A 72,089-nucleotide genomic window follows, 5' to 3' on the forward strand; every position below is an offset into this window, starting at 1 on the left:
TTGGGGGCCAGTGCTGTGGCCTGAAGCACCAGCATCCCATATGGGCACCGGTTCAAGATCCACCTGCTCCACTTCCTATCCAGCTTTCTGCTATGGCACAGCAGGTAAGACTTCAGCTAACAATGTTTCCATTTCATATTGTAGTGCTGGGTCATGCCCCAGCTACTATACTTCCAGTCCAGCTTCCTCCTAAGGTGCATGGATAGACAGTAGAGGATGTATGAAGATCTCAGGCCTCTGCAACCCATGTAGGAGAAGAAGATACAGTTCTTGCTCCTGGCTTCACCTTGGCTAATCTGTAGCTGTTGCAGCCATTTGGAGAATGAGATAGTAGGTTGGATGATACCTCTGTGTCTCTCCCTCACTAATGTTTTTTTCCAATAAAAATCATTAAAATATAACAATGGCCAAGGAACTGTGACAGAGTTGTTAATATGTCATATGGGTCATCCACGCCCCATATCAGAGTGCCTGGATTTCAGTACAGTTTTCTTGCAGTGCAGTTTCCTGCTAATGTACACTCTGATGGATAGCAGGCATTGGGTCAGTTATTTAGGTCTCTTCCATCGATGTGAGAGAACTGGATGGAGTTCTTGGCTTCTGACTTTGGCCTAGCCCTGCCATAATGATTGCAGGCTCTGGGGCTGAGGCCAACAGATGGAAACATCTTTCTCTATCTCACACTGCCATTCTAATAATTAGAATATAAAGGCATCAACACATTGTATTTGGCATGGCAATTAAAGACATCATTTTTGGTGCCAGCATCCCATTACAGAGTATCAAGGATCAATACCTGTCATGAATTCAAATCCAGCTTCCTGCTAAGGCATACCCTGGAAAACAACAGAGGAATGGATCAGATATTTGGGCTTTGCCACTCAAGTGGAGTGATCCAGCCAATGGAAAATCTGTTTTCTTGTCTTTCAATGAAACATAACAAATAATGCTTAAGTAAGTGAATAAATAATTCCACTGGGGCCAACGTAGCTTGTTTGGGACTGTCCCAGGGGCAGCTTTGCCATTCGGGGGTGGTGGCTGCACATACTTGCTGAATAATGCCTAACAGCCTCAGTAGCTCTCTTTTATTCTTAATTGTACACTGTCCCCTGAAATAGAGAGGCTCCTGCTGTAGTGTGGTGTTTGGCATGCTCTGGACAACCATTGCAGTAGAAAAAGGGACAGCTTATGTTCCCCTCTATGCAAACATGGCATCATCTGTGCATTCCAGGCAAGTTGGACAGGATCTTGAAGCAGTTCAGTGGGAGCTGCCAGCTGCCACCTCTGTTGCCCAGTGATTGATAGACTACTTCCTGTCAGGAACACAGCAAGGCTGCCCTTCTCCATGTTTCCCTGTGCAGGCTTTGAGCAGGCTCTGCATCTCCATCCATAGCAAGTTGTGTACCTCTGTGTGGACTTCCCGGTGTCTGAGATACAGCACTTCAGCATCTGAGACAGTTGCAGACGAGGCAGCTACTTTCTTAACCACATCCTGGTAGTGTCTGGCAGCATGTGAGGGGCAGCCAGCAGTCATCTGGTGCATCCAGACTCACCATCCCACAGCACACAAGACTCTGCATCACCCAGGTGGAGGTACACGTGTCTGAAATGATCCCATGACACCATGTTACTTATATACTGCTGCCAGCAACACTCAGCACACAACCTTGAGTACAGGCCTTCCCTTAAGAAGCCTCACTGTCTCACTGGGAGTCTGTGGGGGGACACAGAAAGCAGTGATAAACCAATGGGTGAACCCATGCACTCCATTAGCAATGGCAGTCCACAAGTCTACCAGGGACTACTCTAATTCTCATACGGCAAACAACAGAGAAATTTTCCACAGGTAAACTTTAAGCCTTTTTGACATGCTCTTATATTTATGACATTAAATATTCCTTAACACAACAGTTAACAATAACTGAATTCAACAACATTATAGAATACATGATGTTGTGCACAGAAAAATCTAAACACTCCACCAAAAAATGGTTCAAGATGAAAAACCAATTCAGTAAAGTTACAGGTTACAAAATCAACATACAAAAACAGTAGCTTTTTTATATTCTAATAACCAATTTGCCAAAAATGAAATCTAAAAATTAATCCCATATGCAATAGGGACAAAAATAAAACATTTAGGAATAAATGTAACCAATTAAGTGAAAGATATCTACAATGAAAATTCTAAAACGTTGAAGAAATAAATCATCAAGGACTCTCAAAATGGAAAAAATATAACTTGCTCATGGATTGGAAGAATTTTAATATTTTAATTGTACCAATTCTTCCAATCCATGAGCAAGTTATATTTTTCCATTTTGAGAGTCCTTGATGATTTATTTCTTCAACGTTTTAAAAAAATATGTATATTACTTAAAGCAACCTACAAAATCAATGAAATTCCAATCAAACACCAATGACATTTTTTTTTACAGAAAGAGAAAATGATCCTAAATTCCCTAAGAAATCACAAAATATCAAGAGTAGCCAAAATAACCCTGAGAAAATTAAAAATTAACTTGGAGGCATCAGAATACCTGACTTCAAAGCTTACTACAAAGCTATAGTAATCAAAGCATCATGATAGTGGAAATTAATTAATTAGATAATTAATCCAAACATGTTGAGCCAATTGATTTTTCATGAAAGTGAGCAGACTATACACTGGAAAAAAGTATAATCTATTCAGTAAGTGCTGCTGGAAAAATTGGATGCATATCTGTAGAATTGATTATTACAGTACTACAAAAAATGAAATCCTGTTATTAGTATCAGGATCATTGCAACTGGAGGACTTCATGCTCGTGAAATTATCCTGACACAGAAAGACAAATATTAGATGTTCTACTTTATACATGGGAGTTAAATTTTTAAAAAAACATCAGACAACAACAACAGAAGAAAAACAGAAAAGAAACTAATGCCTGTGTGTATCAGTATTGTGGCAAATATAGTTTTATTAAACTTTCTTTTTATATCTTTATCAAACAAATTCTTTATTTTAAACTTTTATTTAGTAAATATAAATTTCCAAAGTACAGTTTATGGATTACAATGGCTTTCCTCCCCATAACTTCCCTCCCACCCACAACCCTCCCCTCCCCCACTCCCTCTCCCATTCCATTCACATCAAGATTCATTTTCAATTATCTTTATATACAGAAGATCGATTCAGTATATACTAAGTAAAGATTTCATCAGTTTGCACCCACACAGAAACACAAAGTGTAAAATACTGTTTCAGTACTAGTTATAGCATTACTTCACATTGAACAACATATTAAGGACAGAGATCCCACATGAGACAAAAGTACACAGTGACTCCTATTGTTGGCTTAATAATTTGACATTCTCATTTACGGTGTCAGTAATCTCCCTAGGCTCTAGTCATGAGTTGCCAAGGCTATGGAAGCCATTTGAGTTCGCTGACTTCGATCTTATTTAGACAAGGTCATAGTCAAAGTGAAAGTTCTCTCCTCCTTTCAGAGAAAGTTACCTCCTTCTTTGATGACCTGTTCTTTCCACTGGAATCTCACACACAGAGATCTTTCATTTAGGTCCTCTTTTTTTTTTTTTTGCCAGAGTGTCTTGGCTTTCCATGCCTAAAATGCTCTCATAGGCTCTTGAGCCAGATCTGAATGCCTTAAGGGCAGATTCTGAGGCCAGAGTGCTGTTTAGGACATCTGCCATTTTATGAGTCTGCTGTGTATCCCACCTCTCATGTTGGATCATTCTCTCCTTTTTTTATTCTATCAGTTACTACTAGTGACACTAGTCATGTTTATGTGATCTCTTTGGCTCTTAGACTTATCAGTATGATCAATTGTGAACTGAAATTGATCAGTTGGACTAGTGAGATGTCATTGGTACATGCAACCTTGATGGGATTGTATTGGAATCCCCTGGCACGTTTCTAATTCTACCATTTGGGGCAAGTCCGATTGAGCATGTCCCAAATTGTACATCTCCTCCCTTTCTTATATTTAACAGGGATCACTTTTCAGTTAAATTTAAACACCTAAGAATAATTGTGTGTTAATTACAGAATTCAACCAATAGTATTAACTAGAACAAAAAAAAATACTAAAAGGGATAAAGTATTAAATTGTACATCAACAGTCAGGGCAAGGGATGATCAAGTCACCATTTCTCATAGTGTCCTTTTCACTTCAACAGGTTTCCTTTTTTGTGGTTGGTTAGTTGTCACCAATCAGGGAGAACATATGATATTTGTCCCTTTGGGACTGGCTTAATTCACTCAGCATGATGTTTTCCAGATTCCTCCATTTTGTTGCAAATGACTGGATTTCATTGTTTTTGACTGCTGTATAGTATTCTATGGAGTACATGTCCCATAATTTCTTTATCCAGTCTATTGTTGATGGGCATTTGGGTTGATTCCAGGTCTTAGCTATTGTGAATTGAGCTGCAATAAACATTAAGGTGCAGATGGATTTTTTGTTTGCCAAATTAATTTCCTTTGGATAAATTCCAAGGAGTGGAATGGCTGGGTTGTATGGTAGGGTTATATTCAGGTTTCTGAGGAATCTCCAGACTGACTTCCATAGTGGCTTTACCAGTTTGCATTCCCACCAACAGTGGGTTAGTGTCCCTTTTACCCCACATCCTCTCCACCATCTGTTGTTGGTAGATTTCTGTATGTGAGCCATTCTAACCAGGGTGAGGTGAAACCTCATTGTGGTTTTGATTTGTATTTCCCTGATTGCTACCATTTTTCTTAATTAAAAGAAACAATCTAAAATAAATATTTTTCACCAACTTAAAACACAGCATAGTAGCTTTTCTACTGAGCATGACAAGAATGAACAGTTCAGTTATTTACAGGTTATGTTTTTGCTTGTATTAATGAACCATTTACAAAAACCATAATATTAGTTGTGATATTAATCATTTAAAACCCCTTAACTTTATACACTTAGTAACACATTGGTATTTTTACTTAAATGTTATCAACATGAGTTTTACATATTATGGGCTAATGTGACATTTCAATACTCATATAAAATTTGTACTGATCAAATCTACATTTATCTTTTGACTTTTTTTATGGTTGGACCTCGAGCTCCTTTATTTCATTTTATAGTAACAGATATAATGGATTACTGTGAACTACAAACATCCAACTGTAGGATTCTAGGGAATTACTCAATAATCTAATGCTACTGGGATAATCATCCATAAAACATTTTTTTCCACCTAGTTTTAATATTGCAACTGGTTTCAAAAGCAAAACACAGAGAATCAATAAGGGAGAGGGAGAGGGAGAGGGAGAGGGAGAGAGAGAGAGAGAGAGAGACAGAGAAAGATACCACCCATTTAGTAGTTTGTTACCCAAATGCCCAAAATACTCAGGGCTGATCTGACCCAGGCTGAAGCTGGGAGATAGTCCTCAATGTGGTAGCAAGAATACAACTACTTAAGCCATCACTGGCTGCCACTGGTATCCTGAGCATTGTCTTTCCCACTATGCCAAATGTCTACCCTTCAAAAAACTGTCTGACATACCCTCATTTAGCCCTGGCTTCCAGAGGAGGAGGCCACAGTCCCCTATCCTGACACCATCACTGCATGGTCTCCTACTCCCAAATCGCCACACATGCCAAGCTCCCACTCAACTCCAGCCACAGCATCTGGTTTAATGGATCCAACTGAAGACACTGGGAACCCTGGTCCACCATGGCCGCCAAACATGCAGTCACTGGACATAAAGGCCCTCATCTGAGGCAGAAGCAACCTGGATATCCACATGTCCAAAACAAACTGGATCATTGCTACACCACATATTAAAATCCACTCAAAATGAACTGAAAGTTCACACAGAAGATCTGAACACTTACAACTTATAAAATAGAAAATTCCTTTACATTAGCCTCAAGAGTGGTTGCTTATGTGTTAACAACTAAAGCACAGAGAGCAAAAGCAAATAAAGGAAAATGAAACTGCAACAAATGAGTAAAGCAGTAAAGCAAAGATCAATGAAATGAAAAAGCAAACCAATGCATACAAGAAAATATTAGCAAACATATGTGTGATCAAGGGAGTAATACAAGGAATGCATACACTAAGAAGCAAACAATACAATTTAAAAAGACAAAAGGCTGAATCAATGCTTTCCAACAAAGACATACAATGTACCCAGTGGGTATGTGAAAAAGTTCTGAACATTGCTAACATCAGCAAAATGCAAATCAAGATAACTATGGTTATTATCTCATATCTGTTAAATGGCTACTATTAAAAAGTTAAAAGATAACAAGTATTGGGCACAATGTAGAGAACACAGAACACACAGTATTGGAGGGAATGTAAATTACACCATCCAATATGAAAAGCCATATGGTAGATCCTCAAATGAAATTAAAAAAGGAACAACCTTTATTAGCCATGAATCCAAAAGAAAATCACCATCTCAAAGAACTGTCTGCACCCCCACATTCACTTCAGCATCATTCACAATTCCATGATATGGAAATAACCCAAATATTTGTTGATGGACCCATAAGGAAAAATGGGATACACACACAGTGGAATCCTCACCAAACCTTAAAAAGAAAGGAAATACTACTACTTGTCACAAGATGGATCCTAAAGTATGAAACTATAGGACGTTACCATGAGGGAAATAAGACACAGAAATAAGCAATACTACATGATCACACTTACATGTGGACTATACCAAAGTCAAACTAACACAGTCAGAGGGCAGGATTGTGTATGTGATGAACTGGGAGCATGAAAATGAAGAGATGTTAGTCAAAACATATAAATATATGGTTATGGTGCTGGAGCTGGGGTGTAAAAGCTTGAGCCTCCACCTGGACTGCCAGCATCCTGTATGGGCACCAGACCGAGTCCCAGCTGCTCTGCTTCCCATTCACCTCCCTGCTTATGTGCCTGGGAAAGCATTAGAAGATGACCCCATGACTTGGGCCCCTGTGCCAAAGTGGGAGACCTGGGGCCCAGCCCTGCCACTGAGGGCCCAGCCCTGCCACTTGAGGAGTGAAATAATGCATGAGATGAGATATCCCTCATCCTCTCTCTCACTCTCTCTGTTTCTTACTCTCTTTCTCTGTTTCCTGCCTTTCTTTGTTTATTTGACAAGTAGAGTTATAGACAGTGAGAGAAAGCAGAGAAAAAGGTCTTCCTGCTGTTGGTTCACCCCCCAAATGGCCCCTACAACTGGCGCTGCACTGATCTGAAGCCAGGAGCCAGGTGCTTCCTCCTGGTCTCCCATGTGGGTGCAGGGGCCCAAGCACTTGGGCCACCCTCTACTGCTCTCCCGGGCTACAGCAGAGAGCTGGACTGGAAGAGGAGCAACCAGGACTAGAACCCTGCACCCACATGGGATGCCAGCATCACAGGCAGAGGATTAAACAAGTGAGCCATGGCGGCGGACCCTGCCTTTCAAATAACTTTTTAAAAATCAAATTTACAATTATGAGATAAGGTTTTGAAAATATAATATATACACTGTGTAACCTGTTCACACTACATTCGGTACTTGTAATTTCCTACATCAGTATTCTTAAAAACACTATAAAAAGGGTAGGAGTGTAAATAAGAGGGCAGGTATGATAGGAAGAATTACTATGCTGCTAAAGTATTTATGGAATGCATAAAGTATATATACCTTAAATAAAAGCTTTCTGGGAAAATACATAAATAAATAAAATAAGATAAATTTAAAAAGCACTATAAGAGTGATAAATTTGTTAAGTAGCTTCATTGTACTAATCCATTCATAGTGTATTTTAAGTACCAGGAGAGTTGAAAGATTCATGTGAAAATGCAATATAAAGATCAGACTCATATCGAAACACACATTGCATGCCTTGAATATATACAATTTTTGTTTCTCAATTATGCTGTAATAAGGCTGGAAAAATAAAACATGCAAAAATAGTTCCTATACTTAAAATGCAAATAAAAATTAAGGAACTTAGGTTAATATTGTGGGGTTTTGGTAGGCTTCATGGAAAGAAATGATTTTTAAAACATTCATGAGTGGGGCTGGCAGAGTGGCGTAGCAGGTGAGGCTACCAAATGCAGTGCTGGAATCCCATATGGGCACTGGTTCAAGCCTCAGTTGCTCCACTTATGATCCAGCTCTCTGCTATTGCTTGGGAAAGCAGTAAAGGATGGCCCAAATCCTTGGGCCCTTGCATCCATGTGGGAGACCTGGAAGAAGCTCCTGGCTCCTGGCTTTGGATCACCACAGTTCTGGCCATTGCGGCCAACTGGGGAGTGACCCAGCAGATCAGCAGATGAAAGATCTCTTTCTTTCTCTGCCTCTCCTTCTCCCTCTGTGTAACTCTGACTTTCAAATAAATAAATCTTAAGAACAACCTTCATGAACTTGACTAAACTAAATTTCAGGCAGTTTATATTTTGAAAATAAAGATTCAGGAATTCTATCAAGAGAATATTTAAGACAATATCCAAGTAACATATTACACTGTCATCTCACCTCCCTCAAACTGAAAACTCAGAAATAGAAAATGAAAGGAAATGTATCTGAAGGAAACCAGGAAGGTGAAAAATAAAATGAGAATTATAAATTAGTATATGCTATTCTGCCAACAATGGGTGTACATTCCTATGTGCATATAACATAGTTATATATTATAGGCAGGTTGTGAATTAGCTCCGTTAAACTATAGAACTGAAAATGCAGGGCCTGCTTCATCAGGATGTGGCCAGTGACACGGCAACTGTAGTACCTAACTTAAAAGAGTATACTCTCTGCTATCCAAATTGTCTGAGCTTTGCTGATCTGAAGCCAGGAGTCAGGAACTTCTTCCAGATCTCCTACATGGGTGCAGGAGCCCAAGTACTTGGGCCATATACTGCTTTCCCAAGCCACAGCAGAGAGCTATATAGGAAGTGGTGCAGCTGGATCTCGAACTGGCACCCATATGGGATGCTGGCACTGAAGGTGGCAGCTTTATCTGCTATGCCACAGCTCCAGCCCCTACGCTCTGTTGACAATAAAGAAAACATACCACATTCAACATGGGTGTCACCCTGGATATTCACCCCATCTTGGAACACAGACTAGAGGCCCCAGGCCACAGCCAGCTCAAGCATCTGGATATTCACTAAAAGAGCAGATGCTCCACTAAGCCACAGAGGATTTGTTGAAAAACAAAAGCCATCTGAGTAGAGATCCAACAAGTGTCTCCACAAATGCCTAAAAATATAGTAAGAAATTCAAGAAACAAGAATAAGGGAGACAACGTGACTCCCCAAAGGAATACAAAATCACTCCAATATTAGACTTTGAAGATGAAGAGATTGTTGAAATGCCTGAAATGGAATTAAAATAATTAATGAAAGGATTATCCAGTGACAATGAGAAAAAAGTTCAAAAATTTAAGAAATCCATAAATGACATGAATGAAAACTTCTCCCATCAAATGGAGATTTTGAGAGAAATCAAAATGAAATATTAGAAGTAAAGATCTCAATAGTAAAATAAAAATTCAGTGGAAAACCTTAACAACAGACTGGTGAAGATAGAAGAAAGAATACTCGAACTAGAAAAAATCATTGGAAACTTTTCAGTGAGAACAACAAAAAAAAAAAAAGAGAAGAAATTATGAAAATTGAAAACAGTGTTGGAGACTCCTGGGATAACATCAAAGGACCCAGCATATGGGTCTTAGGAGTTCCTGAAGGTGTGGATAGAGAAAACCTATTTAGTGAAATCATTACAAGAAACTTCCCTGATTTCCAAAAAGAAAGGGAAGTCTAAGTAGATGAGGCACACAGAAATCATGATAGGAAATGACCTTCACTGTGGCACATTGCAGTTAAACTTTCAACAATAAAACATAAAATAAATTCTAAAATGAGCATGAGAGAAACACCAGATTGCTTTCACAGGGTCTCCAATTAGACTCACATCTGAATTCTCATCAGAAACTCTGCAAGCTAGGAGACAATGGAGAGACATAGTCCAAGTCTTAGGGGAAAAGTCAACCCAGTGTACTGTATCCTGCAAAGCTATCATTTATGAATGGAGATAAAATAAAGACCTTCCATAACAAACAGAAATGGAAAGGGTCTGTCACCACCACTTGTCCACCCTTACAAAAGATTTTTAAGGATATGCTACAAACAGAAACACAGAAAGATAGTCATCATTATGAAAGAATGTGAAGGCAGTGAATACATACATGAAATATACACAAACAATAGGTATATTCATGAGAAAAATGCTGGGGCCAAGTTATTACTTGAGTGTAAATGGCCTGAACCCTCCAGTTAAAAGGTACAGAATGGTTGAATGGATTGTAAGCCAAGACCCATTTATTTGCTGCCTACAAGAATCGCAGCTCAACAACAAGGAGAAATGCAAATTGAAATTGAAAGGATGTGAAAAGTTATTCCATGCTAACCGAAAGCGGAAAAGAGCAGTTGTGGTCATCCTGATATCAGACAAAATAGACTTTAACCAAAATACTGTTAAAGATTCAAAGAAGGACGCTATGTGGTGATTAAGGGATCAATTAAACAGAAGATGAGACAATAATAAATGTGTATGAACCCAATGCCAAGGTGCCTGGCTATTTAAAAGAAAGCTTAATGGAACTAAACAGAGACATAGACTCCCATACAATAGAATAAACACTCACTTTTCTCAATGGAGAGATCAACTAGACAGAAAACCAACAACAAAAACAACAAAAAAAAAAACCCAGAGTTAATTGACATTGTGGATATGACATTAGAGCCTAAATGATATCTAAAGAGCTTTTCATTCCACAGTTGGAGAACACATTCTTTTCATCATTGTATGGAACTTTCTATAGGATAGAGCATATGCAACATTATAAAGCAAATTTTAACAATTCAAAAAAAAATCTGAATCATACCATGCATCTTCTCTGACCACAATGCAATGAAGTAGGAGATTAACAACTCAAGAATCTCTAGAACATATGCAAACACATGCACACTGCAAAACAGGTACCTAAATGAACAGTGGGTAATATAATCAATAAAAAGAGATAAAAAGAGAGAATGAAAATGATACAACATATTAAGACTTATAGGACACAGCAAAAAGCAGTGCTAAGAGGGAAGTTTATAACAATTGCTGCCTATATCAAATAATTGGAAAGATACCAAAAATAAGCTTTCAATATATCTAAGGGACCTAGAAAAACAACAAACCAAACCCAAAATTGGTAGGAGGAAAGAAATAACTAAGATTAGAGAAGAAATAAAAAACACTGATAAACCATTGGTAAACTAACCAAAAAAGAGGGAGAAGACTCTAATCAACAAAGTAAGAGATGAAAAATGAAAGGTAACATGATACAGCAGGAATAAAATAACCAGGAATTACACAAGTAACTGTATGTCAACCAAGAAGAAATGGAGATTCATGCACATATGTAATCTACAAAAATTGAGTCATGAAGACACAGAAAATGTAAGCAGACAAAGAAGACAGAGATTGAATCAGTAATAAATACCCTCACAAGAAAAGTCCAGGACCAGATGGTTACACTGGTGAATTCAATCACACAATGAAAAAAGAACTAATTCTAATTCTTCCTAAGTTATTGAAACAATTGACAATTAGGGAGTCAATTCAAACTCCTACTATGAACCCAACGTCACCTTAATTTCTAAACCAGAAAAAGATACAACAGAGAACAAGAACTATAGACCAATATCCCTGGTGAACAATGATGTAAAAATCCTCAATAAAATACTAGATAATCAACTCTGAACACACACCAGAAAGATCATCCATTCATACCAGTGAGATTTATCCCTGGTATGCAGGGATGTGTCAACATTCACAAATCAGTAATTGAGATACATTTCATCAAAGATCTTCAGAAGAAAAACCAAATGATTATTTCAATAGATTCAGAGAAAGCATTTGATAAAATGCATCATCCTTTTATGAAAAACATTTTAAGCAACTTGGGTATAGAAAAAAAACATTTCTCAATATATTAATGGCAATTTCTGATGAACCTGCAGCCAGCATCTTATTGAATTAAGTAATTTTGGAAGCATTCCCACTAAGATCCAGAACCAGACAAGGGTACCTACACTCACCATTGCTATTCAATATGTCTCACTCATCAAAGGAGATCTTTTATTTTTTTCTCTACATGCTCTTGTGACTGGTGATCTTTGATAAAGGAGTCACCTTGGTTTGTTCCCTTGTGTTCTGTATTTGAAGAGACATTAAATACCATGTTACTTGATCTAGAGCCAGTGTTGTGGATTGGACCACAGCAAGTGCATGGTCCCATAGTTCTGGAGGCTGCAGGTCTGTGATCAGGCTCAGCAGGGCTGGCTCCTACTTGAGGGCTGAGGGGGGCTATCTGTTCCAGGCCTCTCTTCTAGTTTCTGGTGAGTTCCTGGAAGTCGGTGATATCCTAGCTTGTACACTCATCACCTTGATCTCTGCCTTCATGTTCACATGGTGTTCTGCCTGTGCCCATGTGTGTCTCCAAATATCCCCTTTCCATAAAGACATCACCTACATTGTATTTTGGCCTACCACTCTAGATGACCTCATCCTAACTAACAACATAATAATACTCTTTCAAAATAAGGTCACAGTTTGAAATATTGTGGGTCATGATTCCAAGGCAGGAATTTGAGGGTGAGGGTACACAATTAAGCCTTGGAAATTACGGTCCCCTCTCTGTTGTTTCATGCTGCACACAAGTTGGAAAAGTGGAGATGGAGGAAGAGCAGCATCTCCATATGGTACTACGAATAAAACAGAATAGACCATGTCTAAAGGACTGCCTGAGTAAGCTGAATTGAAAACATGTAGGTTCCACAAATAGGTACAAACTCTAATTTTCCAGAACATTGCTTTAAAAAAACATGGGCAGGCATTTAGTTTAGTGTTTAAGATGCCTGTTAAGAAACCTGTGTCCTGTATCAGAGTGCCTTGATTTGATTCCCAGCTCAAACTCCTGACTCCAGCTTTCTGCTAATGCATGGCCTGGGAAGGAGTGGCTGATGGGTCAAGTACTAAGGCCCCTGTCACTCACATTGGAGAACCAGAAGGAATTCCTGGCTCCTAGCTTTGTCCTGGTCCATTCTTGGCTGTTGCAGGCATTTTGAAAGTGAACCAATGTGTGGGAGCACTCTTTCTTTTCTCTCTTTTGTCTCCCAATTCTCTTGCTGGCTTCCTTTCTTCCTTTATCTCTCCTGCTCTCACAAATTAATAAAAGTATTTTTAAAAATTAATAAAGGCAAACCATGTTAGGGCTAAATAGGCCAAGATATAATCAGGGTTGAGGATGTTGCCCCACTACCAGGTGAAGATTAAACATCCTTGTCAACAAGGCCTTGCTCTGCCTTGCAGAGCTCTATAGATGTGTATAGTATTCTCATACTTCCATAAAAGATAGACACATTTAACTTAGAAGCATGTATAGCAGGTTATACTTGTACCTTTAAAGGTAAAAAAAAAATCACAAATTCTATTTAATTCTCTCCACAACCTAATGGGTTGTTGGGCATCACTTTGGGATACCTGTGTGTACTTTTTGTCGATTTTATTTATTTGAGAGGCAGAGTCATGGACAAAGGGAGAGACAGGGGGAGACAGAGAGACAGGTCTTCCATCAGCTGGTTCACTCTCCAAATGGCAGCAATGACCTCAGCTGGGCTGATCTAAAGCCAGGGGCTAGGATCTTCTTTTGGATCTCCCACATGATCCAGGGGCCCAAGCACTTGGGCCATAACTACTGCTTTCTCAGGCCAAAGTAGAGACCTGAATAGGAAGAGGAGCAAGACACAAACTAGTGCCCATATGGGATAGCATCACCACAGGCGGAGGCTTAGTCTACCCCCTACTGCTCCAGTTCCCCCATGCATGTACTTTTGAGGCTAGTTCCTAAATAATCTTCCTCTAATTATACAGACATGATTTCCTGCCTCTATTCCTTTATCTTAGCATTCGTCCTCAGTGTGAATAGCCTTCCCATCTCTCCTGCCCTTGCCCATGATGCAGCCACATCCCCTGTCACAGATGAATTTGCCCAGCCCAGTTTATCAGCTCCAATCAACAGAGGAACTCATGTAAGCAACTCGTGTGCCAGTTTATTCAGAAAACTTAGAATGCTTGTTGTTCCCTAGTGTTTGTTAAGATTGGTTCTTGTTTACATTGTGTTTCTTTAGACTTATTGCTGGTTCCATAAAAGTTCCAAAATATCTTTAATTTAATCCGTTGAAGAAACTGCTCCTTTTAAATTATGTTTCAGAATTCAAAATATTGCAAATATTTAGAAAACAAAAAATAAGAAACATTTTAAAACATGGTGCTCCCACCATCAGCATTTTTATGGTGATATGTTTTCTCTCATTTAACTCCAGCCACTTTATACTGCTGCAATCAGCTACACTTCCATCACACCCACTATACTCAGCAGAAACATTCCACTATATTGTAACATAATCATCTTATTTAATATGATCATGGGCACTGATCTTATGGTTTAATTTGGGTACAATGCAAAATGGGGAAGTAGGGGCTGAAATACTGCCCATACCCTGCTCATCAAAGCATCCACCCTGCCTGATGTGGGCCTTCTTCTTCTTCACAGAATGGGCACATTTTATTGCATGAGTGTGCTGTCCACCTGCTGAGCCAGCTGCTTGTGTGTTGCCTAGTTACAGTGATGCTTTATTCAAATTCCCCTACTAGGGGAGTGTTTTTCTGAGATGAATAATGTGCTTTCATCTAGTAATGGACTCATGCAAGGCCCTCCTCCAACTGGACAATCCATGGCTGTTTCACTATTCTTTCTTAGGCAGAGAAATCAGTTTTTCCAATGTAATTGGTTTAGAGGTAAGATCTTTCTCCATAAACCTTTCTTGCAGTTATTAAAAATAAAATACTGAGGAAATATCAGATGGGAAAACACATTACGGAATATGCATATGAAAGCTCTGGATTCTGAATTATAACAAAAGGCATTGATATTGTTCTCTAGGAAGATGATTGAGCAGCTATGGTTGACATGCTCACTTTTCGGGGCTACATGAGAGAAAGGGGTACAATGTGCCTGCTTGCAATAGTCCCATCTAACTTTGTTCCTGGCATCCCCAAATTAGTAAGATCCAAGAAAGGTTTCAAGAAAATGGGATTAATTATGAACTTAAAATAATTTATTTGGAATAAAATGGGAAATATAACCCACTGGTGAATTATGCCACTTCTTCATTCTTTATTAATAAAACCTGAGAAGGAATGTTTATTCATAGTACCTGGTATTGAACAAAATCTTTACTTCCGAAGGAAGTCACTAACCAGAATGTGAGTAGTTATACCCACTTTTGCTCCATGGATTGCAGGAAGCAACATATTATTGTTGATAAAATACAGAATTCCCAGTTAAATTTGAATTTCAAATAAACAACAATCTTTTGGTACACGTATTGCATGAGACAAACTTACATTAAAAAGTATTCATTGCTTTGATGAAACTAAATTTACCAGTATATCCTGTATTTTTTAATTTAATGAATCAGGCTAGAATGAAAGAAAGAATTTCATTGTGATTAAACAAGAGTGCATCAAGCAAGCAGACAAAAAGCCTGTATTGTGGGCTGGTATTGTGACATATCACATAAAGTTGCTGCCTGCAATGCTGGCATCCCGTATGGGTGCTGATTTGTGTCATAGCTGCTCCACTTCGGTAGATCCCTGTGATGGATTGAGGAAAGCACCATCCTCTGCAACAGAACAGATGAAATCAGAGGAAAACTGAGCCCACTACCTGAGGAGCCTGTAAAGTGTTCCCTCTGCAGATTGTTTGCTCCAGCAGGTCCTGTGGGAAGCAAGTGTGGCCTGCATGATCTGAGGGTCACATATTTTCTGCAGGCTAAAGGGGGCTAATTTGTATTTAGTATCTTCTGTGTGCCAAAGAGTTCTGAAATCTCTTCCCTGCCACTCTGCCTAATTAGCCTAAGCTGGAGTTCTGGGCTCTCCTTTTTTTGGGTGCCAGGGTACCCGACACACCCTATGCCTACCTCCATCTTTGGGAACATATGTGCACATGGCAAGATGAAATCTGTGTGTAGCATGCACATGGCCATGGGTGCACATGTACATGTGTGAGCACTTTGTGTACCAGGCACATATCCATGCATTCACATGTGCTTGAGGGAACACTTTTGTGTATGAGGTATGCTTTTGTATGTTTACATGTGGAGGTAAGCACATGTGTGTACTAGACACACATCTTTGCACGTGCATGCCTTGTACTGAAACATTTGTATATCAAGCAGGCACATGTGTGTGTGAGAGCACCTTTGTGTACTAGGCTCATATCCACAACTGTGCATGCACTTGTCCGAACACTTCTGTGCACACAGGCATGCCTATGTGAACCCCTATGTGTAGCAAGTGTCTTCACATGCAGCAGCCTCCCTCTGAGGGTTTTGATAGTGTTTGCCCATTTTCTAGATGAGGAAAATGGAGGGTAAGCAGTCTTGCAGTGAGGAACCCAAGCCTTAGCTGTCTAAGCAGTTAAGCCCAAACACTTGATCCCCAGTGTAGACTACTCTACCCATACTCACATAATAAGTGATGTACCAATGGTCCTTGCTCTATTCTTCTGCATCTTCCAACACTGATCCACAGAATCTTGAGGAAAGAACTCCCTCTGTTGCCTATGTCACCACACATCACTGACAAATATTTTCAAAATGGGAAAAAAATTGACACATTTACTCATCAGTTACTTTGTTCACTGTAGTTTGGTTACTGTCTCTCCTCACTCTGGAAACCTCTAGCCCAACAAGCTCCCATGACCCACTGCCTGTCCAACTGAGAGCCTCACCCAAGTGCCAGTTCTCCATGCTGACTGCAGCATCAGAACTCACCCTCATGCCTATTCAGGCTCTTTCCACCCTGACTTTCCCTGTTGCTGTTCCTTCTTCTCACCATATCAGGCCAAGGAGCTGTCTTCTAACACCAAGTTCAAAGACCTCGGATTACAAACTTTTCACCCATTATCTATAGGCCACATTTCCTGAAAACCTAAAAACATGTTTCTTGATGTCCCTCTCCACATGATAAATAAGATGAAGTCCAAATTTGTGGCCTTGACTCCTAGCCACCTTCACTCTGCCCCACCCACTTTCATTCTAAAACAGCCTTGCTCCGGCTTAACTATCACAGCCCTAGCTCCACACCTGGCTGTGTTCTTTGGTCCCCTGGACCATGCTACTGCTTCCCTGACCTCTACTAACATCCAACACAGGCTTCCACTCCCTAAGCCATTCCCTGCAAAGAGTTTCTCAGTCATAGTAGATTGCAGAGCCAGGAATTGAGCATCAAAAGCAGTGTTAAGAGGGAAGTCTAGAGCAACCAGTGCCTACATCAAGAAACTTGAAACATATCACGTAAATGATATAAGAATACATCTCAAGGACCTAGAAAAACAGGAACCAAACAAACCCAAACTTGGAAGAAAGAAAAAAATTAAAATTAGAGAAGAAATAAACAAAATAAAGGCCAAAAAAGATACAAAAATTCCATGAAATTAAAGAATGCTTTTTGAAAAAAAAATTTAAAAAAGGGACACCATTGGCCCAACTAACCAAAAAAGGGAAAAGACACATTAAAATCAGAGAGGAAAAAGGAAATGTTATAATGAATTCCACAGATATAAAAAGAATCATTAACAATTGCTACAAAGAGAGATATGACAACAAGTTGGAAAATATAAAAGAAATGGATAGATTTCTGGACACATTCAATTTACCAAAATTGACTCATGAAGACATAGAAAACCTAAATGGGCCAATAGCCAATACAGAGATTTAATTAGAAATGCAGACCTCCCCAAGAAAGAACAGTCCAAAGCCAAAACACTTCACTCCTGAATTCTACCCGACTTTTAAATAAGAATTTATTCCAATCCTTCTCAAACCATTCAAAACAACTGAAATGGACAGAATCCTCCTGAACTCCTACTGTGAGGCCAGCATCATGTTAATTCCAAAACCAGAAAAAAACACAACAAAGAAATAGAATGATAAAACAGTATCATTGATAAACATAGATGCAAAAACCCTCAACAAAATACCTGCTAATTGAATCCAACAGCACATCAAAAAGATCACTCATCCAGACCAAGTGGAATTTATCCCTGGTATGCATGGATGGCTCAACATACACACATCAATAAATGTGGTAAATCACATTAACAAATTGAAAAATAAAAATCATTTGATTATCTCAAGTAGATGCAGAGAAAGCATTTGCTATCATACAACACAGTTTCATGATAAAACCCTTAACCAAAATAGATATAGAAGGAACATTCCTTAACACAATAAGGCAACATATGACTAACATACAGGCAGCACTATGTTAAATCAAGAAAAGCTAGAAGCATTTCCATTAAGTTCCAGAACCAGAAAAGGATGCCCAATCTCACAATGCTATTCAATAGAGTTCTACATGTTTTAGAGCAATTAGAAAAAAAAAAAGGAAATCAATGGTATGTAAAGATTAAACTGGAAGGGAGAAAGTAAAATTATCCCTGTTTGCAGATGAAACACAGGAAAACGAAAATATACCACTAAGAGACTATTGAGAGTCCTAAGAGATTTTGGTAAAGCAGGATATAAAACAATCATGCAAAAATCAATACCTTTGTATTCACAAAAAATGACATGGCTGAGAAAGGACTTGTAAGATCAGTACCATTTACAATAGCTTCAAAATATTTAAATACCTTGGAATAAATTTATTCAAGGATATCAAAAATCTCTGCAAGGTAAATTCCAATATATTAAAGAAGAACTCAAAGAAGACACAAAAAAGTGAAATGATCTTCCATGTTCAGGGATCAGAAGAATTAATTTAATCAAAATGCTCATACTATCCAGAACAATTTACATATTCAAAAGGATCCAAATCAAAACACCAAGACATTATTCTTAGAAATATAAAATTAGGGGCCAGCGCCGGGGCTCAATTGAGCCGAACCTCAATAGCCCGAGACACAAGCGGGCAAGCATAAAGAGGAGACTAGAGGGAATGAGGCTTGAAACTCCGTGGGGAAAAGTTCACCAGGCTAACTAGAAGAGAGAGAGAGGAAAAAAAAAGTGACTGATACGGACACAAGTTTCTCTCTCTCTGCTCACCTCTCAAAGGCGAGCAAGACAAAGAGCAGGAGCCATTTTGGACATACATCATAAGCAGGGCGACCTCAGGTCTGCACCGGCCCTGAGCCTAGCAGAAAAACCTGACTCTGGGGGGAGGGGTAAAATAACAGGAGATTAGCATCTAACTTGGCAACCTAGTGGGAGACTGCAGGAGAATTGGAGCCCACACCGAGGGCGGCAGAGATTCCCTGTGTGGTCCTTGGGAAAGAGCTTCCAAACTCTGGCTCCTGTGGGTATATCATTTGCCTGCTAACTACCTCCAATTACATTCAGCTGTGCAGAATTACTTCCCTTTTGAATCCAAAAAAAGAAAGAAAGAAAGAGAGATTTACCACACCTAACCTGGGAGTGTCATCTTTGACACACCCTCAACTCTGAGGAACCAAACACAGCTCTCAGTCCACATTCATCTCAAGCCTCTAAGGCTCCACTGAAAGCAGACAGTGCACTTAAAATAGAGCCATAGTGTAACAAGAAAAAACACCACAGTGAAGAAACCAAATATCTCCAACATGCCAAACAACAAACGCAAAAATGGAGGTAACAAAAACAAGGAAGATATTATGACGCCCCCAAATGAAAAAGACACCCCAATTCAAGATTATGAAGAGGATGAGATCGAAGAAATGCAAGAAGCAGATCTCAAAAAATTGATAAGAACATTAAGAAGTTCTCAAAAACAAATTCTTGAACTACAGAAATCCTTAATGGACAAGATAGAAAATCTCTCTCGTGAAAATGAAATATTAAGGAGGAATCAAAATGAAATGAAACAACTAGTGGAACAAGAAACTGTGATAGTGATGAGAAATCATAATGATATGAAGAATTCAATAGATCAAATGACAAACACATTAGAGAGCCTGAAAAACAGAATGGGTGAAGCAGAAGAGAGAATATCGGACTTAGAAGACAGAGAACAGGAAAGGAAACAGGCAAACCAAAGAACAGAAGAGGAAATTAGAAATCTAAAAAATATTGTCAGGAATCTACAGGATACTATTAAAAAACCCAACATTCGGGTTCTAGGAGTACCTGAAGGCATGGAGAGGGAGAAAGGATTAGAAGGCATTTCAGTGAGATACTAGCAGAAAATTTCCCAGGTTTGGAGAAGGACAGAGGCATCTTAGTACAGGAAGCTTATAGAACCCCTAATAAACATGACCAAAAGAGATCCTCACCATGACATGTTGTAATCAAACTCACCACAGTGAAACATAAAGAAAAGATCCTAAAATGTGCAAGAGAGAAATGTCAGATTACTCTTAGAGGATCTCCAATTAGACTCACAGCAGAGTTCTCATCAGAAACCCTACAAGCTAGAAGGGAATGGCGAGACATAGCCCAGGTACTAAGAGAGAAAAACTGCCAGCCCAGAATATTATATCCTGCAAAGCTCTCATTTGTGAATGAAGGGGAAATTAAGACTTTTCATAGCAAACAGAAATTGAAAGAATTTGTTGCCACTCATCCTGCCCTGCAAAAGATGCTTAAAGATGTGTTACACACAGAAACACAGAAACATGGTCACCAATATGAAAGAAGGTAAAGGAAGGAAACCTCACAGCAAAAGATCACAGGAAGCTCAATTTCTCTTTGACATAGAATTAAACTCTGATGCTCTGTTAAAGCAATGTGTTAAAGTAATCTATTATGTTCTCTTGATGTCTGTTAAATTCTAATTGTTCAAAAACAGCTGAATTTTTAAGAGCTATGGGTTATTTAAATATGTGCTTATTTTCAAAGATTTGAATAATCACCTTGTAACAATGATCAAATTTGGTCTATGTTATGTCATGATTTTAAGGAATCTTATTTCAACCAGATATTTTGGATTTTGAGCCCTCTTGGCATTCTTGACAGGCATTCAAAAAATCAAAGTTTCAAACAGTCTGGTCTCTAAAACTTCCAGTAAATCCTAATCTGCCAGTAGGCAAGGAGACAAGACCAGAGAGTCCTGGATTATATAAAGCAAGTGGTCATAAATGAGATTAAAATAAAATCAGAGAGATTTTTTCAGATGCAGGATAGGATTGCAAATTGGGAGACAGATTCAGTTTAAAGTGAACCATGATTCTTCTGAGGTGGAGCAGGACTGAGACTTTTAAAATAAGGAAAGGGAGGGGATGTCCAGCTTTGCATTCTTTGAATACATATAGGATAGAATGAGTGAACTGGTTTGAATTGATGTAGGAACTAGCATGTGATTCAATAGGTTAAGCTGCTCTTCTGACATTGGCATCCCATAGAGCAGTGCAGGTTTGAGTCCTAGCAACTCCTCTTACAGTCTAGATTCTTGCTAGTTTGTCTGAGAAAGCAGTGGATAATGGCCCAAGCATTTCTGTCAACCATATGGAAGACCTGGATGAAGCTCCTGACTCTTGTCTTTCATCAAATTCAGCCGTGACTGTGGTGGGCATTGTGTAGTAAGCCAACAGATGAGTGATTTCTGCTGCTTATCTTTCTCAGTCTCTCTGACTTCCAAATAAAAACTAAATTAAAAATTAAGGAGTGGCCATTTGACATAGTGGTGTGACCACTGCTTGGGATGCCTGCATCCCATGTCAGAGAGCCTGGGAAAAGTCCCAGCTCTGCTTCTGACTCCAGCTTCATGTTGGTGTGCATTCTGAGAGAAAGTGATGAGGGTTAAAGGAATTGAGTCTGTGCCACCCTTGTAGAGACCCAGATTGTGTTTCAGGTTTCTGGTTTCAACTTGGTCCTGCCCCAGTTGTGGCATAAAGTTGGGGAGTGAACCAACAGATTTGAGATACACCCCATTTCTACTTTTCAAGTACAAAAATAAAATAATTATTTTTAAAGAGCAACAGGGTTTTCAAAACCTTTAAAATAGAAAGATCAAGCTGTTTCCAAACTATCACAAATATATTCCCAAAAAAGAAATGCATTGTGAATGTTATTCTATTTTTTGTGCAGTCTCCACACAAGCATGTAGATGCTTAGAAGGGGACAAATTTTACAACTTTGGCCTAATAAGAATTGGGTAAGGTTTAGCTTTCATAGTATTTGTTGCTGCCCCTGCTTTACTAACATGATATGGATATTGTCATCTTACAAATTGGTCATTTTAAGAGTAGTTAATTTTGAAAATTATTTCAAACTTACAGAAATCCCATGAGTGAGTCCTATTCATTGAGAATGCCCAGTTATTATCCTTTTAGCACTTTTGCCTCTGACCCACCTTAGGGGGGGGTCCCTCCAGTGTTCCTTTCTGAGAAAATGTGGGCCCTGTATTATCAGAAGCATGGTGGTTTGATGCTGGGCTCTTCTCAGTCTCCCATCTATGCTATGATGGATGCTATCAACTTGGTATTTAGTGAATTTCTGCCAGATTGATTCACACACAACCTTTTAAGGATTTTTTAAGTGTGTTCTTATGCGAAGGGAAGGAGTGTTGGAGATCCAGAGTCTCAAGGTTGAGACATTTTCGGCCCGAAAGTGGAAGAATCCGCTTCCGCCACTGCACCTGGCCCATGCCGGCCCTTGCTTCCTGTGTCCAGCCTGGTGCTGCAGTGCCGCCTCTTCCTAGTCTCCCTCCTCAGCTCTCCCTCCATGTCGCGTGGTCGCCGGGCACCGGGGCTGCAGCAAGGAGTCCCCCAGAGGCCAGTTGGGCAAGGCGGGCAGAGCTAGCAGCATCCTGAAGTTTACATTAAACTTCTCCTAGTGGAACCCATGACTTCTGGTCAGGACGCTAAAGTTGTGGCTGAACTGCAGGCACAGTGAGGTCAAGAGGGCAAGGGCAGCTCTCATCTGATGAATGGTCCTATATCTCAAACCACTTCTCAAACAAGTTCCATCCCAGCTTTGAGTCAGGTACCGACAACTAAGGTTTCTGAGCTAAACCCTAATGAGAAAGTGTGGGGGACTTATGTTACATTTGGAAGCAAGTAGTGTAGCTGTCGGTTTGAGTGCTGCATGGGAGGAGACAGCTGGGCATGGTGCAGACTGCAGCCCGCAGGGATTGGATGTCAATGGTGATGGTGACAAAGTCATGAGAATGAAGCATTACCAGATTTACCTGAGTCAAAACAGACATGAATGCTTTGGCTCTGGATCATGCAGAATACAAATCTCTACCTGAAAATAGTGAAACAGGAGGAAATGCATCTCAACCAGAAAGCCAGGAAGATTCTCAAGAAGTACTTAAAAAAATTGGAATTCTGTTTATCTAGGGAGACTCTTGCTAGTGCCATCTATCTTACATCACAGATGGATAGTGATCAGTATGCTCAAATTACAATGGTAGCTAACCTTGACCATATCAAGAAACTCAGTACTAGTGTGGATTTGATTGTTGAAGTGCTAAGGTGGATGAGAAGGCAGAAAAAGTAAGGCCAAATCAAAATCATTGCATAGTAATATTGCGAGAAATATCGGAATCTACCCCTGTGGAAGAAGTAGAAGCACTATTTAAAGGAAATAACTTACTGAAATTTAAAAACTGTGAATTTGCCCATAATGATAATTGATTTATTACATTTGAAGCAGAAGTTGATGCACAACAGGCTTACAAATACCTGCGAAAAGTCAAAACTTTTCAAGGAAAACCAATTAAAGTGCAGCTAAAAGCAAAGGAAATAGCTATGATCCCATTTTTGCCAAAGAATGGATTTAGGTCTCTCTACATGAACCTTTATACATAGCAGTGTTACACATCATTTATTTACCTCCAGTATACAGTCCCCAACAATAGTTTCCTCTGTACAGCCTGGCTGCTCCCAGACATTGTCATTAATGCATAGCTATTTCAATCCACCCTTGGTAACTATTTCCAAATACTGGATTTATACATGGGTTTACATCTCCAACCTTCAAGCCTGCAGCCTCTCCTCTGACTTCACTCATACAGTATCCTCCCAGAAGCAGGAAAAATTCCTTTGGCTATAAGAAGAAAAGGGAGGAAAAGTTTACAAGCAGCCAAACTCAGTCTCCAACACGACCAAAGCCTCCATCACAAACTTTGAACTGGGGCTGTCCAACTTCCCCCCATTACCTGGAGCTGAGGCAATTTGAAGACAGAGGACTTGTTTGAAAACAGGCTATCTAGCTTGATAATAGGATTGTCAAAGGAAAGGAGCCCCCATGCAGATGCAAGTAGGAACACTATTCCTGTAGTGGTCCCCAGAGAGCCCTCACCGCTGGCTTCTTGTGCTGTATCAGCAATGTATGAATGATCCCCATCCCTAGCTCATTTACCTGAGGATCCCAAGGTGGCAGAAAAGCAGAGGGAAACCCTCAGTGTGGACAGACTCCCTTCTGTCCTTACTACAACTGTGTGTAAATCAGAGCAGGTGCATGGAGCTGCCACAGAATTGCAAATGCCCAGATTTGTCAGAGAACGAGTAGAGAGCCACCTTCTTCTCCACTGCAACCCTCAAAAGAACAAAAGTCAAATGATGGCAGTTGTAGGAAGGAGGAGAAGAAGCTTTCTGCACCTGTGTGGAAATAGAGGGAGCCCCCTGTCCTCAAGTCCATTCCCAGAGTCCCCAAAGACCAGGGGAAGCAGCCTGGGCACTGGCCCTCACCACCAGCTGTTGGAAAGTGTCTTCACAGAGGACAGAACACTACCCCCAAGTCTCATCAGTAAAAATTCTATGTCTGGGAGGGGTTGCAAAGAGCTGCATTAGCCACAAATGAAACACTTTTCCCACTCAGTATGAGGATGAGTGGCTGGTTGGGCAGTTGCAGGATCTGTGAGCCCCATGGAATGCCTGCAAGTTATTTTTTCTTCTGTGAGTCAGATTCTCCCCCTCTAAAAAAACTATTTTTCAGGATTTAATTAATAGAAACCTTATTTTTCATTGGTGCTTAACTGGAGGTGATGTTTAAGTCTGATTTTTTAGGATAGAAAATGCATTTATCCCAACAGATTGGTGTTTTCTGTTAAGCCTCTGTGTGGTTCTGAATGCAAGCTATATATAGTGAATTTTTCTAAATTAATGGAACTATACTACTTTATTTTTTTAAGTAATATTGATCTACAAGTGCATATCTCAGATGCCCCAGCAGATGTATGAGGGCTGTCAAGGGTGGCCTTAGCCTCAAGGTGGAAGGGGGTTGGCAGTGTCAGGTCGCTGACATACTGGCATGGGAGCTGTGCTTTCATCTAAACTGTTAACAAATAATTCTAGCATTTAAAAATACATATAAATGTACATATAGGCCTTTTTTGATCCAGTGGGCAGAAATAATCTGCAGAGAACACCCTAGAGAAACCTGAAAGCTTTGAGTTTTGACATCCTGTCAGCAAGTAGCCAGCTTCTCCCCTCAATTGCAAGTGGCTATTACCTAAAATCAATTCAAAACAAGTGAATAGAACCTAAATGAAAATATACTTTTTTGGCCACTGACATGCTGCCAGTATGTTGTATCATGAAATGGTTTGGATCCCTGTGAGCTGGCTGCTCTGGCTCTTGGCCTAGTGCACCTGCTCCATGCACATTTATGTCCATGTTCCCCCAACCCCCAGGCACTCTTTCAGAAGAGTTCTCATCTTAACTCCATGACAATGTCTTCCTGAACCTCTGCATCAGCACATGGATTTAAAAGTTATGTGTGAGAGTAGTGTTTGTAGTTTTATTCCCCTCTTTGGCTGGTGGAGGACAAAAATTGTTGCTCTTTTTACCTCCAAGATGAGGGTCTCATTGATTCACTTCTAGAAGTGTTGTACTTCTGAACAAGGAAGCACTAAAGTTATCAAGTTTATAATAAATTTAAATATAAATTATTTTGTCTTAAAATGCCTAAAATTATTCTCTTTATTTATTTGACAGATAGAGTTATATAGTGAAAGAGAGAGAGAGAGAGAAATGTCTTCCTTCCATTGGTTCATCCCCCAAATGGCCACCATGACCAGAGCTATGCCGACCTGAAGCCAGGAGCCTGGTGCCTCCTCCTGGTCTCCAATGTGGGTGCAGGGGCCCAAGTACGTGGGCCATCCTCCACTGCCTTCCTGGGCCACAGCAGAGAGCTGGACTGGAAGAGGAGCAACTGGGACTAGAACCCGGCACCCATATGGGGTGCCAGCACTGCAGGTGGAGGATTAACCAAGTGAGCCACGGTGCTGGCCCCCAACATTTTTCTTTAATTATTCTAAGCAGCAGACATTAAAATATTTCCTGCTACATGTAACCATACAGTTTATTCCATAAAATGTTACTTAACAAGACTGAGGTTTTTTTAAAAAAAATATTTTCATCCAATATTTAAAGGCTTGAATTGCATTTAAACTTGAAAATGACTTTGCTTTAACTTTTGTATAAAACAGCTAAGAGTTCATGGAGACACCCCAGGTTGACATGAGTGGATCATAATTACTCAGTTACTGTGTGTGTATTTTGTCACTAGTTTTACTGAGTAAGCATACCATAGTACAAGAACTAGCAGCAGTTTTTGTAATTTACCTTAAGGATCTTAAACAGGTGATCTTTTTTCTGATTGTTGAAAAATCCTGTAAATGCAAATAGTTGGTACTGTATTAGATATGTGCACTTTGGGAGTGTGCTTTGCTTGTACAGTTGTAAATAATCTGAACATATTAAAAAAGGTTCCCTACAGAGAAAATCTGATAAAATTATTGATATATTATAAATGTTGATGTTGAGCTGGATGTAGACATACTTAATGCTGTGGTTTGAATGTTATTTTAATTTGTTGAGTTTTTTTTTTTTCCCCCTCTCATACTGGTGTGTTGAACTGGCTTTGCCTATTTGCTGCAAAAGGGAAAAGGAAAGTTTTATTAAAAGCTGTGAGATGTTTTTATACTCTCTTTCAAAATATGGAAATGCATATTAGTCATATTTAATGTGAAAGAGTTCTGAAGACAACGTAGTAAGCAGGAACTGGTAGGATCTTTAAGTCAAAATGGAAAATGATCTACTAATTTGAATCATATATTACTAAGTGTGATTTACCCTACCAGAGAAAACCTGCCTGGTGTCTCTCATTGTTTTCTTCAGAGAAGTAGTCATTATTCAAAGATGAAGAAATACACATATTGCTAATAAGTTTCAAATGCCTGATTAAGGAATGGGAGAATTAATTTCTTGGTAGCTGTCAGACTGCTGGACCAAAAACTCAGAAATAATTGACCTCTTCAAACCAAACCAAGAGATGCTGTAAACACTCACAGAATAAGTTCTGAGATCTGGGGCCCTTTGTGTCATTTCTTAGTAGCATTTGCCAGGGTGTGCTCAGCCATCCCTGTCCCCAAACACCAGTGGGTCTGTGACAGTAAGTCCTCTCTCAAACATGTGATATTTGCAGCATGATGTGTGTGATTAGAGCCAACTGTGGTTGGTTGGTTGCAAACTAAAAGGCTAGAGCTCAAGAGCAGCATGCAGGAGAGCAGTGGGTATGCGGAGTGGTGTCATCACAGAGAAGGGGCTGTGCTTGTGGGTTCTGCTGCCATCTGGAAGAGGTCAGTACACTGTAATTATCACTTAGCCAGTGACAGTCTGTTGCATCCAGAGCCGAAACCTTGCTCAGATGTGATTTTTATAGTAAAGGTGATATGCCAAATAACTTTTTTAAAAAAAAGATATATTTATTCAAAAGTCAGAGTAACACAGAGAGAGGAGAGGCAGAGAGAGGTCTTTCATCTAATGGTTCACTCCCTAATTGGCCATAATGGCCAGAGCTGTGCCAATTGGAAGCCAAGAGCCAGGAGCTGAATCAAAAGTGGTGCAGTGGGCCGGCGCCGTGGCTCAACAGGCTAATCCTTCACGTTGCGGCGCCGGCACACCGGGTTCTAGTCCAGGTCGGGGCACCGATCCTGTCCTGGTTGCCCCTCTTCCAGGCCAGCTCTCTGCTGTGGCCAGGGAGTGCAGTGGAGGATGGCCCAAGTCCTTGGGCCCTGCACCCCATGGGAGACCAGGAGAAGCACCTGGCTCCTGCCATCGGAACAGCGCGGTGCGCCAGCCGCAGCGCGCTACCGCGGCGGCCATTGGAGGGTGAACCAACGGCAAAAGGAAGACCTTTCTCTCTGTCTCTCTCTCTCACTGTCCACTCTGCCTGTCAAAAAAAAAAAAAGAAAAAAAAAGTGGTGCAGCCTGGTCTTGAAGTGGCGCACATAAGTGATGCTGGCACTTCAGGCCAGGGCATTAACCCACTGCCTGATATTAAAATAGTGCACTCAGAGAATTTCATCATGACAGCCTCCGCTTTGGACTACACCTTCAACACTGTAAGTTTCTACAGCACCAGCAGCAGTGTGGGCCATTAAGGATTCTTGCTGGAAGAGATAAGAGGAAACTTTCAGCATCAGTGATTCATGTGGTAAACAGTCACACTCAAATGATTCATGACCCATTATTATAGCCCAATGAGGACCCCAGCAACACTCAGACCTCCTAGAGTTAATTAAACCAAAGATGTTCTTCAGTTAGCACACCTTCTCTTGCTTATTATTGAGAGAGGCACTTGAGGACTTAATCTAGGAGAGCTACTTTGTCAGATGCTTTGACCCTCAAGAGGAGAGTATTTGCACACAGTAATCATAAGCCTCTCTCCGTGGTCCATGTCCCTAGATGCAATGTGCAAGCTTCATGACACAGAAAAATTAACAAAAAGGAAGAAAGAAAAAGAAAGAAAGAAAAAGAAATAGAAAGAAAAAGAGAGAAGAAAGAAAGAAAAAGAAAAGAAGGAAGGAAGGAAGAAAGGAAGGAAGGAACAAGGGAAGGAGAGAAGGAGGGAAGGAAGGAAGGAAAATTGTGTTGTGGTACAACTCATGGGTTTACTGTAAATTTAGATAAAGTGGGAAGCGGTGTGTGCCATAGTCATTAAGCCTCTGCCTGTGGCACTGGTATCCCATACAGGTGCCAGTTCATGTCTCAGCTGCTCCATTTCCAATCCAGCTCTGTGATAATGACCTGGGAAAGCAGAGGATGGTGGCCCAAGTGCTTGGACCCCTGCACCTATGTGAGAGACCCAGAAAAATCTCTGGCTCCTGGCTTTGGATTGGCCCAGCTCTGACCATTGTGGCCATTTGGGAGTGAACCAGGAAGACTTCTCTGTCTCTCTCCTGACTGTCAAATAAGTAAGTAAAAATTTAAAAAAATAGATAAGGTGAAATTTATATGTGTAATTTCTGTTCTATAAAGTAAATCAGAAATTGGAGACTAAGTATATTGGTTTTCCAATGTTCTATAAATCAAAAATTTACCTCTTGTAGATTCATCCAGTAAAATTTACTTTCTCAGAGAGGAACACATTTAACAAGAGCCTTCAAAGAATTTTCTATGATGATCCAAATTCACTGTTGTCAGAAAAAAAATTGTGAATTTTAGGAAGACCTATTAGAATAAATCAGATATGCCTTCTATTCACATGACTTTGTGAGATTAAGAGAGAGTGCTTTGTTTCAACCTTTTTTTTTACAGGCAGAGTTAGTTAGAGAGACAGAGAGAAAGGTCTTCCTTCCATTGGTTCACCCCCTAAATGGCCACTATGGCCAGTGTTGCACCGATCCGAAGCCAGGAGCCAGTTGCTTCCTCCTGGTCTCCCATGCGGGTGCAGGGCCCAAGGACTTGGGCCATCCTCCACTGCCTTCCTGGGCCACAGCAGAGAGCTGGACTGGAAGAGGAGCAACTGGGACAGAACCGGCACCCCAACCAGAACTAGAATGCAGAGTTCCAGGGCCGCAGGTGGAGGATTAGCCTAGGGAGCTGTGGTGCCAGCCTGTTTCAACCTTTTTCTACTAGGCTGATGAATATTGTCACTTGAAATATTTTTATTTAAAACTAAATTCTAATTACCAATAATTAATCATTCAAATTAGTACATGATAATATACATTGGTTGGCGCCACAGCTCAATAGGCTAATCTTCCGCCTGCGGCGCTGGCACACTGGGTTCTAGTCCTAGATGGGGCACCAGATTCTGTCCCGGTCACTCCTCTTCCTGTCCAGCTCTCTACTATGGCCTGGGAGTGCAGTGGAGAATGGCCCAATTCCTGGGGCCCTGCACCCACATGGGAGACCAGGAGAAGCACCTTGTTCCTGGCTTCAGATCAGCGAGGTGTGCGGGCTACAGTCCACCGGCCACAGCAGCCATTGGAGGGTGAACCAATGGATAAGGAAGACCTTTCTCTCTGTCTCTCTCTCCCACTGTCCACTCTGCCTGTCAAAAAATATATACATTAATTATTTTTCTTTTAGTACATCATAGTGACAAAAGTGCAGTAGTAGCACATTTATAGTCTGTTCTGGAGTCCTTATTAAAATATTTATTTGTATTTTTCTTGAATCTGTCTGCTTTCTTAGTTTCTTTTTTAAAAATTATTGATTTGCTTATCTGAAAGTCAGACTTTCCAGAAGAGAGGGAGGGAGAAGGGGAGAGAGGGAGATAGGGAGAGTATAAAGCACTGTTTGAAGATTACTTTTACAGTTAATTCTCATAATACAACACATTAATGACAGAGGTCCTACATGGGGAGCAAGTGCACAGTGACTCCTGTTGTTGATTTAACAATTGACACTCTCATTTATGATGTCAGTGATCACCCGAGGCTCTTGTCATGAGCTGCCAAAGCTATGGAAGTCTCTTGAGTTCACAAACTCTGACCTTATTTAGACAAGGCCAAAATCAAACTGGAAGTTCTCTCCTCCCTTCAGAGAAAGGTACCTCCTTCTTTGATGGCCCCTTCTTTCCACCAGGATCTCACTCACAGAGATCTTTCATTTAGGTCATTTTTTGCCGGTGTCTTGGCTTTCCATGCCTGAGAAACTCTCATGGGCTTTTTAGCAAGATCTGAATGCCTTAAGGGCTGATTCTGAGGCCAGAGCGCTGTTTAGGGCATTTGTAATTCTATGAGTCTGCTGTGTATCCTACTTCCCATGTTGGATCATTCTCTGCTTTTTAATTCTATCAATTATTATTATCAGGCACTGATCTTATTTATGTAATCTCTTTGACACTTAATCCTATCTTTATGATCAATTATGAACTTAAACTGATCACTTTGACTAGTAAGATGGCATTGGTACCTGCCAACTTAATGGGATTTGGAGTCCATGATCCATAGCAAGAGAACAAGTTTTTCAAATGTTGTTTAGTTAAAAGCATATCCATGGGGTTTTGTATATTTTTTCTTATTTAATCTTTGAAGTACACCTCTACTTATAGATTGAATTCCTGATTCTGTGTGAGGAGAAATGTAGGTCAAAGTTTTAGTAATATAACAAAATTGCCTTGCAAAATATAACATGGCAAGAATTTGCGTTCAAATGTACTTCTTTTCAAAGCTCAGAATCCTAAACATGTACATCTTTAGTGGTACGTATCAGACGCAAATTTTATCTGGAGTATCACCTTATAGCTTATTCACACTTTTGTTCTATATGACTCATTTATAGTACTGCAAGGGGATTCCCCCTCTATTGGACCCACTTCCAATAACACCAACCTCTTATTCATATTTTCCAGTTCACTGTAGTTATTCATTTAATCATACATTAAAAAAGACTAAATTCTCATTCACCACATCTTCTGGTTAAGGATGTAAGCTTGGTAACTCCAAACATTTGCAGATCCTGTGGCTGCTTCTGACAGAGCATATGACTAGTGTATTTATACTGGTATAATTAAACTCATCTTTACAAAATCACTTAATATGTGCATCTTTCTATATCTAAAAGTTACACAATTTTTGACCATGAATACTTTATATAATCATGCAGGGATTGAGTATTTTCACATATTCAGATCACAATTCCCTGTTCATGTGGAATAGATAATATTACATAATGTCTCTACTGATGCCATAAGATTTATACATAGGGGCTGGCACTGTGGCATAGTGGGTAAAGCCACTGCCTGCAGTGCCAGCATCCCATATGGGAACCAGTTCAAGTCCTGGCTACTCCACTTCCAATTCATTTCAATAATAATTTTATTTTGCACATTGGAATCGAAGGGTGAACCCAATCACAACTCTCTCCATTCATCTTCTCTTCCAGTTATGATCATAAGTACATCTATATATTTCCAAGATCAAAGAAAATTAATTTTTCTCCAGTAAGGTGATTACTTAATTATTCTTAAGCTTATTTTCAGTCTTCTCATATTTTTAATTCAACTTTCTGCAAACTCTTTGAAGTATGCTTTTTATGTTGGTTGCTAAATCTCATGGGCCTGGCACTGTGGCAAAGTGGATAAAGCCGCTGCCTGCAGTGCTGGAATCCTATGTAGATGCTTGTTGAAGTCCTGCCTGCTTCACTTCCCATACAGCTTTCTGCTATGGCCTTGGAAAGCAGTGGAAGATGATCCTAGTCCTTGAGACGCTGCAATCACATGAGAGGCCCAGGAGAAACTCTGGATCCTGGCTTCAGATTATCTCAGCTCTGGCTGTTTGTAGCCATTTGGGGAGTGAACCAGTGGATGGAAGACCTCTCTCTCTCTCTCTCTCTCTCTCTCTCTCTCTCTCTCTCTCTCCTTCCGCCTCTCTGTAAATCTGCCTTTCAAATAAATAAATATTTAAAAAATCCTTCCCTATTCTCATTAGAAAATAGACATGAACTAAATTAAAAAAAAAATGGGGCTGGTGCTGTGGCATAACTGGTAAGCCTGTTGCTGGCAGTGCTGGCATCCATATGGACACTGGTTCAAGTCCCAGCTGCTCCACTTCCAATTCAGCTCTCTCTATGACCTAGGAAAGCAATAGAAGATGGCCCAAGTCCTTGGGCTCCTGCACCTGCTTGGGAAACCTGGAAGAAGCTCCTGGCTCCTGGCTTCAAATCAGTGCAGCTCCAGCTGTTGCAGCCAGATGGGGAGTGAACCAGTGGATAGAAGACCCCCCTCTCTCTCTGCCACTCCTTCTTTCTCTGTGTAACTCTTTCAAATAAATAAATAAATAAATCTTTAAAAATTTTAAAAATAAAGCCAGCGCCGCGGCTCACTAGGCTAATCCTCCGCCCTGTGGCGCCGGCACACTGGGTACTAGTCCCAGTCGGGGTGCCAGATTCTGTCCCGGTTGCCCCTCTTCCAGGCCAGCTCTCTGCTGTGGCCAGGGAGTGCAGTGGAGGATGGCCCAAGTGCTTGGGCCCTGCACCCCATGGGAGACCAGGAGAAGCACCTGGCTCCTGCCATCGGATCAGCGCAGTGAGCCGGCCGCAGCGCGCCAGCCATGGCAGCCATTGGAGGGTGAACCAACGGCAAAAAGGAAGACCTTTCTCTCTGTCTCTCTCTTTCTCACTCTCCACTCTGCCTGTCAAAAAAAATTTAAAAATAAAAAACTTAATAGTCTCATGGTTTTCTAAAGTTCTGTGCTTTTCCTTCTCTTTTTTTAAATTAACACGATATCCTCTAGAAGCTAGTATTCTGTTTTGTTTTAAAGGTTTATTTATTTAATAGGCAGTATTACAGAGAGAGGGGAGGAGACAAGGAGAGAGAGAGAGGGAGGAAGTGGGAGAGAGAGAGAGAGACAGAGAGAGAGAATGAGAATATTCCATCCATTGGTTCACTCACCAATGGCTGCTATGTCCAGGGCTGGGTCAAGCTGAAGCCAGGAGTCAGGATCTTCATGCAATTCTCCCACATGAGTGCACGCTCTCAAGTACTTAGGGCATCTTTTGTTGCTTTTCCAGGTATATTAATAAGGAGTGATCAGAAGTAAACCAAGCCAGGACTAGAATCAGTGCCCAAATAGGATGCCAGCACTCCAGGCAGCAGTTTAACCTGCTAAGCCACATGCTACCTCTCCATTTTCCTTCTCTCTTTCCTGAAGATGAGAAAATATGTATTGATCTATTTTCAGTCTTAGTCTATTTTGTATTGTTACAAAACCGTTGTACAATGTGTAATTTATAAAGAAAAAGTGTATCTTGCAGTCATATGAGAAGTCAATGATCAAGAGGCCCCATCAGGAGAGGGTCATATTCCTGTAACTTAACTTGGCAGAAGTCATTACATGGTGAGAGAGTGTAAGAGATAAAACTTATCACCTCAAGGTCCTTTTAAAATTGGTGTCAATCTATTCCTGAGGGTTGAAACTATTGTTTTTTTTTAAGATTTTGTTTATTTGAGAGGTAGAGCTACAGACAGAGAGAGGGAGAGACAGAGAGAAAGATCTTCCATTTGATGGTTCACTCCTCAAATGGCAACAATGGCTGGAGCTTGGCCAGTCTGAACCTGGGAGCTAGGAGCTTCCTCCAGGTCTCCTATATCAATGTAGGGGTCAAAGCACTTGGGTCATTCTCCACTGCTTTCTCAGGTGGCAGAGAGCTAGATTGGAAGAGGATCAGCCAGAACATGAACTGGTAACATATGGGATGCTAGCACCACAGGCAGAGGCTCAGCCCACAGTGCCACAGCACCAGTCCCAGGTATTAGGTTTCCAATACATCATCTGGGATGATACATGTTAAAGTCAGACCATTTTAAAAATTATATTGCATTTTTATTACTATTCAAATTTATTTGGCCTACAAGTAGAATTTTTTATTGTAGTTATTCTATTTCACAGCTATTGAAATTAAATGTCAGTTTTTAATTTTTTTTAATTTAAGGTAAACAGATTTCACATATTTCATATATACAGATTTAGGAACATAGTGATACTTCCCATCTTATCCTCTCTCCCACCCACACATTCTCACTCATCCTTTCTCTCTAATTCCCTGTCTTATTTTTCCTTAAATATCTATTCATTTTTTTATTTGAAAGGCAAAGTTACAAAGACAAAGGAAGGAAGAGACAGAGAAAGATTTTCCATCCACTGGTTTAGTCCCCACATGGCTGCGATGGCTGGAGATGGGCTGGTCCAAAGCCAGGAGCCAGGAGCTTCTTCCAAGTTTCCCATGTGGTTGCAGGGGCTCAAGCCCCTGAGTGACCTGATCTTTCCCAGACACATTAGCAGGGAGCTGGATTGGAAGTGGAGCCTCTGGGACTGAAACTGGGCACAGTTCTCCCCACTACTCCACAGTGTCAGCCCTACTTCCTACACTGATCTACTTTCAGTGGACTTTTTATTCTTAAGATTCACCCTATACTTAGTAAAGAGTACAGCACTGTTGTTCAGCAGTAGAGACAAGGGCTGTAAAAAATCATAAACTCTCAAAATGTCAATTTCACTCTTATACATTCCATTTTTTGCTGCTCTATTAGTTACCACAGATCAAGGAGAACATAAGGTGTTTGTCTTTTTGGGATTGGCTTATTTCACTAAATTTAATGGTTTTCAATTGTATTCATTTTGTTGCAAAACAAAGGATTTCATTATATTTTATAGCTGAGTAGTTGTTTATTATAAATACATATATAAGTATATATATATATATATATCACATTTTTTTATCCAGTCATCAGTTGATGGACATCTAGGTTGAATCCATATCTTAGCTATTGTTAATTGAGCTCAATGAACATGAGGATACAGAAAGCTCCTTCATATGCCTATTTCTTTTTTTAAGATTTAAATATTTGAAATACAGAGTTACAGAGAGAGGTAGAGACAGAGAGAGAGGTCTTCTACCTGCTGGTTCGCTCCCCAGATGACTGCAATGGCCAGTGCTGCACTGATCTGAAGCCAGAAGCCAGGAGCTTCCTCCAGGTCTCCCATGTGGTGCAGGGGCCCAAGGACTTGGGACATCTTCCACTGCTATCCCAGGCTACAGCAGAGAGCTGGATCGGAAGAGGAGCAGGCAAGACTAGAACTGGTGCCCATATGGGATGCCAGCACTTCAGGCCAGGGCATTAACCTACTGCACCACAGTGCTGGCCCCTTATATGCCTATTTCATTTCACTTAGATTAATTCCCAGGATTAAGATTGCGGAGTCATATGGTATATCTACGTTCAAGTTTCTGAGGTGTCTCCATACGTCTTCCACAATAGCTGTGCTAGTTTATTTTCCCACCAATAGTGGATTAAGATGCCTTTTCCCCACATTCTGGCCAGCATTTGTTGATTGTTGATTTCTGTTTGAGAGCCACTCTGACAGGGGTGAGGTCAAACCTCACTGTGATTGTGATTTGTATTTCTCTGGTGACTAGTGATATTGAGCATTTTTCACTTGCCTGTGGTTTCTAAAATTTTCTCTTTTGATAAGTGCCTGTAGAGCAGCTCACATTGGTTGTCCAGAGAACCAGCTATATCATGTGCCTTCTTATGCAGTCAGAGTTTCCACAGTCTCAGCACACAGGGCTCCCACTGTCAATGGGTGCAGAGGATTTGATCCACCTTGCTAGACTGTCTCATTCACAGAGAGGCAGAGACATTCCCAGAGCCTCGACAGTTTGAGCACTGAGAGATTGCGGGGACCTCAGTAATATGTGGGTGCACAGACTCTAGTCAATTTGCCCAGCCAGACTCAAAGTCAACGGGAAACATGGAGTTTTCCTTCTGTTAGAATCTCTGGATCACACACATGCACAATAGCCACTGTCCCCATGACAGTCTGGTTTATGTAATCTCTGAACTGCAATTCTTCCTGTTCCTTCATGGGTCTGAAGACTCATTTCCTCCTTGAATGACTTTACATCCCTGTCGTCTGCTGAGAGTTGGGACAATATTGGATTGCTGGTGGAACCAAGCCCACCAAAAACTATAAATACATTCTTCCTGACCAATGACTTGACTGAGAAGGTGATGGAGGAGGCTCTGCATAAGTAGGCAGGTCTCATCTTTTCCTACATTCCACCTATTTTCCTACACATAAAGCATATTACCTGGATGTCCTGAAAGGAGCACCTGGTGTTCTGGGCTTTGGAGATCAGAGTTGGCATCTACTCTCTTCACACAGCCTATGATGCTGCACCCCAGGGATTGAAAAAGTGGTTTTCCAAAGGGCTTAGAGCCTGCACATTGAGGCATATATATCCTTCCAAAACTCATGGCTATCCTATAGAGGGTACCACTGAGTACAATTCAACATTAAGCATACCCAAGATATGGATAAAGTTGTGTCTGCAGTGAGAGAAGTTGAAGGTGTTCCTGTCACTTCTTTTTCTGCTAGGATTGATGAAGAGAAAAATAAGGATCAGCCTGGATTGTACAGAGAAGACTTTGATACAGGTGGTGGCTCAGCTCTCTCAAAACAGATAACTTTACCAGAGAACTGAAATTCTTTCACAGCAGAAGCCTTTGCTCTACATACTGGAATGGGTCAATCATGCACCCTGGATGAATCTGTTGCCCTGGCAACCATGATTGAGTGAATCAAAAGACACCTCAAACTAATTCATATTTACTTAGCTCTTGGGGTAGGAAGGACCTTAGCATCATGAGTCAAAGCTTTGGCCCTGTGTGCTGGTTCTGAGAGCAGGGTGTGTAAGCAGACCTGTACCTCAACAGGTGGAATGTCCCATTATGATGGTCTGGATCCTCTGTGAACACAGTAATACTGAATGAGGCTTTCCTACTGACCTTTGTGATATTCTGGGTGCCCACTTGGAGAATAAGATCAATATTATCCTGTCAGAGACGGACAGGGATCTTCTTTGTGTGGTATAAGGCATACAGAAACATCAAGATGATACAACCTAGAGATTGCATCTCCACTCATGTGGATGTGTAACATAAGTCAGTGGAGTCGACATATCATTCTGGAAGAGTATCTTAAGATGCATGAGGATGCTTCAAAAAGTTCATGGACATGTTTATTTTGAGAAAACTGCATACATTAAAAAATTCACAAAATAAATAACTTTTAACTCCATTTTCTGCAAACCTTTTGAACTGCCCTTATATTATCTTTTCTAGTTTATCTGGTTCAACAAATGTTTTATTGTTCATAAGGAAATAACTGAACTACCATAATGAAAAACAAATATTAAGAAAGATCAACTAAAATCAGTTGACTAAAGATTCTTGGGAAGTAACCAAGTAATTCTCTCCTTAGTTTAATTATAGTTGGGATATGTTAACGTAGATGTCTCTGCCATTAGTTAGTTTTAAAATGTCCTTTAAAACTTGGAATTGAACATCTATTTTTAGGCAGTAGCCAGTTTGGGATGATATGGTCTGTCTCTGTGTCCATGTTCTGTAGATCCACCTAAATTCCAGTCTTTCACCTCAGTTTTAGAATCAACATGAGATTTATTAGGAGGAATTTTTAAAAATATGATTGGTATTCATATTACTATGTCTTTATTGCTTTTCATTTTATAAAAATAAACCAAATTATAACATTAGTCCAAGCCCTAATCCTTACCTTGGCCCTAGCCCTAGCCTTAGTCTTAGTCCTAGCCCTAACCCTAAACCTAATCCTAGATCTAAACCAATTCTGAAGCCTAATACTAGGTCTATCCCTAGACAAAGCATTAACCCTAAACTTGGCCCTCATCTTAACCATAACCTTACCTTAATTCTATACTTAGCCAAAATCCTAACTGTATCCTAACATGGTGCTTTAACCCAATCTAAACTCTAATCCTATCCCTAAAGTTAGCCTTAATAACTCAAGCATTAACCTTAATCCTAATATGAGCCCCACCTCTAACCGTAACATTAATACCAAAACTTAAACCTAACCCTGCCTTAACCCTAACCCTAACCCTGGCCTAAAACCTATCCATAGTCCTAACTTTAACTATCACACTAGCTCTAACCATAGTCCTAACTCTGGCTCTAACTCTAAAATTTACCATAGAACTAAATATAACCCTAATCTTAAACTAATTTTAAATCTCACCCCAACACTAATCCTATCTTTCTGCTTTGGCCTAACCATAAAACAAACTAGCATTCAGTGTGAACTTAAACATAGTCCTGAAGCTAACTTTAATGCTATATCTAACACTAGCCTTAAAATAACCATAATGCTAACCAAAGACTAAGCCTCATCCTAGTGATGATGACCCTAACTTCAACTACAACTTTATATTATATATAACCAGAGCTCTCTCTATATATTATGTATAGATATATAACCATATACATTTATAACCATATATATATATTGTATATATTATATATATAATGTATATAAAACCACAGCTCTAACTCTATCCCTAGCCCTACACCTAAACTTATCCCTAATCCTAGCTCTATCCCTAGGCCTAACAATAGTCAACCCTATCTATAACTGTAATCACAAATCTAATCCTAAATATAACACTAGTCCTAGACCTAATCCTTATTCTAACCCTAAAGCTAAACATAACTCTATGTCTAGCCCTAACCCTAAGCCTAGCCCTAACCATAACCCTAACAATGGCTTTTAATCTAACCCAGACCTAAGCCTAAACTTAACAGAACCCTAATCCTAAAACTAGCCCTGACTCTTGCCATAAGCCTAATACTAGCACCGACACTAAACATAAACCTAGCTCTAAATCTTACCCTAACCCCAACCCTAACAATAGCCTTAATAATAACGTTCATTCTAAACCTTAACACCAGTCCTAACTCTCATCCTAGTCCTAATAATAACCCTAATACTTATCCTATATCTAGCCCTACACTTACTTCTAACCCTAAATGACAGAATTTGCATTCACATGAACTGTGAGGATTTATATACACTTGAGTAACTGAAATGGTCAGAGAAACAGAAAGAGAGCCCAAGCCCTTTTGTGTTTGAATGGTGCCATCATTAGTCACCAATTCTGAAAACACCCCATTTTCAAGCAAATTGTTGTTAAAGTTCTAGGTGTCACTGTGGTGATACATATGGGGAGGCTTGTGGTTTAGGATGAGGAAAAACTGCAACTTGGCAAAAAAAATTCAGAAAACATCAGTTATTGAAGACATAGAATGGCCGGCGCCGTGGTTTAATAGGCTAATCCTCCGCCTTGTGGCGCTGGCACACTGGGTTCTAGTCCTGGTCAGGGCACCGGATTCTATCCCGGTTGCCCCTCTTCCAGGCCAGCTCTCTGCTATGGCCTGGGAAGGCAGTGGAGGATGGCCCAAGTGCTTGGGCCCTGCACCCACATGGGAGACAAGGAGAAGCAGCGCGCCGGCCACAGCAGCCATTGGAGGGTGAACCAATGGCAAAGGAAGACCTTTCTCTCTGTCTCTCTCAGTCTCACTATCCACTCCGCCTGTCAAAAAAAAAAAAGACTAATAGAGACTTTATGAGTAACTGCAATGGATTGGCCCTCTAGTCCTAGTACAAAATTTGTAACAGGAGGAAAGCAAACAAAATGCTGAAAATGTATCATTTGAAACATATTAAGTGAAAAAATAAATATAGAAGGCAGATCAAATGAATTTTATTGTCTACAGATAAAAAAAATGAGCTGAATGCCAACAGTGGCTGTGTTCTATGATGAAAGATAATATCTGAGTAGTACTTGTGGAAATAAACTGCATCCTCTCAGGAAGGCCTGGAAAAGTGATGCTCACAGTCAAGCATTTAGATGTAATGGGTAAAACACTCCACAGAAAAAGAAAACCTTGAATTTGATCCCAAGTCCAGCTCTAAATAACTCTTCAAGCCACAAAAGAGAAAACAGGCATTTTGCATTTTTCCCCATCAGAATAGCAGCAAAATATGCAGTCATGGGAACAGAGAGGAAAGGGAGGACTGAGAAACAGTGAGCAAACCTAAATCTGTTTGTGATTTAATGGTGCTGTGACTTTGCACCTGTTCTCAAAACTGCCCATTTTAAAATAACTTTATCTTTTTATCTTATTGTGGTGCATTGGCTTTGGGAAGTGGGTTGGCATGGGGACACAGTCACCTTGTGGGCTGCCTTAGATGCTAGAACTGAAGGCATCAAGATCAGCAATGGGGTCCAGCTCTGAGATTAGACCCGAGAACCCTGGGGCTGGCTGAGGTATCTCAGCTTCCAAGCAGGTCCTGGAGGCTGGGGGTGCCTCATCTTGCCAGGCTCTGCTAGATTTCCCCAGGTGCCAAAGTCTGTGCTGTAGGACAGGGTGCTGATGCTTCCCTGCCCCCATTCCTGGCCTTCTCCTACCACTTACCTCATAGCAAGCAGCGCTGGTTTCTTTAGTGAATTCACTATTGTGTACATGACGGTTTAATTTTCTGACTTTGTGTTGACTCTGAAACCAGATGCTGTGGAATTATATGGACTTATTATATTTATCCAGAGTAACTGAAATGCTGTTTGTAAAAATTCACCTGAGTATTTATTTTAAATACATAATTCAAGGTTTAGATGGTTACATTTTTAGATGCTTAATTTTGGTAGCAACCACAATATTTTGACAAAACTATTTGTAGAAATTTATTTCAACCATGAATTCATATAATATAAAATGTGTGTTGTGTTGATGTTATCATTTGCTGCTGACTCTGTAAGTTCATGAAAACTGAGGAACTCAATAGCAAAACCTGCCCAATTCAGTAAGAGGTGGAGCTCACTTGTGATTTTCATTCCTTCCCAGCAGATGTCTCCCAGACTTGTTTCCATTAAGTAAAAGATTCTTTTTTTGCTATGTTTTATGTTTTCAGGTGGGAATGCTGCTTTCATTTTATAACCATAATGCTCTTCACAAGTGCCAGTAATGGGAGGATTGAATAAATGCTGAGATCCCTTTCAATGCCAGCTCAGTAAAGTAGAATAAACAGGAAATCAGATGTCATTTAAGGGATTTTTTTCCTAAATGTACAAGGTTTTATATATATATAATATATATTATTATATTTATACAATTATATATTATATTATATTCATTTGTTATTAATATATTATATAATATTTATTTTATTATATATATATACATATATATATAATAAAAGAACAAGCACTTGCCAAAAACAAATACAGTGCCAATCTTAAGTGATTTGGAGTGCTAGTTTATTGTGTTTTATATCTCAGCATATCAATTATATTCTTTTGTATGCATCAATATTACATAAGAATGTAAAATAGTCTTTACAAAAGAGAAGTAAATATAAGAAAAGTAAATATTACTAATATGTAGCAGTACATATTTATTATTTGCAAATGGTTCAAAGATTACAAGGCCCATTTTTTATGATTAAACTTTTATTTAATGAATATAAATTTCCAAAGTACAGCTTATGGGTTATAATGGCTTCCCCCCTCCCAAAACTTCCCTCCCACCCACAACCCTCCCCTTTCCTGCTCCCTCTCCCCTTCCAATCACATCAAGATTCATTTTCAATTCTCTTTATAAACAGAAGATCAGTTTAGTATATATTAGGTAAAGATTTCAACAGTTTGCCCCCATATAGCAACACAAAGTGAAAAAAAAATACTGTTGGAGTACTAGTTATAGCATTAAATAAGAGTGTACAGCACATTAAAGACAGAGATCCTACATAATATTTTTTAATTAATTAATTTTCTATGCCATTTCCAATTTAACACCAGTTGTTTTTTTCATTTCCAATTATCTTTATATACAGAAGCTCGATTCAGTATATAATTAGTAAAGATCTCATCAGTTTGTACCCACGCAGAAACACAAACTGTAAAAATACTGTTTCAGTACTAGTTATAGCATCACTGCACATTAGACAACATATTAAGGACAGATCTCACATGGGATGTAAGTACACAGTGACTTCTGTTGCTGACTTAACAATTTGACACTCCTGTTCATGGCGTCAGTAATCTCCCTAGGCTCTAGTCATGAGTTGCCAGGGCTATGGAAGCCTTCAGAGTGGGCTGACTTTGATCTTATTCTGATAGGGTCACAGTCAAAGTGGAAGTTCTCTCCTCCCTTCAGAGAAAGGTACCTCCTTCTTTGATTACAAGGCCCATTATTAATAAGATAACAATACATGTGAATTATGACTTAGCAACATAGAGTGTAAAGGAAGTTACATATTTATATTAAAAATACACGTGCAAATACATACCAGTCTCTCTCAAGTGCTCACCATACACTGCTTCAGAAGCAGGAGGCATGAAGCTGTAGCAGTTTGAGTATACACAACATACTGAAATCTCTCAAGCATAAAAACTGTACCTAAATTGCCATAATATTTTCTTTCTTCAAGTGTTTGGGTCTGAACTCAAAGAAAATAATGAACACCAATGATTTTCATTCTATGAAAATATAAACAGTTTAACAGTTGTAAAAATCTTGAAGAATATGGAGTTGATGAGAATGAGAAATGCATTTCATAAAAAAGGCCATAGTGGATCTATTTCTTTGGGGCTGTATATTTTTTAATTTAAGATCTCTGTCTCTTTTTCTTCCCCCTCCCTCTTTGTAACTCTGCCTTTCGATTAAGTAAACCAATCTTTAAAAACAGTGCTGTACACTCTTATTTAATGCTATAACTAGTACTCCAACAGTATTTTTTTTCACTTTGTGTTGCTGTATGGGGGCATATAAGCTGTACTTTGGAAATTTATATTCATTAAATAAAAGTTTAATAAAAAAAACAGATGGACAGATGTGGCTGCACATACCCAAAAGAATAGATACACAAAGGGAGAATGTTGGATACATGTAGTCTCCAAGTGCAGGATTAGAATGATACTGAACAATCAGTGGTAGGATGACAGCTGCACTGCAGTTATTTTCAGATCAGTGGCAACCCTCAATTCCACAATCCAACTTGCAAAAGTTAGAATTTAGAATTCTCTTTTCCCACTCAAGGATTACCTGAGCCACACATACTGAAAAGGAACTAAGAAGGAGGATCTTCAAGCACATATAGTCATCATTCAATTTCAAAGTCAGAGCTTCAAATGCTAAGGTTAGTCTGAAAGATACCAGGCCCTTTTAGCTTCTTAGGGAACATACACTATATTTTTATTTTTTAAGAAATCTTTTATTTAACAAATATAAATTTCATAGGTACAACTTTTGGAATATAGCAATTCTTCCTCCCATACCCACCCTCCCAACCCCGGGTCATCCTACCTCCTACTGCCTCTCCTATCCCATTCATCATTAAGATTAATTTTTAATTATCTTTATATACAAAAGATCAACTCTATACTAAGTAAAGATTTTAACAGTTTGCACCCACACATACACACAAAGCACAAAGTAATGTTTGAAGACAAGTTTTACTATTAATTCTCATAGTACAATTCATTAAGAACAGAGGTTCTACATGTGGAGCAAGTGCACAGTGACTCTTGTTGTTGATTGAACAATTGAAACTCTTTTTTTTAACTTTTATTTAATGAATATAAACTTTCAAAGTGCAGCTTATGGACTACAATGGCTTCCACCCCCCCATAGCTTCCCCCCACCCACAACCCTCCCCTTTCCCGCTTCCTCTCCCATTCCATTCACATCAAGATTCATTTTCAATTCTCATTATATACAGAAGATCAGTTTAGCATATATTAAGTAAAGATTTCAACAGTTTGCAATCACATAGAAACACAGAGAGAAAAATACTGTTTTGAGTACTAGTTATAGCTTAATTCACTCAGCATGATGTTTTCCAGATTGCTCCATCATGTTGCAAATGACTGGGTTTCATTTTTTTTTGACTGATGTATAGTATTCTATAGAGTACATGTACCATAATTTCTTTATCCAGTCTACTGTTGATGGGCATTTGGGTTGGTTCCAGGTCTTAACTATTGTGAATTGAGCTGCAATAAACATTAATGTGCAGACCCCTTTTTTGTTTTCCAATTAATTTCCTTTGGGTAAATTTCAAGAAGTGGTATGTCTCGGTTGTATGGCAGGGTTATGTTCAGGTTTCTGAGGAATCTCCAGATTGACTTCCATAATGGCTTAACCAGTTTGCATTCCCACCATCAGTGGGTTAGTGTCCCTTTTTCCCCACATCCTCTCCAGCATCTGTTGTGGGTAGTTTTCTGAATGTGTGCCATTCTCAATGGGGTGAGGTGGAACCTCATTGTGGTTTTGATTTGCATTTCCCTGATTGCTAGTGATCTTGAACATTTTTTCATGTATCTGTTGGCCATTTGGATTTCCTCTTTCGAAAAATGTCTATTGAGGTCCTTGGCCCATCTCTTAAGTGGGTTGTTTGTTTTGATGTTGTGGAGTTTCTTGATTTCTTTGTAGATTCTGGTTATCAACCCTTTATCTGTAGCATAGTTTGCAAATATTTTTTCCCATTCTGTCGGTTGCCTCTTCACTTTCCTGACTGTTTCTTTTGAAGTACAGAAACTTCTCAATTTGATGCAATCCCAAATGTAAATTTTGGCTTTGACTGCCTGTGCTTCTGGGGTATTTTCCAAGAAATCTTTGGCAGTACCTATATCTTGCAGGGTTTCTCCAATTCTCTCTAATAATTTCATAGTGTTGCGTCATAGATTTAAGACTTTAATCCATGTTGAGTGGATTTTTGTGTAAGGTGAAAGGTATGGGTCTTGCTTCAAGCTTCTGCACATGGAAATCCAATTTTCCCAGCACCACTTATTGAATAGACTGTCCTTACTTCAGGTATTGGTTTTGGATCTTTGATCAAATATAAGTTGGCTGTCGGTGTTTGGATTGATTTCTGGTGTTTCTATTCTGTTCCATTGGTCTATCCATCTGTTTATGTACCAGTACCATGCTGTTTTGATAACTACTGCCCTGTAGTATGTCTTCAAATCTGGTATTGTGATGCCTCCGGCTTTGTTTTTGTTGTACAAGATTGCTTTAGCTATTCGAGGTCTTCTGTGTCTCCATATGAATTTCAGCATCATTTTTTCCAGATCTGAGAAGAATGTCTTTGGTATCTGGATTGGTATTGCATTGAATCTGTAAATTGCTTTTGTGAGAATGGACATTTTGATGATATTGATTCTTCGAATCCATGAGCATGGACATTTTTTCCATTTTTTGGTATCCTCTTCTATTTCTTTCATTAAGATTCTGTAATTTTCATCATAGAGATCTTTAACATCCTTGGTTAAGTTTATTCCAAGGTAGTTGATTGTTTTTGTAGCTATTGTGAATGGGATTGATCTTAGCAGTTCTTCCTCAGCCGTGGCATTGCCTGTGTATACAAAGGCTGTTGATTTTTGTGCGTTGATTTTATATCCTGCTACTTTTCCAAACTCTTCGATGAGTTCCAATAGTCTCTTAGTGGAGTTCTTTGGGTCCCCTAAATAAAGAATCATATCATCTGCAAAGAGGGATAGTTTGAGTTCTACCTTCCCAATTTGTATCCCTTTAATTTCTTTTTCATGTTTTTTTTTCTTCTTCAGTCTGTTAATGTGGTGTATCATGTTGATTGTTTTGCGAACATTGAACCATCCCTGCATACCAGGGATAAATCCCACTTGGTCTGGGTGGATGATCTTTCTGATGTGTTGTTGCATTCTATTGGCCAGAATTTTATTGAGTATTTTTGCATCTATGTTCATCACGGACATTGGTCTGTAATTCTCTTTCAATGCTGCATCTTTTTCTGGCTTAGGAATTAAGGTGATGCTGGCTTCATAGAAAGAATTTGGGAGGATTCCCTCTTTTTCGATTGTTCTGAATAGTTTGTGAAGAATTGGAGTTAGTTCTTCTCTAAATGTCTGGTATAACTCAGCAGTGAATCCATCTGGCCCTGGGCTTTTCTTTGTTGGGAGGGCCTTATTACTGTTTCAATTTCTGTGTCAGTTATGGGTCTGCTTAGATTTTCTATGTCTTCCTGGCTCACTTTAGGTAGGTTGTATGTGTCCAGGAATCTATCCATTTCTGATAGATTTCCCTGTTTGCTGGCATACAAGTCCTTGTGGCAATTTCTGATGATTCTTTTTATTTCTGTGGTGTCTGTTGTTATATTACTTTTTCATCTCTGATTTTATTGATTTGGGTCTTTTCTCTTCTTTTTTTAGTGAGTTGGGCCAGTGGGGTGTCAGTTTTGTTTATTTTTTCAAAAAAAACAGCTCCTCGTTTGGCTGATTATTTGTATTTTTTTTTATTCAATCCTGTTGATTTCTTCTCTGATTTTTTTTAACTTTTATTTAATGAATATAAATTTCCAATGTACAGCTTATGTGTTACAATGGCTTCCCCCTTCCCATAACTTCCCTCCCACCCACAACCCTCCCCTTTCCCACTTCTTCTCTGATTTTAATTATTTCTCTTCTCCTACTAGAATTGGGTCTGGTTTGCTGCATATTTTCTAGATCCTTGAGATGACGTGAAAGCTCATCTATTTAGTACCTTTCCAATTTCTTGATGTAGGCACCTATTGATATAAACTTTCCTCTTAACACTGCTTTTGCTGTATCCCATAGGTTTTGGTATGTTGTGCTGTTATCCTCATTTACTTCCAGAAAATTTTTGATTTCTCTTTTAATTTCTTCTATGACCCATAGTTCATTCAGGAGCATGTTGTTCAATCTCCATGTGTTTGCATGTGCTCTAGGGATTCCCGAGTTGCTAATTTCCAACTTCATTCCTTTATTGTCTGAGAAGCTGCATTGTGTGATTCTAATTTTTTTGAATTTGCTGAGACTTGCTTTATGGCATAGTGAGTGGTCAATCCTAGAGAAGGTTCCATGTACTTCTGAGAAGAATGTAAAGTCCTTAGATATAGGATGAAATGTTCTGTAGATATCTGTTAGATCCATTTGGGCTATAGTGTCATTTAAATCTACTGTCTCCTTGTTGATCTTCTGCCCTGTTGATCTATTTCCAAGAGTGGAGTATTGAAGTCTCCAAGTACTATTGTATTGGGGTCCAAGTCTCCCTTTAGGTCCCTTAACAAATCGTTTAAATAAACTGGTGCCCTGTAATTAGGTGCATATACATTGATAATAGTTATATCTTCCTGTTGAGTGGATCTGTTAATCATTAAATAGTGCTGCTCTTTGTCTCTCCTAACAGATTTTGTGGTAAAGTTTATGTTGTCCGATATTAAGATGGCTATGCCCGCTCTTTCTTCATTTCTGTTGGCATGGTATATATATTTTCCAGCCTTTCACTTTCAGTGTGTATGCATCTTTGTTGGGAAGATGTGTTTCTTGTAAACAGCAAATAGATGGGTTTTGTTCCTTAACCCACTCAGCCAATCGGTGTCTTTTAACTGGACAGTTCAAGCCATTAACATTCAATGTGACTATTGAGAAGGAGTAACTTTGCCCTGCCATTTGCCAAAGATATTTTCTAATACATGCTTTGAGAATCCTGTGATTTTTTGCTGTGAGGTTTCCTTCCTTTATCTTCTTTCATATTGATGACTGTGTTTCTGTGTTTCTGTGTGTAACACATCTTTAAGCATCTTTTGCTGGACTGGATGAGTTGAGACAAATTCTTTCAATTTCTGTTTGCTGTGAAAGGTCTTTATTTCACCTTCATTCACAATTGAGAGCTTTGCAGGATATAATATTCTGGGCTGGCAGTTTTTCTCTCTTAGTACCTGGGCTATATCTCGCCATTCCCTTCTAGCTTGTAGGGTTTCTGAAGAGAAGTCAGCTGTGAGTCTAATTGGAGATCCTCTGAGAGTAATCTGACATTTCTCTCTTGCACATTTTAGAATCTTTTCTTTATGTTTCACTGTAGTGAGTTTAATTAAAACGTGTCCTGCTGAGGATCTCTTTTGGTCATGTTTATTAGGTGTTCTATGCGCTTCCTGTACTAAGATGCCTCTGTCCTTCTGCAAACCTGGGAAATTTTCTGCTAGTATCTCACTAAAAAGGCCTTCTACTCCTTTGTCCCTCTCCATGCCTTCAGGAACTCCTAGAACCTGAATGTTAGGTTTTTTAATAGTATCCTCTAGATTCCCGACAGTATTTTTTAGATTTCTAATTTCCTCTTCTTTTCTTTGATTTGACTTTTTCCTTTCCTGTTCTCTGTCTTCTAAGTCTGATATTCTCTCTTCTGCTTTGCCCATTCTTTTTTAAGGCTCTCTAATGTGTTTGTCATTTGATCTATTGAATTCTTCATTTCATTATGATTTCTTGTCACTTTCACAGTTTCATGTTCTACTAGTTGTTTCATTTCATTTTGATTCCTCCTTAATATTTCATTTTCATGAGAGAGATTTTCTATCTTGCCCATTAAGGATTTCTGTAGTTCAAATATTTGTTTTTGAGAACTTCTTAATGTTCTTATCAATTTTTTGAGATCTGCTTCTTGCATTTCCTCTATCTCTTCATCTTCATAATCTTGAATTGGGGTGTCTTTTTCATTTGGAGGCGTCATAGTGTCTTCTTTGTTCTTGTTACCTCAGTTTCTGCATTTGTTGTTTATCATATTGGAGATATTCTTTGGTTTCTTTGCTTTGGTGTTTTTTTCTCATTATACTATGACTCTAGATTAAGTGGACTGTCTGCTTTTGATAGATCCTTAGAGCCTGTGATGGGAGTGGCCAGAGAGCTCTGTTTGGTTCTTCAGGGTTAAGGGTGTGCCAAAGGTGACTCACCTAGATTGTTCCCTTGCTGGCTCTCTCTCTCTTCTCTCTCTCTCTCTCTCTCTCTCTCACTCTCTCTCTCTCTCTTTTGACTCAGTTGAGAAGTAATTCCACACAGCTGAGTGGAATTGAGGGTAGTTGATGTATGAAATCTGACCCCTATGGGTATTCGTCTGCTCTACCCCTGGGACCACACAAAGAGTTTATGCAGCCCTCAGTGTGGTCTCAAATTTCTCGGCATTCTCTCACCAGGTTGCCCAGGTTACCGAGTTTGTGTACATGCTGAGTTCTCTCACCCCCCCCTCAGATTTTCACAGTCTCAGTTTGTTAGCTCCACACTTTCATTAGGCCTTAACCTCCTGTTATTTCTTCTCACCAGAGTCAGGTTTTTCTGCTTGGCTAATGGCGGGTGCCACTTTACATATGCAAAATGGCACCTGCTCTTTGTCTTTCTCGGCTTTGTAAGGTGAATGGTGAGAGAGGCTAGTGTCCATGCCGGTTCCCCTTATTTATTCATTTTTTTCTCTCCTCCAGTCAGCCTGCTGAACTTTCCCCAGTGTGGCTTCAGGCCTAATTCCCTGTAGGCTCTTTTTGCCTTTCCCCACCAATGTCTCGGCTTACCGAGTTTTTTGTCTCACCTCTCCTTCCAGCTCTGGCATGCAGACTCTGTGGCTTGGCTCCCACGGCTCGGCTTCCACACGGTGGGTGACCTTGCTCTCCCTGTAGGTCCTCTGTGTCACATCCACTAGATCTGGAAGAGTTTCCTCTGCAATTTTTTTCCTGAGCCTTTTCCTCAGGCTATAGTAACTCCACTTTTATTAAACTATCTTTTCCCGGACTATTGGTGCGTGCCCTCACTATTCCGCCATCTTGGCTCCACCTCCCAATTGACACTCTTATTTATGATGTCAGTGATCACCTGGGGCTCTTGTTAGGAGCTTCCAAGGCTATGGAAGCATTTTGAGTCCACAAACTCCGTCAGCATTGAGACAAGGCCATAAGCAAAGTGGAAGTTCTCTCCTCCCTTAAGAGAAAAGTACATCCTTCTTTGATGGCCCCTCACTCACAGAGATTCTTCATGTAGATCATTTTTTGCCACAGTGTCTTTGCTTTCCATGCCTGAAATGCTCTCATTGGGTTTTCAGCAGCTCTATGTTTTTAAGAATTATAATTCTCAGGGCCAGCACTGTGGTGCAGTGGGTTAATGCCCTGGCCTGAAGTGCTGGCATCCCATATGGGTGCCGATTCAGGTCTTGGCTGCTCCACTTCCAATCCAGCTCTCTGCTATGGCCTGGGAAAGCAGTAGAAGATGGCCCAAGTCCTTGGGCCTCTGTACCCATTGGCAGGCCAGAGGAAGCTCCTGGCTCCTGGCTTCAGATCGGCACAGCTCCAGCTGCAGTGGCCATCTAGGAAGTGTACCAGTGGACAGAAGACCTATCTCTCTGTTTCTCCTTCTCACTGTCTGTTACTCTAACTCTCAAATAAATAAAATCTTTTAAAAATGAATTATTATTCTCTATACAAAGCTGCAAGTAAAGCTAGAACAAGCCTGTGACAACATCTGAGAACATTTGTACTATGAGGTTCCTGAGTTAAAGGGATTTAAGTAAATAGATGTGGTTGATTTCCAATGAATCTTTATTTACAAAAAGAGGTGAATCTTTTTTTTTCAGAATATCTTGCATGCATGTTATTACCCATTTTACAGATACCAATGTGTGCCACCCCACATTTTTCAAGTGGAACTTCAAATAAAACTTTCAAATCTTTAATTAAAAAATAAGGTTTCTTTCTGCTTTTTTTCTTTTATTTTGTAAGTAATTCAAAATTTAAATATGATTAAGAAATTTTATATTTGACTAGGGTAGAATTACCAAGTCTTTAAGATTTTCATACATTTTATGGTATCTATAAATCTAAGCAAGATGATAAATAGTATACATTATACATATTTGGGAATTTTGAAGAAGTCATTTTATTCTTTAGCTTTAGATGTGTATCATTTAGTACCTTGATCTGTCTTTTACTGATATATATTCATTTCATAGTTTAAAAGCTTTGAAGTATTGCCAATATAATTTCTAACCATTATTTAAGGATTAGAAAACTCAGATAAAGTAAAATTAGATTGTGTATGATTATGTCACTCAGCAATGATGACTGTGAAAGGACTCTTTACGCATTGTCTCAAATATCCTTTTCCTTTACTCCTTAACTCATTCCAGTAATTTCCACTCCCCTGACCATTCACAATTTGTTCTCTCAAGGTTGACAGTTACTTTTATAAAATTAGAGGTCATTTCTTCAATGTCATTTAATATAACCTGCCAGTAGTATTGTTCTCAACAGAAAACTCTTCTCCAAAATTGCTTCCTCATTTGTCTTCCAAAATATTTGCATCTAGGGAGTTATTTTAGCTCATTTGTCAAATGTTAGTTGTTTGTCAATGTATGTGTTCATTTCTGGTGTTTCTATTCTGTCCCATTTGTTTACATGTCTATTTTTGTTCCAGTACTAGGCTGTTTTGATTACAGCAGACCACGATTATGTCTTGGAATCTGGTATTCTGATGCCTCCAGCTTCGTTTCTGCTTAAAATTGAGTAATTGGGGTCTTCTTTTTTTCCATATGAACTTTAAAATCAGTTTTTTCTATAATTGTGAAGAATGTCCTTGGTATTTTGATTTGATTGCTTTGACTCTATCAATTACTTGGGGTAGTATGGACATTTTGATGATATTACTTTTTCCAATCTATGAACATGAGAGATTTTTCCCATTTTTATGTCTTTTGTTTCTTTAATTAAGGTTTTGTAATTTTCATTGTAGAGATCTTTCACATTCTTGATTAAATTTAACCCAAGGTTTTTTTTTTTTTTTTTGCTACTGTGAATGGGCCTAATCTTACAGTTCTTTCTCAGTCAGAGAATTGTTCATGTATAAGAAAGACACTGGTTTTTTGTGTGTTGATTTTACATCCTGAAAATTTTCTTAATTCTATTATGAGTTCTAATAGTCTCTTAGTGGAGTCTTTTGGTTCCTGTATATAAAGGATTATATTATCTGCAAACAGGGATAATTGGAATTCCTCCTTTCCAATTTGTATCACTTTGATTTTTTTTGCCTAATACCTGACTAAAACTTTCAGAAATCTACTGAAAAATAATAATGAAAATGGCCATCTTTGGTTCCAGACTTAGTGAAATTTCTCACAGCTTTTCCTCATTCAGTATGATGCTGCCTGTGGTTTAGTTATATATTGCTTTGATTGTGTCAATGTATGCTTTTTCTATCCCGAATTTTAAGGGTTTTTATCATGAAAGGATGTCATTTTATCAAATGGTTCTCTGCCTCTATAGAGAAAATCAAATGGCTTTATCTTTCATTTTATTGATTTTAAATAACATATTTATTAGCATATGTTGAACTACCCCTGAATCCCTTGAATAAATTCTACTTGGGGTCTCATTGATGTATTATTGATGGTTTTATTGATGTATTTCATACCATTTTGTTGAGGATTTTGAATCTATGTCCATTATGGATATTGGTATATAGTTCTTATTTATTGCATCTCTGTGCTTTTGTAATTGAGCTAATTCTTGTCTCAAAGAATAGATTTATCCCTTTCAATTGTTTTGAATAATTTAAGAATGGGGATCAGTTCTTCCTTCAAAGTTTGATAAAATTCAGCTGCTGCTTGGCTGGCTCTGGGGCATAGAATGTCAAGTTTCCACCTGCACTTTCTGCATCCCATATGGGTGCTGGTTCAAGCCTCAGCTGCTCCACTTCCAATCCATGTTTGTTCTAATGCACCTTGGGTCCCTGCACCCATGTGAGAGACTCAGAAGGAGCTCTGTGCTTCTGTAGTTTACCTGGCCCAGCCCTGACCATTTGGGGAGAGAACCAGCAGACTGAAAATCTCTTTCTTTGTCTCTCTTCCTCCCCCACCATATCTCTGTCTTTTAAATAAATAAATAAATATTTTAGAAATGAATTCTGTCTCTTCTATAAATGATGTTTGGAAAGTTGAATTTCCACTGTTGTAGTTCAAAATCAAACCTATATCTTACTCCCTATACAAGAATCAACTCACAATGGATCAAGGATCTAAATCTAATACCTGAAACCATCACATTACTGATGAACAACATAGGGGAAAGGCTATTGGCCTAAGCAATGAAGCACAAGTAATAAAACAAACACCAATAGACTAATGTGATTACATCAATCTAAGAAATTATTTCACAAAAAAAGAAAATAATTAACAAAGTGAAAAGGTAATCAAAACAATGAGAGAAAATATTTGAAAACTATGCATCCAATAAAGGATTAATATCAAGAATATATAAGGAGTTCCAGAAACTCAACAACAACAAAATAATCCAGTTAAAAATGTGCCAAGGGCAAGAACAAGCATTTTCAAAGGATGAAATAAAAAGGGCCAACATGGGGCCAGCACTGTGGCATAGCAGGTAAAGCCACCGCCTGCAATACAAGTATTCCATATGGGTGCTGGTTCAAGTCCCAGCTGCTCCACTTCTGATCTGGCTCTCTGCTATGGCCCAGGAAAGCAGTAGAAGATGACCCAAGTCCTTAGGCCCCTGCACCCACATGGGAGACCCAGAAGAAGCTCCTGGCACCTGGCTCCAGACTGTCTCAGCTCTGGCCATTGCAGCCATTTGGGGAGTGAATCAGTGGGTGGAAGCCCCCCCTTCTCTCTGTGTGTAACTCTGACTTTGAAATAAATAAATAAATCTTTTTAAAAAAAGAAAGGCCAACAGACAGATGAAAAAACTCCAGAATCACTGTCATCCGGGAAATGCAAATACAAATTACAGTGTGGTGTCACCTCACCCCAGTTAGAATGGCTGTCATTCAAAAATCAAAAATAGAAAATGCTGGTCATTATCACTCAAAAATATTCTGAAATAAGCATTAAAACTATCACTCACCTAGTTTTCCTATTGCTTTTCTAGTGTATCCATAACAGCCTGTTTCTTTTGATTTTTTCTCATCTCCCCCTTTTTAAACAGAAGTGCTGTAGAGCTCAATCTTTGATATTCTTTCTAATTACTTTTACATCTTTGTTTGCACTAATGGTTTCCAAATTTGTATCTCCAGCACAGGAACCCCTCCTTAATTTCAGATCGGTATATCACACTGCCTACTTGAGACCTCTCTTTGATTATCTATTGTGTATTTAAATCCCAACAGGTCCAATATATTACTAATGTTATTCTTTCTCATACATGTCCCTTAGGTAGTCTTCCCTACATGAGTTAATGGCAACTTCTTCAGTTGCTGTGCTGAGATCCACAATGCAATTATTTATTTATTTATTTATTTGCCAGGCAGAGTAGACAGTGAGAGAGAGAGACAGAGAGAGAGAGTTATAGACAGTGAGAGAGAGAGACAGAGATAAAGGTCTTCCTTCCATTGGTTCACCCCCCAAATGGCCACTACGGCTGGCGTGCTGCGCTGATCTGAAGCCAGGAGCCAGGTGCTTCCTCCTGGTCTCCCATGCGGATGCAGGGCCCAAGCACTTGGGCCATCCTCCACTGCACTCCCGGGCCACAACAGAGAGCTGGACTGGAAGAGGAGCAACCGGGACAGAACCGGCGCCCCAACTGGGACTAGAACCTGGGCTGCTGGCACTGCAGGCGAAGGATTAGCCTTGTGAGCCACAGCACTGGCCCACAGTGCAATTCTTGATTAATCTCTCTTTCACAACTCCTCTCTTGTCTGTATACGAATCCTATCAAGTTTACCTCAAAAATGTTTCCAGAGGCAAGAAATATCTACCTTTAGTTCACCAACAGATGCAGTCTATATTAGTAGGCTAATTGCTTTTCTTCATTGTTTTTTTTTTTAAATGAAATACTCAGTTAATTGATTTTAATGCAGGAGTCTGCTACAAGTGAATGATGAAAACTGTTCATGTGATCAGGATAAAAAAGGTAAACTAAATCCTTCATTTTCTTTTGCAAAAATGTTTGCAGTGATAACTTTTCTGGAAATAAACCAGGATTGTATCTTCCCTGGGTCATAGCAAGAAAACATTTTACTATATCAATGACCTTGAATGCTTTATAGGTAGCTGATAATTGAATTTGTTAAGGAACCATTTCAATAGATGGTTGCTATAGAATTTTGACTGATATGGTTAAATTCAGAGAACTTAAAACATTTTAAATAAGAAAGGCAATAGAAAAGTTGGTGATAATTGAGGAATGTGGAATTCTAAGAAGTTTTCTTTTAAAAATTAATCAATTACAATATGTTTTTACAGTGCTTTAAGTGATCTGGTAGAGAAGGCTATGTTTATTCTATATACTTTTGTTTGCATGTGTAGGCAGTACAAATCTTAAAACATATTTTATAAATTTACTGTGACAAAATATACATATGTTAGCAAAATTGAGACTTTAAAATGTGAATATGGTTTACTGCGCTTGTCTATACTCTTGAAGAACAGTGGTTTTCCTACTTGATATCTATTGAATTCTTTACTTCATGGAGTTTTAAAAGTATGTCATTGTAAAAATTAAAAGAAAAATTAAGAAAAGAAGGAAGAGGGAATATGGGAGCAAGGGCGAGAGAGTTGGTGGGAAGTATTACTATGCTCCTAAATCTGTACATATGAAATGCATGGAATTTGTTCACCTTATGTAAATAAAAAATTTAAAAATAATTCTGTTTAGAACTTCAATTGCTTTATAGTTTATGGTTAGATGTGATTCTTTATTAAATGACTCAGAAATAGAATTACTGTCATTTTTTAAATTTGGAAGGCATAGAGACAAAGAGATAGGAATTTAATGAAAGAGCTAAACTCTTCATGTCCACTCCATGAGTGCCTAAACACTTGGGGTTAGGTCAGCAGAAAAGCACTCAATCAAGGCCTCCTAGGTTGGTAGCAAGAGCAGTTATCTGTCTCCCAGGATCTGGATTATCAGGAAGCTTGAGTCAGGTTCTAGAGCCAGAAATGAAACCCAGGTACTCTAACATGGGATGCAGGCATCTTAACTTCTAGGTTACATACCTGCTCCACAAATGAAATATTCTAGAACAATTGAACACTGAAATGCTGAACTGAAAGTTGACCTATCATAAATTTATGTGATAGTAAACAGAAACAATAAGGACATTCTGAATATAATTTACCTATTTCTTTCCCTCCCTAGGACTCCTGGAAAAGGATGACATGAGGCAGCTGTGGGAATTTCTTAGGTGTAGACAGTTGAGAATTAACTTTTTTTTTTTGGCAAGACAATACTGGTTTATGTTGCAAATTTGGGCTTTAGGTTTTGTAATTCACTTTCATGAAATTAATTTTAGAGTTCTGATGGTTTCTTGTAGTAATAATTATTACTTTTTATGCAGAAGTGTAAGTTTACCTACTTAGAGCTTTGTATGTAGTAAATTATCCAGAGGAGATAGCTGCTGTTGAGAGCACTGCATTTCTAGTAATAATGCCTATTACTGTATGAATGTCTCTAGAATAGTTGCCACAGATTGGTATTCTTTTCCTTTTGAGAATTACCCTAACAGTTGCCTTGGAAACCCCAGGAGGCCAATGAAGTGATCCTAACCACCTGCAAACTTAGAGAAAGCAAATGAGGACATTGATTTCATCCTGGAAGGTCTTTATTTGTGGTGAAGAAATGAGCAGAACTCATCATACATTTTGGTTATTAACATCTGTTTTGTTTAGATAATTCTGATTTCCTAAGCTGAAGCTGGGAATTTGTACAACTGTTACATGTGCATGTATATTTTGTTGCATCAAAGTAGCTTCTATATGTTATTCAGATTTGATTTTTATATTCTCAGAGTTATACTGTAGGATTTGTGTCTAGTAAAATCAAATTCTTGCCTCACGTGCATTTGGGATTGTCTTTTAATAAAGAAGGACAACTTCATATTTATTTATTTATTTATTTATTTATTTGACAGGCAGAGTGGATAGTGAGAGAGAGACAGAGAGAAAGGTCTTCCTTTTGCCGTTGGTTCACCCTCCAATGGCCACCACGGTAGGCGCGCTGCGGCCGGCGCACCGCGCTGATCTGATGGCAGGAGCCAGGTGCTTCTCCTGGTCTCCCATGGGGTGCAGGGCCCAAGGACTTGGGCCATCCTCCACTGCACTCCCTGGCCACAGCAGAGAGCTGGCGTGGAAGAGGGGCAACCGGGACAGGATCAGTGCCCCAACCGGGACTAGAACCCGGTGTGCTGGCACTGCAAGGCGGGGGATTAGCCTAATGAGCCGCGGCGCCGGCCCTTCATATGTATTTAAATTTCACAGTAGCTCTGCAATGTCGGCGTTTTATCTCTGCAGATGAGGAGACAGATGCTGAGGAGCAAGATCATTGGCTCAAAGTCTTGTGACAGACTAACATGTTGCAGGACCTGGATTGGAACCAAGACTGGTTAGTTAAGTACATGTTGTCTCTACTACTCAAACCTGAATTACACACTTCTCCATATTTCTTGTTATTGTGCCTTGTCTTCACTTGAGTTTGGCTTACCAGTCTCTCTGGTCCATCCAGCTACAGAAGCTGAGGATTTTGAAGTAGGGCTTGGGGATAGGGTATAGGCTTCAGTGCTGCTGAACAGAATAGAGGCCAGCTGATGAATGATGATGGCTACAGTTCAGCTAGGGGGGAAGTATGGCGTCTGTTTACCAAAAGGGCACCAGACCCTGGACAGATGCTTCATGAGATGGAGAACATACTTCAAGCATCATGTTGAAAAATGTGTTTCTCTTCTTGTCTCATTGGAGTCAACCTAACTGGATTCTTTAGCTGTCTTTTCTTCCTGGGGCATCTCAGTTTCTGGGAAGCTTGTTTCTGAATTTTGGAAAGCAAGAACTTTTGGTGTGGACCATCACTCTTTCAGCTAGGGTTGGCTTTTGCTGGTTCAGAGCTTGCACTCTTGTCCAAACTCTTCTCTTCCTCAAACTGCCAGCTGCCTCCACGAAAAAAGGAAAAAATAGCAGCACCCTAGGTTCATTTTCTTATTCGTTCCATGATGCTATGTTATCTCTTTGTCCTAATGTAGTAAGTAGCTGATCTAATAATCTAACAAATTTTCATTGGCTAACACAAATGTGTTAGAGGAAGACCTGACCTTTTTTTTTTAATAGGGAACTCTATGCTGTCTGTCTTGATCCAACTCCTTGGTGACCTTAGCCATGAGAATTGTAATCTACAGGCTCTGGGAAGACACAATACCCATGAAGTGTAGGATTGTTCTTGTCTTTTTTTAGTGCCTATTTGTTGAAGGACATAACAGTGACTGTTGAATGACAGAGTGGCTGTTTTTGGAGGTAGAAGCACACAAGTGTCCAAAAAGCAGCATCTAAACAGAAGATGAAGTGATTTGCTCTTCACATTAGTTGGCAGGTGCATTCTTTTTCAGAGAGTGAAGATGATACAGAATCCAAGTTAGAGAGGGCAGTTTGTAGGGAGGGAGGTGCGGTTGGGAAAATGAGCTTAGGGTGAAGCCTTTCTAGTAGTGTTCTCACAAGCATGCATCCAATAAAAGCAATTTGAAAGATGAAATTTAGCCATTCCTTAGCATTATATATATGACAGTGTCATTGACCCTGTTATCATAAACGGCTATGATTTTTCAGGGTACTGTATAATAGTTGTTTATACTCTAGGGAAAATGAGAAGACTTGGTATATGTACTTTAGAAAATAAAATATTGGCAATCTATCACAGATTATCATTTTTATTATAAAATTTTAAAATTTAAAAGCCATGTCTCTTACCACCATGACTATTAGGACATGCACTGGTTGTTCAGTAAGTATTTGTTGAACACAATAATAAACAATTGAACAGATGAGTAATTGAACAGATGATGAATTTCTTGAGAAAAAATAAATCAAGGATTGGATTAAGATGGAGGAATAGAGGGAGCTTACTGTTGTAGAAGATAGTATGAAAAAAGTGGAGAGAGTACAGTCTCAAGGAAGAGTTAGGGAAAAAATGGCAGAGGAAACTCCACACAAATTAGAGGGACACTGTGGACCATGTGCAGGGTGTGGACATGCACAACTCAGAAACCCAGCAGCCAAGAACCTCAGCAGCAGCTCAGGAAGTGAGACCAGACTGGAGCATCCCAAGCCACTGGTGATAAAGTTGCAGAAAGATCCTGGTGGGAATCCAGCTAGGAGCCCTAGGTAGGACAGTGTACCTGTCATGTTTCTGTCTCCCTGACCACCCTGAAACTGGCATTCTGTAATAAGCTGATAGAGAGCAGGCATCATTTTGGACATATGTAATAGATGCACCAGTGTCTGTACACCCAGCAAACAGCAGAGCAGAGAAACTTGAATTTGGTGGGGGGAACTGATGGAGGGCTGGGTGCTCATGACTGTGGGAGGCTTGTGTGCTGGGATTGTGAGAACACTGATGCTGCATGGAGGGGCTCAGTGTGTGGCTGGGACTTTGGGCAGTCACTGTGGGAAGTTGCATGTACTCAAGGCTTGCTGATTACCTGGTGAGGATCACTGTATACCAGTCTCCCACATATGTGCCAGGGGTCAGAATATGTGTGGAATCCACTGCTGCTTTCCCACAAGCATTAATATAACTGGTTTGGAAGTATAGCAGCCAGAATTCAAATCAGCACTCATATAGAATCCCAGTATTGTAGGAGATGGCTCAACCCATTATTAAACAACAGCTCCCTCTCCTGTCTTCTGTGGTGAACTATTTCTAACATGCTTACTATTTTAGAATTAAGGGTTGTTTTGTTGGCATCTTATGTATTACACTATAAAATTTAATTTATCAGGTATATTTTTCCTTTTTCTTTTTTTAAAAAAGACTTATTTATTTACTTGAAAGCCAGAGTTGCACAGAGCGAGAAGGAGAGGCAGAGAGAGAGAGAGGTCTTCCAACTGCTAATTCACTCCCCAGTTGGCTGCAATGGCCAGAACTGTGCCTATCCAAAGCCAGGAGCCAAGCATTTCCTCTGGATCTCCTATGAGGGTGCAGGGGTCCAAGGATTTGGGTCATCTACTACTGTTTTCCCAGGCTATTGCAGAGAGCTGAATCAGAAGTTGAGTAATTGGTACTCAAACCGGTGCACATATGGGATGCCGGTACTCTAGGCAGAAGATTTACCCACTATGCCACAAAGCTGGTCTCAGTATATTTTTAAAGGATTTTTTTTGCTCTGACTTTCATTCTTTAGACAGTATTTTGAAAAGAAGTTTTTGGGGCCATGCTATGGCATAGTGGGTAAAGCTGCTGCATGCAGAACTAACATTCCATATGGGTATGACTTTGAGTCCTGGCTGCTCCACTTTTGATCAAGCTCACTGTTATAGCCAGGGAAAGCAGTAGAAGATGGCCCAAGTGCTTGGGTTCCTGCACCCACATGGGAAATCCAGAAGAATCTATTGCCTCCTGACTTCAGATCAGCCCAGCTCTGGTCATTGTGGCCATCTGGGGAGTGAACCAGCAGATGGACGATCTCTCTCTCTCTCTCTCTCTCTCTCTCTCTCTCTCTCTCTGCATCTGCCATTCTGTAATTCTGCCTTTCAAATAAATAAATAAGTCTTGAAGAAAAGAAGTTTTAGGCTTTGGTTAAGTGTTAATTATCCCTGTACTCAATTATAGATTTTAATTTTTTCTTGTATCTAGGAAATCTTTGCCTAACTTAAAGTGAAAAAAAAAATTCTTCTATGATTTTTTTTTCTGGAAGTATTGTAGTTTTCAGTACTACAGTTAGATCTGTGGCATATTTTCTTTTCAATTTTGTAAATAGAAGCTATTTTATTGGAAATTAGTATCTCATTGTGCTAACACCATGTGTTGAAAAGGCTATACTTTCTCCCCTGCACTGTGATAGTGCCTCTGTAGAAAACCTGTTCACTGTGTTTGGATCTTCTCTGGAACCTCTTTTGTGTTCCATTCATCTGTCTGGCTTTCTGTATGACAACAGCATACTTTAGATTAGTATAAATTTATAACACTTAAAAATCATCATCCCTTTGATTTTATTATTTTTTCAGTTATTTTGGCTATCCTAGATTCTTTGCATTTTCATATGCACTTATATCAGCTTGTTACTTTAAGAATAACCAGGTTGCTAAGTGAAAGATCTCTGTGAGTGAGATCCCAGCAGAAAGAACGGGCCATCAAAGGAGATATCTTTCTCTGAAGGGAGGAGAGAACTTCCACTTTGATTATGGCTTTATCTAAATAAGGTTGGAATTTGTGAACTCAAGAGGCTTCCATAGCCTCGGCAACTCAAGATAAGAGCCTTGGGTGATTACTGACAATTGTTAAATCAACAATGGGAATCACTGTACACCTGCTTCCCATGTAGGATCTCTGTCCTCAGTGTGTTGTACTATGTGAATTAATGGTAAAACTACTACTCAGGCCGGCACCTTTCAACAGCATGGTGCGCCGGCTACAGCATGCCAGCTGCAGCGGCCATTGGAGGGTGAACCAACAGCAAAGGAAGACCTTTCTCTCTGTCTCTCACTGTCCACTCTGCCTGTCAAAAAGTAAAAAAAAAAAATGATTGGCTAAAGTATAGGGTCAGAGCCACTATGGTGTACTTGCCAAACTGCAGGGTCTCAGGATATTATCAATTACCTTAAGTGCCTGAAAAGACACCTGAAACTTTAGGTATCTCCCTGCTAGCTGCTGATTGACTGTTGCTAGGTGGGGTTTATTGCAAGGGGAGTTCATTTATTTATTTTTTCTTTCATGAGCTTCAGGGTTCAGGGCTCGGTCAGGCCTGAATTACAAGATGGAGGCCTATTCTAAAATAGCTGCGCCTTCATCCAGGCTCAGGTCTCTGAGACACAACACAGTTTACTCATACATTCACCTATTGAAGAATATCCTGTTTCAAAATTTAGTTTGATTTTTTATATTATTGCTCATGTGGAAATTTGATTTCTTCAATCATTGCAGTTGTATAATGTTTGCATTATGGATTAGTCCAGATGTATTCTTCCTCTTTATCTTTTGAAATGTGTGTAGAATCTTTTTCTCCAGTTTTATTGACTTCTTCATCCTATCACAATGAAATTGATTTTGAAAACAGGCTGGTGTTCAGACATTGGGACAGACAAGTGCTTTTGGGTTTTTGGCTCAGGGGCAGTGGTGTGGCTTCTTTATGTTGACACTATCCTCACTGACAGAGGCCATGCCATGCACTGAGCAGTGCTGTGGGGTCTGCTTGGCCATGTCTGAGATTAATTCTAGGCAGCCAAGGGATGAGCCAAGTTTTGCATGGGGCTAAGGCCTCACAGCCAGCATGATTCACATAGTAACCAGTCCTGAAGTGAGGATTACAGGTGAACAATCCTCTGCCTGCAACAAGAAGTCCACCAGAGGCATACTCACTGTCCTCTGTGAGACCTGGGGAACTCCTGGCCACACTGCCATGGGTCCTTGCCGCTTGTAGAGACTCCAGCTCCAGGCTCCACCTCTGTCACTGTGGGACTGTTCTTGTTCTCTGCAGTGATGCTGGCAACCCAGTTTCCTGTAACAGAGAATGGGGAGCCATGCCGGGGTCATGCTGAGGTCAAGGTGGTCAAAGTCAGAGAGGCCTCTGGGTCCATGCAGGAGGTGCTGCAGATCCTTGGGCTACATTTTACTGATTTTCAAGTGCAAATGAGCTATGGCCTGACCAGAGTCACTCCATTTAGTCCCTGATTGTCCTCTATTTTTTTGTAACCAGTCCCGCAAATGCTAGCTACTCAAAAACTAGTCTTGTGAAAGGTTTTTTGTAAGTTTATTTACACTAAGTACTGGGAAACTGGTTAATGCCCCTGAAATAAGCATAATGTTGCTTGCTCTAGCTCCTGTAACAAATGCTTGGCTTTGTAATTAACTTCAACAAGATATGGTTTTGGCCTTTTGAAGCTTACCCTTGAGCTCTATCAGGGCAGTATGATTTGGAGAGCACAGGCCCCTGTGCAGCCATAGGCTTTTAGAAATAAAAGACTCCATAATTTGGCCCTAAGACTTCAGCACTTATTAATATTTCTGAAATTAATAATCTGTGTGGGTTCTTGCCATGAATTCAGAGACAAATTCTGAATACTGGCTCAAATAGACCAGATGATAAGCTGAGTTTTTAAGCTTTTATTCAGTGAGAGAAACACATAGGAGAGTGAGGGCTTTCTCTAAAGGAGAAAGGAAAGTCTGGAAATTCAGTAGGGTCCATACCAAGCAGGGAGCAGGCCAAGAGCTGTGGACTTGTCCTGTGAGGCCCCACCATTGGGGAGAGTGAGGCAATGGTGTTCTTCCACAGAAAGCACCAGGGACAGGCTTCAGTGAACATGTCCACCTTTACTAATGACCATGTACACTTTCAAAGGGCAGGCAGAAGGGGCATAACTAATTCAGGGCAACCCTAACTCTATAGGATAGAACCAACACTGGCACCAATATGCATCTCCAATTACCTTAAAGGTCTCATAGTTAGGGTAGCTTTCAAGGTGGGCCTGGACCACTCCCAGCAACAGTTTACCTAATTGGCAGAAGGTGGGGGTGGGAGGAAATGTGCCTGAGGCTCCCACCTCCCACCATCAGTCAGGCTAGCCACATGGGCTAGGCAGAAAGTCTCACAGGATCACCCACATCTCCTCCCTTTGTTTTAGGGCAAGTGTGACTCTGCTAAGCGCGGCACGGCAACAAGCTGAAACCCATAATAAGCTTTAAATTAAATTGAAGAATGCCTACCATGGGAATTAAGGGTAGGGAGGAAAAGAAGGGCAAAGGGGAAAAGATCAGGCCCACCATGTTTCAGGCCTTTGTAATTGGCAGGCGGGTGCACAGATATGGGAAAGCAGGGGCATGAGATCACGCAGGGCGCATGGGGAAAGTGTGATGAAGTCATAGCCTTTCAGCTCTCAAGTCTAATCATGTATGACTGCCTGCATCGTACCCCCTTCAGAGACTCCATTCCCTTAATCCTAGGGATGTTGAAGGGTGTAGAATCATCACATCTTCTGTAGCTGCTTCCTGTTTATGAGGGATGTAGTGCAGGCCCTGCCTGTCCTGGGTCTGGAAGTCTCTGCCTATCTCATTTAACAAATTCTCTTTGTGAGCTGGAGCAATCTTGGTCACTACCAATGTCTGTGTCCCCTGCATGGTCAGTTACTCCCAGAAGTTGTTGAGTTCTGGAACATGTAAGTTTGTTAATTAGTATGAGCAAAACTGGAACATGACCAATTGTAAGTGGAGTGCCCCTTTAAGATGAAAAGACCACATCCTACAGACTCCCAGATAGTGGGTGGTGATACATTATAAACCCATTTAGCTTGAGTATAGAGTATTATAATAGAAGAACACATTAGGAGTTTTATTATTAATAACAGAGAATCAAAAGAGGCAGGTACACCATGCCTGCCTTCAGGTGCAGCACTCTTGATGTGAGGACAGCAAAGGCTTTACTTTTCTTTTTGCTTAAGATCTCTGGCTTACAGGAATAATCAGGCATGTCTTTTGAGTACACCTGTGAGGACTTGAGAGGTAGACATTTAATCCTAATTTTACTGAGGTAGTCATGTTCAGTAGCACCTGGTAAGGTCCCTTCCATTTAAGCTGTAGCTGATCTGAAGAGGATCTTTCTGTGAATGGCTTGTTCAGGGAAAGGCGCTGAAGTTGGCTTGTCAGAGGGTGAGCTTTCAGAGACTGGGTCCAGGGTTTGGCATTTCAGGCTGCTATCCACATAGGCTGCAGAGTGATCTCTGGAAAACACAAGCAAAACCTTTGCCCATCATTATGAGGGGATCAGGCCCCTTCCATTGTTGGGTGGTTGGGTCCCTCCATCAAACCAGAGGCAATTGGGTTGCACCTGTGAGAGGTCTCCAGCATTTCAATGCTGGTGGCTCTCCAGGGGGTGAGACCTATAAGAACTTTATGGTGAAAGGAGCAAAGTTAATACACTAATAGTGGGGTTATCATAGTCTCCCCTCTGTTTTTTTAAGCATAGTCTTGAGGTTCTGCATGGGAAGTTAGTGCACAGTGACTCCTATGGTTAATTTAACAATTCACACTCTTTTGGGTGATGTCAGTGATCACCCAAGGCTCTTGACATGAGCTGTCTAGGCTATGGAAGCCTTCTGAATCCACAAACTCAGTCAATATTTAGAGAAGGACGTAAGCAAAGTGAAAGTTCTCCCTTTGAAGAGAGTACATCCTTCTTTGATGACCACTTCTTTCCACAGGAGTCTCACCCAGGGAGACTCTCCCTGTAGGTAAACCTTTTCGCACAAGTGTCCTGACTTTCCATGCCTGAAATGCTCTTGTGGGCTTTTTAGCCAGATCAGAATGCCTTTAGGGATGACTCTGAGGTCACTGAGCGTTACTTAGAGCAATTGCCATTCTATGAGTCTGCTGTATGGAATGCTTCCCATGTTAAAGCATTTACTCCTCTTTAATTATATTAATTCTATTGATATGATCACTTTAACAATTAGTGCCTCCTACATGACCAACTTAAAACTTAATGCAATCAAATACAGTCACTTTTAAACTTAATCATATATATATGATTAATATGATTAATGATTATATATATGACTATATATATATATATATATATATGTCAAAACTTAAGATGTCGCTTTCACCATCTAGCCCAAGGGAATTTGGGATCCCATGGTGAAGTAAGTCCAGCCATGAAATTATGATTTAAGCTCTCATTTTGGCTATGCTGTTACACAGAACATGTTAGTCACTCCTTTCATAAGATCTAAAAATCAAACTACATCCTGAGGAATCCCTCAGGACAGAGTCAGTGTCCCATCTTAAAGAGAATAGAGAAATGTGGGAGCAAGTCAGGCTTGCCTGAATGCCCACTGACAATGTCAAACGGAATATTAACAAGTGGTTTTAACCATTAAATAATAGCCTATAAAATATTTACTGTAGGTCCAATGCCTTCTATAAATTTTAAGAATACATGTATTTAAATATATCTTAAATATCTAACATGATGTGGCTTGTTTAAACAACAAACAGAAACATAAAACATTTTTTAGTTCCTTTCTATCAACAAATTTAAAACATCTGACAAAGAGATTCAGGTCAGATGAATCAAATGTATCTTCAATTAATTTTAGCTATTAAATTTATGAGCAATCCTTCCTTGATAAACCAATTAAGACAGAGCTCAAAGTAAATTTTCCCATGTAGACATGCAATATGAATACACACATAACACAACATACAAGATAGAACAATAAAGCAGTTTTAGTAATAGTTTCCTAAAATCTTTAGCTTTTTTTTTATTACCAACCAATTAAAATTACTTTCTGTTCTTGAAAACTTGATTAACTATACTTTCTTCCAGTTGGAACCTGTAGTGCATTATTGACTTCATCTGTTTACAGAACAATTCAAAACTACTGAATTCAATAGAAGTGGCTGGAAAAAGTCCATCAGAACCTATAGGAGGGCAGCTAAACACAGAACCAACAATATTTTAGTTTAGAGCAGCAAATCTGATATACAAAACTGTGGATGAGTAAAGACTTTAAATAGCTATGTTTAAAATGATAAACTCATTAACCAACAAGAGGCATTTGCATACTTCACACAGTATTTTCAAAAGCACCTGTAGGATTTTACAAAACATTTAATTCTTTTAGGCCTCTGGGCCTTTCTCATTAAGAGTAACACAAGATTGTCTAGTAACACATGATCATTAGACTTTTTAACTTTCAGACATTTGTATCAGTGGCATTTTATTTTACATTATCAAAACTTAAATTTAGCATGACTTCACATTTTAACAGTATCTGTAATGTAACCCAAATAGCCTGATTAATTAGCTGGTGTCTCTCCAAGATGAGAGACATATATCCTTTGACATTTCCAGGAACCCAACTGGAAATATCAAAGTTCAAATTCTTTGGAACTTTGATTTTTTTGAATGCCTGCAAAAGATGACAAGAAAGGAGAGCGGCAAGATGGCGGAATAGGAAGGGAGCACACTATTAGTCCGGGGGAGAGACAGGTTAATAAAAGTGGAGATACTGCAGGGTCAAGGAAGAGTAGGGGAAGAAACAGCAGAGGAAACACTTCTGGAACTAGGGATTCACAGTGGACCTGCGTCGAGAGTGTGGGAGCCCAAGTTCAGGACACCAGCGGCAGACTCAACACACCAGCGCTGCAACGCGAGGTGAGCCGAACCTCAATAGCTCGAGACACCAGCGGGAAAACAGAAAGAGGAGACTAGAGGGAACGAGGCTTGAAACTCTGTGGGGAAAAGTTCACCAGGCTAACTAGAAGAGAGAGAGGAAAAAAAAAGTGACCGATACGGACACGAGTTTCTTTCTCTCCGCTCACCCCTCAAAGGCAAGCAAGACAAAGAGCAGGCGCCATTTTGGACATACGTCATAAGCAGGGCGACCTCAGGTCTGCACTGGCCCTGAGCCTAGCAGAAAAACCTGACTCTGGGGGGAGGGGTGAAATAACAGGAGATTAGCATCTAACTTGGCAATCCAGTGGGAGACTGCAGGAGAATTGGAGCCCACACTGAGGGCAGCACAGATTCCCTGTGTGGTCCTTGGGAAAGAGCTTCCGATCTCTGGCTCCTGTGGGTATATCATTTGCCTGCTAACTACCTCCAATTACGTTCAGCTGTGTGGAATTACTTCCCTTTTGAATCAAAAAAGAAAGAGAGATTTACCACACGTAACCAGGGAGTGTCATCTTTGACACACCCTCAACACTGAGGAACCAAACACAGCTCTCAGTCCACACTCATCTCAAGCCTCTAAGGCTCCACTGAAAGCAGACAGTACACTTAATATAGAGCCATAGTGTAACAAGAAAAAACACCACAGTTAAGAAACCAAATATCTCCAACATGCCAAACAACAAATGCAAAATGAAGGTAACAAGAACAAGGAAGACACTATGACATCCCCAAATGAAAAAGACACCCCAATTCAAGATTATGAAGATGATGAGATCGAATAAATGCAAGAAGCGGATCTCAAAAAATTGATAAGAACATTAAGAAGTTCTCAAAAACAAATTCTTGCACTACAGAAATCCTTAATGGACAAGATAGAAAATCTCTCTCATGAAAATGAAATATTAAGGAGGAATCAAAATGAAATGAAACAACTAGTAGAACAAGAACTGTGATAGTGACAAAAAACCACAATGAAATGAAGAATTCAATAGATCAAATGACAAACACATTAGAGAGCCTTAAAAACAGAATGGATGAAGCAGAAGGGAGAATATCAGACTTAGAAGACAGAGAACAGGAAACAGGCAAACCAAAGAAAGGAAGAAGAAATTAGAAATCTAAAAAATATTGTCGGGAATCTACAGGATACTATTAAAAAAACCAACATTCGGGTTCTAGAAGTTCCTGAAGGCATGGAGAAGGAGAAAGGATTAGAAGGCATTTTCAGTGACATACTAGTAGAAAATTTCCCAGGTTTGGAGAAGGACAGAGGCATCTTAGTACAGGAAGCTTATAGAACCCCTAATAAACATGACCAAAAGAGATCCTCACCACGACATGTTGTAATCAAACTCACCACAGTGAAACATAAAGAAAAGATGCTAAAATGTGCAAGAGAGAAACATCAGATTACTCTTAGAAGATCTCCAATTAGACTCACAGCTGACTTCTCATCAGAAACCCTACAAGCTAGAAGGGAATGGTGAGACATAGCCCAGGTACTAAGAGAGAAAAACTGCCAGCCCAGAATATTATATCCTGCAAAGCTCTCATTTGTGAATGAAGGTGAAATTAAGACTTTTCATAGCAAACAGAAACTGAAAGAATTTGTTGCCACTCATCCTGCCCTGCAAAAGATGCTTAAAGATGTGTTACACACAGAAACACAGAAACATGGTCACCAATATGAAAGAAGGTAAAGGAAGGAAACCTCACAGCAAAAGATCACAGGAAGCTCAATTTCTCTTTGACATAGAATTAAACTCTGATGCTCTGTTAAAGCAATGTGTTAACATAATCTATTATGTTCTCTTGATGTCTGTTAAATTCTAATTGTTCAAAAACAGCTGAATTTTTATTAAGAGCTATGGGTTATTTAAATATGTGCTTATTTTCAAAGATTTGAATAATCACCTTGTAACAATGATCAAATTTGGTCTATGTTATGTCATGATTTTAAGGAATCTTATTTCAACCAGATATTTTGGATTTTGAGCCTTCTTGGCATTCTTGACAGGCATTCAAAAATTCAAAGTTTCAAACAATCTGGTCTCTAAAATTTCCAGTAAATCCTGGACTTGGGTTTTTCCAGTTTGGGCCCAACTGAAAAAATTGAAGGACCTATGTCTCTCATCTTATAGAGACACCAACTAACATCCAACTATTTGGATTATATTAGAAGTACTGTTAAGATGTGATCTGGTACCAGACTTTAAGTTTCTATAATGGAAAATGCTATTAATACAAATGTTTGAGAATTAAAAAGTCTAATGATCTTGTGTTACTAGACATGATAGTTATCTTAATGAGAAAGCCCCAGAGGCCTAAAGGGTTAAATACTTGTAAAATCCTACAGGTGCTTTCAAAAATACTGTGAAGTAAGCAAGTGCCTCTTGGTGGTTGATGAGTTTATAATTTTAAACATGGCGACTTAAAGTCTTTTGTCATCCACAGTCATATATGATTTGCTGCTCATAAAACTAAAGCCTTGTTGGTTCTGTGTTTAGCTGTCCTCCTATAGGTTCCTATGGACTTTTTCCAGCCACTTCTATTGTATTCAGTACTTTGGGATAGCTCTGTAAACAGATGAAGCCAATAATGTATTAACAGTACCAACTGAGAGAAAGTATGGTTAACTGAGGTTACTAAAAACAAAAAGCAATTCAAATCAATTGGCAATCTACAAAAAGAGTTAAAGATTTTAAAAGCTAGTATTAAAATTGCTATATTGGTCTACTAAGCTAGTTATATGTGTATGTCCGCATGGGGAAATTTTATTATTAAAATTATTATAAAATAATTAAAATTATTATAAAAATATTATTAAGAGTTTTATTTTAAATGGCTTATAGATAAGATTGTCCATAAATTTAAGCTGCTAAAATCAATCAAAGATACATTTTAATTTGTGCGACCTGAATCTGTGTATCATATGTTTTAAACGTGTTGGTAGAAAGAAACTAAAAACATTTTAGATGGCTGTGCTTAAGTTTACTGGCTAAACAAACTACATCATGTTAGATATTTAACAGGTGTTTCCAAATACATGATTCTTAAATTTTATAGAAGGCATTGGACCTTCTGGTAAACATTTTCTTAAGTTGTTATCTAATGGTTGAAACAGTTTGCTAAGTATTCATGTGATATTGCTATTGTCAGCAAGCGATCTAGGACTTGCTCCCTCATTTCTCTATTCTAAGCCCAACTTGTTCTTTCATTTCTCTATTCTCTTCAAGGTAGGAAACTAATTCTATTATGAAGGAATCTGTAGGACGCACAATTTAATCTTTAGACCTTATAAAAGAGATGGCTAATATTTTTCTGTAATAGCATAGCCAAAATAAGAACTCAAATAATAATCTCATAGCTAGATTCTCTTCGCCATCAGCGAAGTAAACAGTAAGTAGAAAAAAACCTCCCTTTCAGACCAAAGGGAAAGAAAATTTTTAAGTGAGAATATAATTTTCCTCATGGGCATTGTCTACCTTAGAAAAACTACTACAGAACATGCCTGTGACTATAGACTTGTAGTTCAGGCCACCGAAGATTAGAGATGGGACACAGGCACTCCCTTGACTTGCATCCTCTGGTCTGCTTTAACACAAACCAGGAGGAAAAGAAAGCTAGGCACCAGAAGCAATGGGTGGCAGGCCTATGAATGGCTGATCTGTACAGTGATCTGCCCTCAAGGAGACCCAACCAGCCAGTCCACTGCAGTGGCTTTCAATGTGGTAAGCCTGGGCTTCAGCAGAAGTCAGCTTGTGAAGAGCCCTGGCAGCTCTGCCAAGAGTTGGATCACTGGAAATGGACCTGCCCTGGAGTCGAAGGATGCCTAGGTCAGAGCCACAGATCTTATTGGCTCTAAGCTGAAAAGCCCTTCACTCAGCCCAACTTCCAAAGTGACCACTTCAGCTGAGGGGATGGTCAAGTAGGGTCAGCAACATTGCAGGCAGAACTGTAAATTTCTTGTTAGAGATGCCACCTGCCTTTACCTGGCCAGCTCTCCTCCCAGGCCAGCCAAGTAATGAAAGTCAACAGAGTGCCTTCCCCTAGGAGGTTCACACCTCCCTTAGGATGTACCCCATGTGAAGAGATAGATAGGTCTGGGCCTCTTAACTTGCAAGGCCTAAAGCCCACCAGATTATTATCAAGCCCCTTCTATCAGGTTCTATTTGCCTCTCAATCAGAAAAATTACTTGTAGCTTAGACAGCACCTTTCTTAGCTCCTCTAATAATGACTCTGTCCTTTGTTTAGACCCTGTCTAGTGTACTTGGGCCTCATTCCTTTGTAATCATAACCTCTACTCTACCTCCAATGGCTCTACTCCCAACCTGTGTGTACTGATGGTCCTCTTCCCCACTTAATGCTGTATAATTGTTCAAACCTCATATATGCCACTCTTAGGATCATTGGTTACTATCCTCACTCTGTCTTTTATGACCTTGTCTAAATATGATCAGAGTCGGTAAACTTGGAAGGCTTCCATAGCCTTGGCAACTCATGACGACAGCCTAGGATGG

The 72,089-nt window shown here is 39.6% G+C and overlaps 2 pseudogenes; both read left to right on the forward strand.

Moving 5' to 3' along the window:
* The first annotated feature begins 22,890 nt into the window (after nucleotides 1-22,890).
* Nucleotides 22,891-24,805, forward strand: LOC133755060 (la-related protein 4B-like; annotated as a pseudogene).
* Nucleotides 24,806-28,366: 3,561 nt separating this feature from the next.
* On the forward strand, nucleotides 28,367-37,665 carry LOC133755239 (NIF3-like protein 1; annotated as a pseudogene).
* The last annotated feature ends 34,424 nt before the right edge of the window (nucleotides 37,666-72,089 follow it).

This window comes from Lepus europaeus, unplaced genomic scaffold, assembly GCF_033115175.1.
Source record: "Lepus europaeus isolate LE1 unplaced genomic scaffold, mLepTim1.pri SCAFFOLD_3_1, whole genome shotgun sequence".
Taxonomy (NCBI): domain Eukaryota; kingdom Metazoa; phylum Chordata; class Mammalia; order Lagomorpha; family Leporidae; genus Lepus; species Lepus europaeus.